Here is a 71,734-nt window from a genome sequence, read left to right as displayed (position 1 = left end):
ATCAGGATGCAGCTTTGAGCTACAGTACCATGCCTGTCTGAATGCCACCATGTTCCATGCTATGGTGATAATGGTCTAACCCTCTGAAACTTTAACAAGCCCCCAATTAAATGCTTTCTTTTAAAAGAGTTCCTTTGATCATGGTGTCTCGTCACAGCAATAGAACAATGACTAAGACACACCCAGCAAAATAAATATTTCACTTCAGTGGTGCTGGTCACTTGTTAGCCACAGCTGACTCTTCAGTCCCAGCTGACCAGACCCACAGAACCTTAATTCAAAATAGTAAATAAGAAATGGTCTCTATGGTCTTTAAGTAACTCTCACACTTTCCTCTAAAACTTCACAAGTCAGGCCTCCAACATTTGCATTTCTCTTCAACATTCTTTTCTTCCAAGCTCCCACAGAACATGTCCACCAAGCTTTTCTCACTCAAACACTCCATGGCTTTTCCCACACAAAGTTCCAAAGTCCTTCCACAGTCCTCCCCAAAACCAACATGTTTAGGTCTGTCTCAGCAATACTACATTCCTGATACCAAATTCTGTGTCAATTGGGGTAACTATTGCTGTGATGACATACCATGACCAAAGCAACTTGGGGAGGAAAGGGTTAAAAGGCTTATACATTCACTTCACTATTCATCATTGGAGGGAGTCAGGACAGGAACTCAAACCGGGTAGGAACCTGGAGGCAGGAGCTGAAGCAGAGGCCATGGAGGGGTGCTGCTTACTGGCTTGTTCCTTCTGGCTTGCTCAGCTCAGCCTTTTCACAGAACCCAGGACCACCAGCTCAGGGGTGGCCCATCCCGGTGTCTGAGCCCTCCCCCTCAATCACTAAATTAAGAAAATGCCCTACAGGCTTGCCTACGGTCTGATCGTGTGGAGGCATTTTCTTAATCTACGTTCCCCTCTTCTCCAGTGACTCTAGCTTGTGTCAAGTTGACATAAAACTAGCCAGCGAACAGTAGGAAAATTTTCTTAAGGGCATCTCCGGGGATCCCATCCATAATAGGCTTGAGGTATGAAAGAGAAAGCTTACTTGGAAATTTTTTCCCTTGAGAAGACTATGCCTGTGGGCAAACTGATTATAATGGGAATCCTAGGAAGCCGTTTCTTTCCCCAGAATTAGCTTCACTGTGCTCAGGCTCCCAGGTATTTAGAAGCCAGTGCAGCAGTGATGCAAATGGATCCGGTCATTGACCTAGAACTGCAAGCCCAAATAAATCTGTCCTCCAGGTGCTTATGTTAGGTGTTCTGTGAGAGGAAGCAGTGTCAGCTACTGCTGACATTTTAACAATTATACAATTCAGAAAGCTTTAATACACATGATTTATAGCTGGACTCACCAGTAACATCGTTTCTTGTGGCCCTTGGCTCGAAGTTCATGGTGTATAAATCAGACACAGTGACTGTGCATCCCTGCTTGCTCAGTTCTTCAACAGCCACTTGCTTCATGGACCCATTGAAGGACTTGGGTTCTTGGTGTGCATAGACAATGAGCACTTTCTTACCTGCCAAAGGGAATATATGTTTCCTTTGAAAAGCAAATCCTTTTTGCCAAAACCCAGTGCAGACTAGGGTAAAACTGATGTGTGGGCACATCACTGTATTGAGTCAAAGAAATCAGCAGCCTTTTAAATGGGTCATACAGTAATGAATATTTTAGTGCTATTATAAGGCACTGTAACCAGACTTACTAATGATACAACTTGAATAGCTTGTACTTTTTAAATGTTTGGGACCAGAAATGATTTGGAATTTGGATTTTTTTTTCAGACTTTGAAATGACTTATAGACTTTATAAGTCCACAGCCCAAATTGAAAATTCAAAATTGTAAATGCTCAAAAGCCCAAACATTTTGATTTTGGAGATTTGGTGTGCTCAGAACTATATTTCTCTATTAAGACAGTCAACCTTTACTCATAATACAATGAACCAAGCCATGTCTCTTTAGAAAACATACAACAAAATTCTTCTAAAAGCCTGTTCCATTTTGGTTAGCCTCTAAGACAATTTTTAGCCTTGCTTTATAACAGAAAACAAAACAAAAACAATAGGAATTCATCTCTTGCTGACATTGGCAGTCAGCAATAATGGAATGTTTCAGACTAGTGTGTTCTGTTTGCCTCTCCCCCAGGTCTATGGACACTTGACACTGAAATAAAATAGGATGAACCAGACTCTGGCCTCTTGTGGGGGACAGGGCCATGAGGAACCTATCTTTTGAAGGTGACATTGAGACAGGAAGATTCTAAGAATAGGTCATGAAGGCATGGTTTCTATTATGAACAAGCATGAGGACCTGAATTTGGATCCCAGCACCCACCAAAAATGCCGAGGATGTCAGCACATGTCTGTAACCCTACAACTTGGTGGGGGATGGAGACAAGAGAGCTCACTGACCAGCCACAGTGTACTCTAGATTCCATTACAGACCCTGTATTTACAACATAAAGTTGAAGGGGCTGGAGAGGTGGGTCAGTGGCTGCTCCTCCAGAGGACCTGTGTTCAGTCTCAGTACCCACATGGCAGCTCACAACCAACCATCAGAAACTGTAGTTGCAGAAGATGCCTCTTCTGGATGTATGTGCCAGACATACATCCATGCAAACACTCACATACATAAGAAAACAATTTAAAAGTTAGGTTCTCTACCTATGAGTGAGGAAGGAAATTCCAATGTCAATCTCTGGCCTTCTCACGTGCTGACATAGGCAAACTCACACACACACACACACACACACACACACACACAGAGAGAGTATGTGTATGGTGTGTATGTAAAACTCTCGTGTGTATGTGTGAATGTGAGTACACCAATGCACACATGTGTATGGAGCCCAGAGGTCTGTGTCAGGTGTCTTCTTCAATGGCTTTTTATCTTATTTCTTTTAGATAGTCTCTCATTGAACCATTTTGGCGAGATTGGCTAGCCAGAGAGCTCCAATGCCTCTGTCTGCTTGCTGGGTTATAGGCAAGCACTCCTGTGCCTGGATTTTGTGTGGGTACCAGGGATCTGAACTCAGATCTCATGTGTGCTTGCCAAGCATGTTACAGACAATCACTAAGACTTGATTTGAACTTTCTAGGACTCTGAATAGAAAACACATCTAAGCTTGAAGCAAACACTTTCAGGGCATTCAACTGAGTGCAAAGGTCGGATTTCTTGTGTTAAGGATTAAGTATAAAGTTTTATTTAATTTTCTAATGTTTCAATGCTATAAAGGAACTGTACTTTGAGGGCTTTCCGAGAGAATGAGTATAAGTGAAATACCTGTATCCGTGTTTTTCACTTAGGGGCAGTGTTAGCAGTCATGGGTACAGCTGTCAAAGGTAGAGAAGTTTCTAATTATCATAACTTGTGATGGAGTACTCCTGGCATCTAATGAGTACCACTCAAGCACTGTATTAAATATGTGACAAGATAGCACCCCAACACTGATCTGACCTCAAACATCAGTAGTATCGAGGGTGAAAAATCCAAAGCCAGGTACAAGAGACATAATACAGCTGCATGGAGTGCTTGTCTGACATGTACAAGTAAATACTGTGAATGTAAAGAAAAATGTATAGAATGTACATTAGAACGTTCACAGTGAGGTAAATCTACATGTTCTAAAATGAAAGAAGGCAATGTTATATATTACTGAGTAAAAACTGAGTTGTAAAATTATGTATGTATCCCCATAAGTAGTCATTACCTGCCATGTTGGAGAAGACGGATTCTCTGATCTTATACAATAGTCAGAAGTTTCAGGTACTGTCACTCTCCTTGGTTATTGTAACAGTCTGGAAGAAGTAAGAGGAAGAGTGGAAGATCGAGCTGAGGTTAGGATACCAAGTGTAGGCCCCACATGGCCGCTTCTCAAACACATCTGAACAACAGTTTTTCAGAGGGTGAGGAAACCTCTCTGGAGACGGGGGCTTCCTGGTGTAAACCACACACGATGTCACACCGGTGTTTCCCTGTGTTTTTTGCAGGACTAGAACTTTCCATGCAGGAGCTAGAGAGGAGCTCCTAGGAAATGAGCCACAGACAAACAACTGAGCGGTGCCTGCTCAGCCAGCCTTTCCGCATCCCAGGATTTCAGTTTTAGCAGTGAGTGAGGCTGATAAGACAAAGGGCATGGGGGAAGTCAAGGGGTGTCACTGTGCATCGCTGGGCCTTTCCCTCAGCTGTAAATAAGGCATGCTTCAGTCTTCCATCTAAAACAGTGGTTCTCAGCCGTCCTGAAGCAGTGACCCTTTGTTGTGGTGACTCCCAACCGTAAAATTATCTTCATCGCTACTTCATAACTGTAGTTTGCTACTGTTATGAACTGTAATGTAAAAATCTGATATGCATGATAATCTGATACATGAATGACTCTGGTGAAAGGGTCCTTTGACCTCAGAGGTTGTGGTCTACAGGTTGAGAAGCACTGCTCTAGAGTCACAGGGTGGCCCAGAAGAGGAAGAAAGATGGCACACACACACTTGGCTATGATGTAATGTGATTCTAGGAGACCTGGGGTGGACTTAGCATGTGCAAGCAAGCCCTAGGGCTTAATCTCCAGCACACCTCCCTTCAGTAAAAGGTTTTTGGATAAAATGTGCTTCCTAATGGGCTTCAAACACGAGGAGGCTGTCTTAGGGTTTTACTGCTGTGAACAGACACCATGACTAAGGCAAGTCTTATAAGGACAACATGTAATTGGGGCTGGCTTACAGGTTCAGAGGTTCAGTCCATTATCATCAAGGTGGGAACGTGGCAGCATCCGGGCAGGTGTGATACAGGCAGAAATGAGAGTTTTACATCTTGTTCCAGTGGAAAAGACTGGCTTTCAGGCAGCTAGGATGAGGGTCTTAAAGCCCACGCCCTCAGTGACACACCTACTCCAATAAGGCCATACCTCCTAATGGTGCCATGCCCTGGGTCATGCCTATACAAACCATCACAGAGGCTCATATATGTCATTACTGTCTTGGCTAGCCATCTCCAGACAGCTTTCTAGAGGCAGGATGTGTTGGTTCGAATGAGAAATGCACCCTCATAATCTCTGGTATTTGAACATTCAGTTCCCATTTGGTGATGCTGTTTGGAGAGGTTATGGGGACATACAGTCTCACCGGAGGAAGCATATCACTAGGAGCAGGATTTGAGATTATATGGCCGTACCCCACTTCCCATTCCCTCTCTCTGCTTCCTGCTTGTGATTAAAGGGGAACTCTGGGGTCCCTGCTCCTGTCATCATGGCTGCTGCTAGCTACCATGCTTCCTCACCTTGGTAGACTCTTATCCCTCTGAAACCATAAGCCAAAATAGACTCTTCTACAAGTCATTTTTGGCCACTGTTTCATCACAGCAACAGAAAAGTAACTAATATACAATATCTCCTGCTATTGGCAGGAAAAAAAAAGCCACAACCAAAACTCAGATAAACATCAACCATGAAAAACCAAACAATCCAATTCATAATTTTCTCCAAAGTTATACAGATGAGCCTAATAAGCACGTGAAAAGGCACATTGATCATTAGAGAAATATAGCTAAAATGAAACTAGGTTCTGATGTTGTTGGGCTACTTGAGACACAAGATTTTGACACAGTTCTATTTGTTTACTCATTAAGTCTAGGAGAAAGCTTAGAAAAGGTCAAACAAAGTTCAAAGTTCTGCCCTTGGTTCGTGATGCATGTTGACAGAGCAGATCAAAAGTTTCCCTAGCAGAGTACTAATCAGAGGACTTTCTCATATCTCAGTCACTAAACATTATGTAGATGCCACAAATCCACATTTCCTCTCTCTGTTCCATTGCAGAAAGGTTGTCTAAACAGAGAGTAAATGGTGATATTGAACTAACCATTCAAAACCTGGAGCAAAGAGATGTCCAGGAGAGTTCTGCAGGTAGTCGGGTAAGGACTCCGTGGGAACTGATCTGGAAGAGGTCAAGAAACAGCAAGAAAGGTTATTTTGCTCGCCTCTGGTTTGAAGTGAGTGGCCAGTGCTGCAGCCAGGGATCTGGGTCGGGGAATGAGGACGGATAAAGATTTTATGCTAAGAGTAACAGAAAACCTTAGGCAGACAGCACCAAGGTTGTTACATCTTTTCAAAGATTCCCAGGGCCACGGCAGGTGAGCAAAAACACATCCTGAGATTCCTGAAGTGGACCCAGGACTTTGACAGCAGTGCCATTAGGTGTACTTTACAGTCTTCTACCTCCTCATGCCTCACCACCCCATCTGTGCTACTCAGCCCAGTTTACACATTTGTATCATTACATTGAGTGGCTGGCTGGGTGCATCAGGGTTGAAATTTCTTCTTACTCAACTCTCCCAGCGTAAGAAATGGGAACATAGAGACAATCTCCTGATACAGATACTCTCCTTAGTTAGAAATTGCAAGTTACCCAGGGTTTTGTTTGTTTATTTGTTTGTTTTGTTTGGGGCGGAGGGGTGGTTGTTAATACAAGCCACATGAAATGAGCCACATGATATTTAGAGATAAGCATAATTTTGTCTTAACCTTCAGTAGTTATTTTGGTATTTTCACTGTATCATTTTCCATGCCTCTTTCTACACACGTGGGCTCTACTGTGGTCATTCTAACAGCTTATATGTTATCCCATAGTGACATCATTGCCTGCCTGATGCACTGTGCTCACTTAGGTTATCTTTACCCAGAGTGCGTTAGCTCGCCCCCATCCCTACCCCTGGAAGCATTTACGATTCACAAAAGTTCAGTCTTCTGTATCTTTCTGACTAAGATTTCCAGAAATTACGGGTTACAGAAACCGATAGTTTTACATTAAGGTTATAGAAGCTGATATTTCTTTTGGGTCAGAGTTCTTGAAGGCAGAGTGACCCGCTGTTGCTTCAGGTTCCAGGGTAAGGGAAGGCACCCTGTACAAACTTTGCTTTCAGCTCATTTTTATTTTTACCCTTTGGTAAAAAATATGCAGTGACCCACAACTGCACAGTATACAGAAGTGGGCTGACAAAATGCAACTATTAACGTTAATCAAGACCTGGACTCAATGTGGACGCGCCCGCTGATACTTAAAGAAAGCCTCGAGGTGCCAGGAACCTTGGAAACACGGGTCCACAGTTTAATACGCAAGCTAAAAACCGGAAGGGACCTCTTTAGTCCTGCATTTCCCCCACCCCCAAAGTTGCCTGCCCCAGGGAAGCAGTGAACAGACTCTCACCTTTGCCTCCTGGAGGGAACACTGCACACAAACGCGACACAGCCACTGTCAAAGGCAGGAATGCCTATAGCGTGCCGGCAGGCACTGCGGCTGCGCACGGGGCCCAGAGCCACTCCCCGCCCGGCCCCGCCCTCACACTGACCTTTGGCCGTTTGTGGGCAACAGCCCGCCCACAACTCCCTTTAGGGCCTGTCGGTGCGGAATCATTGGACTTCAATCTTCCCTCCTCTCCAGTCTCCTTGCAGTTCCCGCCCCAGGGTTTGGGCAAAACTAGTTTCGCTCCTTGCATCTGGCCAGAAACCTGTGCTGGGAGATAGGTAGTGGCGCCTTCCTGCCTTGTACCTTATCCTTCACAGGCACTAATATATCCAGGCAAAACAGCACGAAAAGGACCACAGTGAACTACTGGGAAATCAAAAAAGAAATGACTTGTAAATACATCCAGCTTCAATCTTCAGGGAATTTCCCAGAGTAAGAGCATCCAATCCCGAAAGGTTATGCATTTCATGATTCTGTTTCCTGAAAGAGCAAATTACAGGAACAGGGAATCAGAGTAGTGGTTGCAAAGATTTAAGAATTAAAAAACAATATTTGTGTTGAGGGATGCATTCGTTGCCTGTCCTATCAGCATCACACCACGGTAAGACACTTTTGCCGAAGATGTCATCACTGGAGGAAACAGTGGAACGGACATATAGGCCAAAAGAAAATAGTTAATTAAAACAAAATGTTGCAAGACTTAGGACCTCCCTTAAAAGCTGGAAAGTCTTGGGGCCAGTGCTGTATGTAGTTGGAGAGCTGGGGAAAGGAGCTGGTAGGAACTTTAGGTGAAAAATTGTGTGTGTGTGTGTGTGTGTGTGTGTGTGTGTGTGTGTGTGTGTGTGTGTGTGTTTGCTGTTGGCTTTCTGGCTTTCTATCCACAGGGACATCTTACCAATTTAAGGAATGGTGGTGTGCTGATCTCTCTGCTGCCATTTTCTTATATTAAGAGGTGGAATATGGCATTTTTACTGCACTCCTCAGCAGGGTCAGAGCTGCCGGTGAGTCCTGACCTGGAGATAGTCTACATTTAGTAGTAGAGCTGCAGGCATACGTGCCCCAGCACCTGTGGGATCATGTATGGGTGGAGTACAACTGCGTCTGTGAGCAAAAGACCTCACAGACGCACTCTAGGTAAGCTGCTCTCCACTGGGGACTAGAAGCAGAAGGTTTCCGGTGGTGTTTATAATGGTGTAAGTTGAGTAGAAGTTAGAGTTCACTAGGAACACAATCTTAAGAGCTTTCCACCAATCTGGTATTGTTTCAGTTACAGCAAACAAATAAGACCAACATCGAATGTTGAGTTTCAGCTGTGGGTCATGCTCTCAAAATGAGCTGCACCGATAACGAACATTGCTTCAAGGGATTTCCAGTTAATCATTTATGCCACTTTAATGTTACAGAAATGGGCAAGTGGAATTAGGAATAGCAGGCAAGGAGGCAGGAAAGCCTATCCTCAACTCCTCACCTCATATGTTTTGTTTCAGAATAAAATAGAACTCTGTATGGCTCCTTTAAAGATGACGACACGAATCAGACTGCCTCTGAAATGTTTGCACAGCTCCAAACAAAAACTTTTCCATTCAGTTTGGATCTTGAATGTCCCCAGAAGTCCACGTGCTGATGAGGGCTTGTATCTGGGCCCTGACACTTTTGGAAGGTGGTGGAAGCTGTAGGAGGTGCCTATAGAAAACATTTGGATGAACGGGGATACGCCACTGAAGGGGTGTGGGTACCCTGGCACTCTCTCTTTGGTTTATGCCTCTGTCAGATGAATCAGGCTCCTCCCCACACACTTTCTGCCAAGATAATTAGCCTTTGCACAGGCCAGAAAGCAATAGAGTTAGCTAATCTTGAGCTCAAACCTCTGGACCCATCAGCCAAACGGACCTCTTTCTACCTTTAAGTTGACTTAACTCAGATGCTTGGTTATATACCATTAATAACTCCTCGTTTTTCTTTCCCCTAACCTCTTGGTGTTATGGTTTCATCTCTGTGATAGATATCCTGATTAAAAATCAACTTAGGAGAGAAGGGGCTTATTTCAGTTCACAATCCTGTTACTGTGTATGATAGCAGGGAAGCCAAGGCAATGGGACATTAGGACAGCTAGTCACATTACATCAGAATCAAACACAGAGAGATGCATGTTTACACTTACTGCATATCTAGTTCTCTTTACTCTTATAAACTCTCTGTCCAAAGCCAGGGAACAGTGCTGCCCACATTCAGGCTGGACTTACCCATATTAATTAAGCCCAGTCCAGACAGTTTTCCACAGACATATCCGCAGGCCAGTCTGAGCTACACAGTCCCTCATTGAGAATGTCTCCTCAAGTGATTGTATCAAGTTGGTAATTAAACCCAAGCATCGAAATTGGTGACTTCTAGTCTATTTTCTGTTTCCAATGACTTGTATATTGTCTTTCATATAAGTGTGTTATTTCCACTTGGCTTATTTACCTTGAAAATCTGGTTGCCAAAATTCATCCATGATGTAGTGAATACTAGAACTTCATTCCTTTTTATAGATGAATAATGTGAATACACACACTACATTTTGTTTATTCATATGTTGATAGACAAGATGCTTATTTTGAGTAATTTTGTATTGACTATTGATGTATGCTTACTTGTCTCAGTTCCCGTATTCAGTCTTTTTATGCATATACCTAGGAATGGAATTGTTGGGTCATATGGCTGTTCTATTTAGTTCCTTGAGAAATAGCGCGTGGTAACAACATTCCTATACTTATTTAAGCAGTATTTATTCTCTTAAAGATTTTTTTGTGTGTGCTTACATGAGTTTACATGCACCATGTACATGCAGGTATTTGCAGTGGCCGAAAGAGGGAGTTGGATCCCCTGGTACTGGAGTTAGAGCTTGCTATAAGCCACCTAAAGTGGGTGCTGGGAACCAAAGCCAGGCTCTCTGTAGAAGCAGCAAGTGCTTTTAACCCTGAGCTGTCTCTACAGCTCCCGTTTTGGAATCTTAATAATGTCTGGCCTCTGATAAATTTCTTCTCAGTTGGTGCACCTCCAGCTTTGTCTTCCTGCTTGTTTGGAGGTTTTTTGATCTGTTTAGGGCCCGTTGAACCATTTGGGATTGTTTTCACTTTTCTTGATGTTGTGATGATGAGAAGAACCATAAGAGATTCAGGGCTCACCATTTAAAGAGGGTAATGAAGTAACTAGTCCACATTGTGATCTCAGTTATGAAGCAGAGGGCAGGCAGGAGATAGGGTTAGAGTATACACGCTCAAGGCCGACCCCTACTGACCCACTTCCTTCAGCAAGGTTACCAAATGGTAGACATTTGAGCCTATGGGGAAACTTTCACATTCAAACCATAACAGGGCTTTTAAGATGTTGGAGTTCTGTTATTTGGGCTTCTGCTGTATTACAGGAAAGGCTGAAGTGAGTTCTAGTCTTCTGTGGTTCTTCTGAGCCATGTGGATCTTATTGAACAAACACAGAGGACACGGAGAAATAAAGATGGGTAATAAAATTACCCATGGTAACTTTATAACCACAAAAATGCTAAGTCTATACTATTTTGGTGACCTCGAGGGAGAATTCTTGCTGACCATTCTTTTCTATACTTCTGACACATACTATCTGAATACACTATGAATTAATGTAATTGTTTCTGTGTCATTTTGTGCCTAAACAGCAGAGGGCAATATTAAAACTACCCCTAGACTTAAAGTAACTGTAGTAAACCTCTGGCTGCACGTATAAAAATATGAATGAATTTGAATATCTGAGGATGACTTTTGAACTACATTAATACATAATGTTAACTCTGACTTTTCCCCCTCTTCCTTTGAAAAACATTTAGTTAGAATGCAGGAGATTAACAACTAACTTGAATTTTGGGCCAAAGAAAAATTGGTTATTATTTGAAGATTTCACTTTAGCCAAAACTAAATGTTAAAATGTTAACTAATCAAAATGTCAATTTTCAGCTTCCTTCCTGATGGAATGATTTGTGCCTCATGCCGTTAAATATTAATATGCAAAGTTGCAAATGTCTGGCACATTAAAGTTTTAATCTTGGAAACTAAGACTGCAGTTTTTATAAGGTTACTGTTATTTTTAAATGGAGTATTCTTTTCTTCCTTTGTGTGTGAGTGCAGGTGTGTGTTGGTGTGCAGCCAGATGTCAACATCTAGTGTCTTCCTCAACCATTCGCCACTGTATTTTTTGACATATGTTTGTCAATGAGCAATGAACTTGGAATTCATTGACCTCAGCAAGGCTAGCTGGCCAGCACGTCCCAGAGCCATTCTGCTCTACCTGTCTCCAGTCTTTGGGTTATAGTGACTGCCACCACAATGCTAGATTTTACTTGGTGCTAGAAGTCAAACTTAGGTCCTTCATGCTTACACAGCAAGCCAGTCAGGTCTATGTAGTACTATTATGTCTAAAATACCTAAATAAATAATTAAATTACACCCCAAACTCTGACCTTTTATCAGTACCCCAAAGATGGATTTAAAGGATCAACAGATAATATGATTAGTATTTAAATACTTATTTTCATTATAAATATGTAGAGTGTTGACTCTGCATGCATGTAGGCGTGCCACATGTGTGCCTAGTGCATGCAGAGGCCAGAAGATCTCCTGGAACTGGAGTTGCAGAGGTTGTAATCCATCATGTGGTCACTGAGGATTGAACCTGGGTCCTCAGGCAAAGCTGCCAGTGTCTTACCTGCTAAGCCATGTATCCAGCCCAGGATGGTTCATCCTGATTATCAATTTGCTTCAATCTGAAAATCAGCTGGAAGACACCTCCGAGCAGGTGTGTGAGAACATTTCCAGGAAGAATTAACTGAGGGGAGAAGACTCTCCCCCAGACCACGTGGCACTTCCCACAGCAGCCAGGAGTAGAGGTCCGAGGAGAGACAGTGCTGCCTCCTTGAGTGCGCTTATCCCTTTATTGCTGCTGCCGTCTTCACCTTCCCTGACGTCCAGAGATTCTCCAGGAATCTCCGAGACCTTCAGTGTCATATCGGGACTGTTGAGGTGACTCTCCTCATGGACTGAACAGCTACTTGATCCCCAGTGTTTTCAGTGTGTAAACAACAATCATTGGACTACTTAGGCCCCATTGTGTAAACCAATTAAATAAATCCCATTATAACTATAGGTTCTGTTTCTCTGGAAAACCCTGCCCATTCAACTGGTTCTCTCTGTTCCTCTTTCCAACAGAATAAATCTCTTTTCTCTGCTTTAGGCCATTGCTTATCTCTTTAATTGATCTGTTGGGGATCGATGGTCGAGCCTAACTTGTTAGGGCTGCTAGGCTCAGGCTTTGACCAGGAGAACTCCAGTGACAGGAGCTGAGCACATGACTAACTCAGGTTGTGCCTGTTGTCCCCTCTTCCCCTTCCAGACTTCCTGATCCAAGAAACCTGCAGATAGCTAGCGTTTTGTTTTTTCCAAGAGGGTGAATGCCCCCCTTCAGTTTGTTTGTTAAGTTTTCTTTTAAAGTCAGATTAAAGTATGTCTCAGGAGTCAGTGTGGAAAAACTAAGACTTACCCTATGCAACTATGAGCCCCTCCCACTTATTCAGATACCCTCTGTCCTCAGATTCTCTTGGGAACTTCATTTAGAGAACTCAGGGAAAAGTTAAAAACTGTGTCCCTCTCCTGCAGAAGATATCCACCTTCACTAGGTGGCACTGTTTGGTACATGGCCTCTTGCTTATGTCTGAATTGTTGCAAACAATCCAAAATAAGGTGATTTAGCTATGATTCTTCTACCTTCTTTCAAAGGACTCACTTTGGCTTTTGACCTGACCTGGCAGAATATATCACCCCAGCTGTCTGCTGCTTGCACATCTGGCCTTCAGTGTGAGCCTGGACTGATAAGGCTGACTTTCCCAATTGAAGCCTGGCCAACCCTACTGTCTTACCTGACATGGAGCCCTGCTGGCCTTATGACACGTGCATAAAGAAATGATCAGGGACGGTTCAACCCAAACCATATCGTTGTCTGTCTACTGGATGGAATGCAAAAAGCCAGTATAAAACTCATTAATTTTAATTTGAGTCACAGGAGATGACACTGCTTCAGAAAACCCTGTTCTCTTTCAATCTAGGTTAGTTCAAACTACATCCATGCACATATTTCTGGATCCTGAGAGTCTAAGGGTGCCAAGCCATTCATGGCTATAGGTTTGCAAGCCATGCCTTTCACTTACTTGGAAAGAGCTTCAGACACTGGACCAAGGATCTTACAATCCTTTGACTATTTTACTGAATGTGTACTTCAAGGTCTTTTGTCACCAGGAGGTGACCTCAAGCACCTGAAAGACCAAACTGGGAGAGGACACCGATATTTCCATCTCAGAAAATCCTAGAGCTCCATCTAGTGGGGATTCTTACTAAGGCAGGGCTGTCCAACCTTTTGGCTTCTCCCCCCACTGGAGGAAAATTGTCTTTGAGCCACACATTAAATACACAAATACAAAAGCTGACGAGAAAGGGGAGGGGTGTGTATTATTTTTCTACACATCTGTGCCATGGCAGAGAAGGAAAAAAGTCCTCACATAACAACCTATTTTTTTTTCTGCTGGGATTATGAACATACATATGTTCACTCTTTTTTTTTTTTAAGTGAAAATCTCATGATTATATATATATTTTTCTTTATTGAGTATTTCTTATTTACATTTCGATTGTTATTCCCTTTCCCGGTTTCCGGGCCAACATCCCCCTAACCCCTTCCCCTCCTCTTCTATTCGGGTGTTCCCCTCCCCATCCTCCCCCCATTACTGCCCTCCCCCCAACAATCATGTTCATTGGGGGTTCAGTCTTAGCAGGAGCAAGGGCTTCCCCTTCCACTACAACAACCTATTTTTAATTGGATATTTTTTAAATTTACATTTCAAATGTTATTCCCTTTCCTGGTTTCCCATCCATAAACCCCCTATGCCATCCCTCTCCCCCTTCTTCAATGAGGGTGCTCCCCCACCCAGCCACTCACCCCTTCCCACATCCCTGTCCTGACATTCCCCTACACTGGAGGGTCCTCCCATTGGTGCCCAACATGGTCATCCTCTGCTACTACATATGCAGCTGGAACTATGGGTCTGTACAAGTGTACTCTTTGGATGGTGGTTTAGCCCCTGAGAGCTCTAGTTGGTTGGTATTGTTGTTCTTATGGGATTGCAAGGCCCTTCAGCTTCTTCAGTACTTTCTCTAACTGCCTTCACTGGGGACCCTGTTTTCAGTTCAGTGGTTGACTGAGAGCATCCACCTTTGTATTTGTCATGCTCTGGCAGAGCCTCTGAGGAGACAGCAATATCAGGCTCCAGTCAGCATTGCACTTCTTGGCATTAACAATATTGTCTGGGTTTGGTGACTGTATGTATATGGGCTGGATACCAAGGTGGGGCAGTCTCTGGATGGCCTTTCCTTCAGTTTCTGCTCCAAACTTTGTCTCCATATCACCTCGTATGATTATCTTTGTTTCCCCCTTTAAAAAGGATTGAAGCATGCACACTTGGATCATCCTTCTTGAGCTTCATGGGGTCTGTGGATTTTATCTTGGATAATCCAAGTGTTTGGGCTAATATCCACTTATCAATGAGTGCATACCATCTGTGATTTTTGGGATTGGGTTACCTCACTCAGGATAATATTTTTTAGTTTCATCCATTTGCCTAAGAATTTCATGAAGTCACTATTTTTAATAGCCGAGTAGGACTCCGTTGTGTAGATGTACCACATTTTCTGTATCCATTCCTTTGTTGAAGGGCATCTAGGATCTTCCCAGCTTCTGGCTGTTATAAATAAGGCTGCTATGAACATAGTGGAGCATGTGTCCTTGTTATATATTGGAACGTCTTTTGGGTATATGTCCTGGAGTGGTATAGCTGGGTCCTCAGGTAGTGCTATGTCCAATTTTCTGAGGAACCTCCAGACTGATTTCTTTAGGTGCTTCTCAGCCATTCGATATTCCTCAGTTGAGGATTCTTTATTTAGCTCTGTACCCCATTTTTAAAAAAAATGGTTATTTGGCTCTCTGGAGTCTAACTTCGTGAGTTGTTTGTACATATTGGATATTAGCCCTCTATCAGATGTAGAATTGCTAAAGATCTTTTCCAAATCTGCTGGCTGCTGTTTTGTTCTAATGACAGTGTCCTTTGCCTTACAGAAGCTTTGCAATTTTATGAGGTCCCATTTGTCAATTCTTGATCTTAGAGCATAAGTCATTGTTATTCTATTCAGAAAAATTTCCCCAGTGCCCATTTGTTCAAGGCTCTCCCCTACTTTTTCTTCTATTAGTCTGAGTGTATCTGGTTTGATGTGGAGGTCTTTGATCCACTTGGACTTGAGCTTTGTACAGGACAATAAGAATGGCTTGATTTGCATTCTCCTACATGCTGACCTCCAGAACCAGCAACATTTGTTAAAAATGCTACTTTTTCCCACTGGATGGTTTTAGCTCCTTTGTCAAAGATCAAGTGACCATAGGTGTGTGGGTTCATTTCTGGGTCTTCAATTCTATTCCACTGATCTACCTGTCTGTCTCTGTACCAATCCCATACAGTTTTTATCACTATTGCTCTGTAATACAGTTTGAGGTCAGGGATGATGTTTCCCTCAGAAGTCCTTTTATTGATGAGGATAGTTTTTGCTATCCTTTTTTTTTTGTTATTCCAAATGAATTTGCAAATTGCTCTTTCTAACTCTGTAAAGAATTGAGTTTGGATTTTCATGGGGACCGCATTGAATCTGAAGATTACTTTTGGCAAGATGGCCAGTTTTACAATATTAATCCTGCCAATCCATGAGCAGGGGAAATCTTCCATCTTCTGAGATCTTCAATTTCTTTCTTCAGAGACATGAAGTTCTTGTCATACAGATCTTTCACTTACTTGGTTAGAGTAATATATACCTCACACCGAGGTATTTTATATATTATTTGGGACTATTGTGAAGGTTGTCATTTCCTAATTTCTTTCTCAGCCTGTTTATCCTTTGAGTAGAGGAAGGCTACTGATTTGTTTGAGTTAATTTTATACCCAGCCACTTTGCTGAAGGTGTTTATCGGGTTTAGTAGTTCTCTGGTGGAACTTTTGGGGTCACTTAAATATACTATCATATCATCTGCAAATAGTGATATTTTGACTTCTTCCTTTCCAATTTGTATTTCTTTGACCTTCTTTCATTGTCTGATTGCTCTGGCTAGGACTTCGAGTACTTTGTGTATGGAGAGGGTGGGCAGCCTTGTCTAGTGCCCGATTTTAGTGGGATTGCTTCAAGTTTCCCTCCATTTAGTTTGATGATGGCTACTGGTTTGCTGTATATGGCTTTTACTATGTTTAGGTATGGGCATTGAGTTTCTGATCTTTCCAAGACTTTAACATGAAGGGGTGTCGAATTTTGTCAAATGCTTTCTTAGCATCTAATGAGATTATCATGTATTTTTTCTTTGAGTTTGTTTATATACATTGAGGGATTTCCATATATTGAACCATCCCTGCATCCCTGGGATGAAGCCTACTGGATCATGATGGATGATAGTTTTGATGTGTTCTTGGATTCAGTTTGCAAAAATTTATTGAGTATTTTTGCGTCGATATTCATAAGGGAAATTGGTCTGAAGTTCTCTTTCTTTTTGGGTCTTTGTGTGGTTTAGGTATAAGCGTAATTGTGGTTTTATAGATGGTATTGGATAGTGTTTCTTCTGTTTTTCTATTTTGTGGAATAATTTGGACAGTATTGGTATCAAGTATTATTTGAAGGTCTGATAGAATTCTGCACTAAAACCCATCTGGTCCTGTTTTTTGTCTTTTGTTTTTGTTTTTGTTTTTTTTTTTCCTTTTAATGACCGCTTCTGTTTCTTTAGGGGTTATGGGAGTGTTAAGATCCTGATATAACTTTGGTATCTGGTATCTGTATAGAAAATTAACCATTAAATCCAGATATTCCAGTTTTGTTGAATATAACCTTTTGTAGTAGGATCTGATGATTTTCTGAATTTCCTTAGATTCTGTTGTTATGTCTCTCTTTTCATTTCTGATTTTGTTAATTTGGATACACTCTCTGTGCCCTCTGGTTAGTCTGGCTAAGGGGTTTATCTATCTTATTGATTTTCTCAAAGAACCAGCTCCTGGTTTTGTTGATTCTTTGTATAACTCTTTTTGTTTTTACTTGGTTGATTTCAGCCCTGAGTTTATTTTCTGCAGTCTACTCCTCTTGGACGTATTGGCTTCTCTTTGTTCTAGAGCTCTTAGGTGTGCTGTCAAGCTGCTGACATATGCTCTCTCCTGTTTCTTTTTGGAGGCACTCAGAGCTATGAGTTTCCCTCTTAGCACTGCTTTCATTGTGTCCCGTAAGTTTGGGTATGTTGTGCCTTCATTTTCATTAAATTCTAAAAAGTCTTGAATGTCTTTCTATATTTCTTCCTTGTCCAAGATATTGAGTAGAGCGTTGTTCAGCTTCCTTGTGTATGTGGACTTTCTGTTGATTTTGTTGTTATTGAAGAGCAGCCTTAGTCCATGGTGATCTGATGCATGGTATTATTTCAATCTTCTTTTATCTGTTGAGGCCTGTTTTGTGACCGATTATATGGTCAGTTTTGGAGAAGGTACCATGAGGTGTTGAAAAGGTATATTCTTTTGTTTTAGGATGAAATGTTCTATAAATAACTGTTAAATTAATTTGGTTCATAAATTCTGTTAGTTTCTCCGTGTCTCTGTTTAGTTTCTGTTTCCATGATCTGTCCATTGGTGAGAGTGGGGTGTTAAGTGTCCCACTATTATTGATGTGCAATATGTGCTTTGAGCTTTAGTAAGGTTTCTTTTATGAATGTGAGTGCCCTTGCATTTGGAGCATAGATATTCAGGATTGAGAATTCATCTTGGTGTATTTTTTTCTTTGATGAATATGAAGTGTCCTTCCTTATCTTTTCTGATAACTTTTGGTTGAAAGTTGATTTCATTTGATATTAGAATGGCTACTCCAGCTTGTTTCTTGGAACCATTTGCTTGGAAAATTGTTTTCCAGCCTTTTACTCTGAGGTAGTGTCTGTGTTTGTCGCTGAGGTGTGTTTCCTGTATAGAGCAAAATGCTGGGTCTTTTTTATGTATCAGACTGTTAATCCCTGTCTTTTTATTGGGGAATTGAGTTCACTGATGTTGAGAGATATTAGGGACCAATGATTTTTTGTTTCCTGTTATTTTTGTTGTTGAGGTGGAATTATGTTTGTGTGACTATCTTCTTTTGGGTTTGTTGCAAGAAGATTACTTTCTTGCTTTTTCTAGGGTGTAGTTTCCCTCCTTGTGTTGGAGTTTTCCATCTATTATCCTTTGTAGGGCTAGATTTGTGGAAAGATATTGTGTAAATTTGGTTTTGTCATGGAATATCTTGATTTCTCCATCTATGTTAATTGAGAGTTTTTCTGGATATAGTAGCCTGGGCTGGCATTTGTGTTCTCTTAGGGTCTGTATGACATCTGCCCAGAATCTTCTGTTTTTCCTAGTTTCTGTTGAGAAGTCTGGTGAAATTCTAATAGGTCTGCCTTTATATATTGCTTGACTTTTTCCCTTACTGCTTTTAATATTCTTTGTTGTGCGTTTGGTGTTTTGACTATTATGTGACTCGAGGAATTTCTTTTCCGGTCCAATCTATTTGGATTTCTGTAGGCTTCTCTTTCTTTCTTTAGGTTAGGTAAGTTTTCTTCTATAATTTTGTTGAAAATATTTACTGGGCCTTTAAGTTGGGAATCTTTAATCTCTTCTATACCTATTATCATTAGGTTTGATCTTTTCATTGTGTCCTGAATTTCCTGTATGTTTTGGGGTAGAAGCTTTTTGCTTTTTGCATTCTCTTTGGCGGTTGTTTCAATGTTTTCTATAGTATCTTCTGCCACTGAGACTCACTCTTCTATCTCTTGTATTCTGTTGGTAATGCTTGCTTCTATGACTCCTGATCTCTTTCCTAGGTTTTCTATCTCCAGGGTTGTCTCCCTTTGTGATTTCTTTATTGTTTCTATTTTTGTTTTTAGATTCTGGATGGTTTTGTTCAATTCCTTCACCCGTTTGGTTGTGTTCTATAATTCTTTAAGGGATTTTTGTGTTTCCTGTTTAAGGGCTTCTACCTGTTTACCTGCGTTACCCTGTATTTCTTTAAGGTAGTTATTTATGTCCTTCTTAAAGTCCTATATCATCATCATGAGCTGTGATTTTATATCAAAATCTTGCTTTTTCTGCCATGTTGCAGTATCCAGGGCTTGATGTGGTGGGGGAACTGGGTTCTGATGATTCCACGTGGCCTTGGTTTCTGTCACTTATGTTCTTGACCTTGCCTCTTGCCATTTGCTTATCTTTGGTGTTAGCTGATCTTGCTGTCTCTGACAGTGGCTTGACCCTCCTGTAAGCCTGTGTGTCAGCATTCCTGGAGACCAGCTTTCTCCTAGCAGTATCTGGGTACACAAAGCTGTGGCATAGAGTCAGTTCCTGGCACTGGTGTAAACCGGAAGAATCCTGTCACAGACTGCTCCTCGGTTCTTGTGTCCTGAGGGCTCCAGGCCAGTTCCTTTAGGGTCAGAAATGTGAACAGAAGTGGTTGGTGGTCTCACCTGTGCTCTCAGTATTGTTCTTACTTCTGATAATCTAGCTCTTTCTCCACAGGATCTCAGTACAGAGAGCTGTGGCACAGGGTCAGCTCAGCCTCATAACGGTCTTAACTGTGCCATGCCCTGTTCATAAGAGTCTTGTTTGTTTTTTGAGACAGGGTTTCTTTGTGTATCCCTGGCTGTCCTGGAACTAGCTCTGTAGATTAACCTGGCCTCAAACTCACAGAGATCCACCTGTGTAAAGTACTGGGATTAAAGGCAGTGTCACCACTGCCCAGCTTCAGAGGAGTCTTTTGAAATCATCAAATAGATCTGAACATGGTGGAACATGCCTTAAATCCTAGCAAATGCAGCAAAGGCAGGCTGTTATCTGAGTCCCAGGCTAGCCTGGTCTACAGCATGTGTTCCAAGACAGCCAAGACTACAGAACGAAACCCTGTCTCAAAAGTAAAATCACTACACAGGTCCAAGATGTACAATCTGCCTCCTATCCATCCCCAACTAAAGTGAACACATACAAGAAATAAAAGTTCATTTTTCAAAACTATTTTTAATTAAGTAAAACAAAGATGGCCACAATCTGGTATCTCTCTTGGGATCTAATGTGTCAATAGCTGCTTCCATGGAAGAATAATCGTGATTCTGAGCATGCTGGCAGGTGCTTGCCAAGTGTCTGGGTTCTAATTTTACTACATGTGCCTCATTCTCAAACATACTTGCCCAGCTGGGCCACGGTGGCACTCGCCTTTAATCCCTGCAAAGCAAGGCCTATCCCTCAGAGGAAGGTTCAAGGATAACCTGGTTCCATACTTGCTCACAAATGAAAGAGCTGCCAACCAGTGATGACGTGAACAGACTGTGACCGGGAATGGCGGGATAATTGTGTCTGAAGAGGCAGGATCCAGACAAGCTGAGTAAAGAGACCTAACCAAGTTTATCCTTAGGTTAAATGTCAGACTGCATCTCTGTGCATTCTGCTTGAAAACTGGCATATGACATATTTCTGTGGGCTTAAAATGGAGTTGCAAATATATTAAAATATTAATTATTTTTCCTGGAAATCTTGAAATTGGTTTTCAAATTCTGGTTCCAGATTGAAAAACTGGGCTACATATTTCCACTTTTCACAGGGCATGTTTAGCCAACATATTGAAATGCATACAGTTGTTCACCTAAATTTGAGTTTGGAGTGGCATAATCTCAGCTTTATTTGGAGTGATGCTACAATTTGAAACTTAAGTACCTTGAAACTGATGCACCTTAAAGGTGTATGATAAACTCATCTAAATGAATATTTGATTAAAATACTATTAAAAACTCTAAATCTGTGTCAATATTTTAGATTTATTTTGTCATATGTGTATGAATATTTTGCCTACATGTGAGTATACATCATGTGTATGCTTGTGCCCAAGGAAGTCAGAAGAGTGTGACAGATTCCTTGGAGCTGGAATTACAGACAACTGTGAACTTCCATGTGGGCACTGGGAATGAAGTCCAGACAGGCCCTTTGTAAGAACAGCAAGTGCTCTTAACTGCTGAATCATCTCTCCAGCGCTGCTTCTCAATTTTAATGATGGTCTTGGCATCTGTCCTTGGCCAATGGATACTTCTTTTGCTGGACTTATATCCCAATATGGAGAGGCAGAAGAGAGTCCAGGTATACACTTGGATCTGGCCATGGGGCACCTTCAGCTGGGAAAAGGAAAAAAAACGGAATCTGATTTCTCAAGGCCGGCCTCAGTCTCCCATGGAAATCTGCCCATCATTTTCAGTTGTTCTAGGTAAGAACACTTGGCCACTTTTGACAAGAGAGACAGGAATCTTGAGAAGCATTCTGTGTTTACCTCTTTCTTCTGGCTGGCTCACCAGGTCTTATAGACATGGATCTGAAGTCCCGAGCCACAGGCCAAAGTATGCAGATTCTTGTGAACTCCAGCAAAGAATTAGACAGGGAAATGTCTAGAAACAGAGATAGAGACAGTTTCCAGGGAATGGGAGTGCACTAGTGTGTTGAGCCCCCAAGCACCCAGCCATGGACCTGTGACCCCATGACCTTTATAGTCATTTACACAGCTTCACCTCTCTCCTGTTTGTATATTGTACTTTTCCCGAGTATGAAATCCAGGTAGCAGTCCTTCCAGTCTTTCTCTGTCAACTGGCTTCTTTCCTATGTTGATCTTGATGTGGCTTTCTCCTGCAACTCTTCCCTGCCCCATTCCAACCCTGCTTACTGTTTTTCCTTACCTTTGCCATAGCTGGTGCCACTGTTTTAGTTGTTTGGACAATCACTCTCTTAATCCTGCTTACAGTCTATCACCTTCTCAAATATATCTATGAAGCACTCAAGCAACAGTTTCCCTGACTGGCTTTGACTACCTTTAACTCCTAATTGGACTTTGGAGATTATCCAACTTCTTCACTCAAAGGAACCCAATAAGCAATATCTCTCCATAGACATATCCAGTTATCACTCCCTCACTGGACTCTACTAACTGAATCTAAACATATGTTTTTGTTTCCTTACATCTCCTTGCTCACTAGTTGAGGGTGCAGTCTTCTAGCTATTTCGTTCTTACATATGGCAACTCAGGAACCTACTTGCCTCACCAGAATGCAGTGATTTATCTGGGCCAATCAAATAGAAATATCACTATGCAGTTAAAAATCCAAAAGCCAAATATTGTTTAAGACAGACAGCCCATGATCAGGCTCTATGGGAGGGCACATGGGACCAGGTCTCCTGGTTAGTGTCTCACTTAGATCTACCTGCTATTATAATTGTCTCCTTTTTGGCTCCTGTTTCCTTAATCTTTTAGTTTTATTGCTATCTTCTGATTACAAGTCAGTAAGAGCCAGATGGCACGGGTTCAGGAATATCATCTGTTAACCATCAGCTTCAGTGCTTGGGGCACATCCCTGAAACTATTTCACAATGCTTTCTATGATAATCACCCTTACCCCTCAACAAAATACAACTCAAACCTTTCATAGCGTAAGGTCCTACATGCCTATGACAGACCAACAGTGCCAGTCACTTCTCAGCTCTGTTTGTTTGTTGTTTTTTATTTTTTTTAAAAAAAGATTTATTTATTTATTTATCATGTATACAGTGACTTGCATATTATGTATATGTGCCTGCAGGCCAGAAGAGGGCACCAGATCTCATAGATGGTTATGAGCCACCAAGTGGTTGCTGGGAATTAAACTCAAGACCTCTGGAAGAGCAGCCAGTGCTCTTAACCTCTGAGCCATCTCTCCACCCCACCTTCTCAGATTTGAAGCAGTTTCAGTGGAAAGAAGACCTTGATCTAGTGTTAGTGACTAGACCTTGCTCATCTTGGGATGGAGGGGGAGGGGACTGTAGAAACAAAAAGGCCCAGAATGAAAGCACACCCCCACCCTCACACACATAACCACTTCAACACAGAACCTAACTGCCTTAAGCCTGATCCAGTAACTGGCGATGCCTTATGCATCATGGGATCCCCAGTGGCCCTTGGGGCCTCCTAAGTGGCCAGGCTCAGGAAGGACAGTAACATGGACACTTCTTGTCTACACAGATATGACATCACACAAATGGCCTATGTACAAAGGTCAAGTAACTTACCCACTGATAAAAAAGGACCCCCTTCCATCTCAGAAGGGAGATTGTCTCTGAGAATTTTCTGTGTTTCTGTTTCTCCTGTAATACACATTCTTTATTAAACCTCATATCAGTTCTCATTTGGTAAATAATTCTATCCCTATCAGCTAATTATGTACAGCCTGACATCTAGCAGGCATCGAAAGAAAAACCTCTAGATTTGGGTTCTGTTTTCCAAGTTGAATAGTAAAACTTTACCTTATTTGGCTAACTTTGAGAACAGTATATTAAAATAATTAAACAGTAAGACCTTTGAGAATGCATGGGGTTTCTTTTTTTTTTAAAGGACTTGCACTTAATTATTTGTAATTTTGTTATTTATGTATTTACTTTTGAGAGAGTGTCTCATGTAGCCCTGGTTGGGCTGGAACTCAAGGATGACCTTGAATTTCAGATTCTACCACATCTACCTGAGTGCTGGGAATACAGGTGTACATACTTTCCCAGGTTTTCTATGATCAAAGTCAGGGTTCAATGAAAGAGAAGCAAACACTCTTCCAGCTGACATACACCCCTAGCCCAGCTTGTGTTATAGTATGTCAAAACTATAAATATCCTAAGGACTCAAATAACTAATGGAACACTAGAATGACAACAGAAAACAAGGCTTCAGGACTCTGCCAGTACAGACTAGATAAACTGTCCAAAGAGAGTGACTGCGTGTGCTTTTGCTGTATCAGCAGATCACATGGGACATGCTTAATTTCCTCACCTACTGGGCCAAGAACATAGTCTAAGCCACACCCTGTGGCTAACAGACTGGTCATCTTAGGTTAAGTTGTCACTTGACCTTTTCTACCACTCCACCCCAACCCCACCCGCCCCTGCCCAGCCTGGGCTCCACAGGGTTCAACCAGGGATCTTTCTCTCAGCAGTTCAGGCCCCAAACCCTCAGCCAGATCCTGAGCAAAATCCTGCTGGGTCAGAGCCCATGAAGTCCCAGGCCAACCTCAGCCCTTGTCCTGTCCCTATTCCCTCATCCAGCTTCCACTCCGCCACCCCGTGCAACCCCTGCTCTCTTCTCAGAATCCCTGTCCTCTGGGGTCTCTCTAGCACCCCAGACTCTAGCACAGGCCCCTGTGGCTCAGTCCATTCCAGTGGCCATGCGTATGTAAGAGCTTTTGCCTAGGATGCAGTGAGTGGGTTGTGGGGTTCAAACTCTGGCTGCCTCAAGTGGGGAGTCCTGTCTGGCTGGGTTCAGGGATAGCTGGGAGGAATGGACATTCTAGGAGTGGGCAGAGCTAAGGAACCTGAAGTTTTCCTATGTTTCTGGCAGCCTTGGACAGTTCAGGATTAGGCTAGGGTGCCTTTAGGTCATGGAAAGGAAAAGCTTCTCCATATCACCTGCGAGCCATATTTCTTCAGTAGTCTGGAGTCATGGCTGTCCTTGTCCTAGCTCTTTCAGAGCATGTGGATTCCTCTTGATGATTAATCATGATTTGTCTCTGACTCATACCAATCATTTCCTCTGGGTGTCTAGAGACATGGCACTGCAACCCTGGCCACCAACCTGCCCTGCTCTCTCAGAGGTCACAGGCTCACTCCGTGCCAACAGATCCCTCCAACACTTGCTCATTCCTGTTCTAGGCCAGACCACAGCAGCCCCACCCTGCTTTCTGCCCTATTCCCAACCCTGGTGCTTCAGACCTTAACACAGAGTCTCCATTTGACCCCACTTCCCTCTTATTCATCCCTCCAGTAAAATTCACATATACCTCTGCTTCCTCACTGTTCTTCAAGAACTGCCCCCTCCCTGCTCCAATCCTCTATTTGAAGGTCACTGCTCTCAACATTGGCCTTGGCCACCCACTTCTGCTCAACAGGGATTCTTCATGGCCCCAAACCACCCTGGTCTTTTTTTTTTTTTTGCACTAGTCCCTTCTCTTTGTTCTATTCCTTAGCCTTTCAGGTCCCTCTGGCCTCTCCTAGTCAGCTGCTGGCTCTCTCCTCTCTACTAATCTTTGTACTGGCATTCCTGGGAATTCTTCTCCTGCCTGGGAAACCTCACCATGGCCTATGACTTCAAGCTGTATCTACTTCACATCACATTGACATTTGGTTCCTAGACCTCTCTTGAAGTTCCCATGGAACTTCAATCTTTCCATGTCAAAATTGAAATTGATTCTGGACCTGATGTCACGGGCTTGTTAGCCCAGTTATGTGGGAGAATAAAGGAGTTTAAGTCTATCCTGGGCTACAGACAACATTTAAGGTCTACCTGGGTACTTACTGAGATACAGTCTCAAAATAAAAAATAAAAACAGGGCTAGGGATGTAGCTCAGTGGTAGAGTGCTCTCCTAACATTCAGGAGAGCTGGTTCAGTCCCCAGCACTAAAATAGATTAGATAGATTGATGGATGATGACTGCTGAGATGGCTTAGCTGGCTAAAGTTGCTCAGTGGTAGAGTGGTAGATTGGTAGAGTACTTGCCTAACATTCAGGAGACCCTCGTTCAGTCCCCTATACTGAAACAAACAAACAAACAAACAAACAAACACGCTAAGATGACTTAGCTGGCTAAAGCATTTGCTCTGCAATCTTTACAACCCATAAACTTACCTAAAGCTGGAAAAGAGAGAACCAGCTTCACAAATTTATCCTCTTAACTCTATGAATGCATGATGGTATGAGCCCATCCCCGTTAATAAATACAGTGTTTAAGGATTTAGTCACTTTTCTGTTTTCCCACTCTGCTTGTCACAGCCATTTACCTGCTGGACCAAGTCAGGCATCTGGGAGTCATGCTGGAGTCCTCCTTCTGTATTCACCTAGTCTCCAAGCCTAAGGCTGTCTTAGCTACTTTTATTCTAAGAAAGGCATCACATCATTGCTCACCCACTTCTCATTCCAACCATCCTTTAGCTCTACTGTAAAGCAAGCTAGCCTAGCCCAATTCTGCTATTGAGTGCTCTGGTTTGTCTTTATTTCTCTTCTTTTTTTCTTCTTTCTTCTTCCTCCTCTCATGACCTTGTCATGGCCATCATTGTCATCCTCTTCCTCCTCCTCCTTTTATTTTCTTTTTACTGAGCTAGGGTCACTCATCCTTGTGAAGTGGAAACTTCTGATTGTGTCATGTGATACAGACTCAGGTGATGTTTTGCTAAGGCAAGGCCTGTGAGAGGACACGTGATGTTTAGAGATGAATAGACTTAACAGACAGTGACAGGGTACTTGCATAGCTAGCTGTGTAATGATTTGTTTGTCTTGTGTCTTTGCCGACCTCACTGTTTGAGTGTTCACAGCAGAGAACTCCTGGCATTCTAGCTGGACCTGGTTGCTCCCACTGACTTGTGCCCATTCAGCAGTGGCCTGGTAGTTTCTGTTGGATTGTGCTACCACTGACACTTTTGAACCGTACTGTTGGTATCCTGACACTACTGAACTGGACTGCTGGTATCCTGACAACAGATTGGAATTGCCCCCAAAGAACTAATTCTAAATATGTCCAAATCCCCTGTCTTATTTGCTATGTTTTCTCCGGTAGCTTTGGACAATTGGCTAGAAGGGGGTGTTGAAGCATTTGACAACACTTATTAAAGTAGGTTTTGAAAAATCTAAGCCTACATCCTTGGCTCTCTTGAACTGTGCAGACCAGGCTAGCCTTGAACTCATAGAGATCTGCCTATCTCTGCTCCCTGAGAGCTGGGATTAAAGTCTTGTACTCAGAGATCAGCTCATCTTCATTTTTCAGTTCTCAGTTCTAGTGTTAAGGACTCTGACACCAGTTTTGTTCATATACCCAAAGGCAAACATTGTTTTAGCTTTTACTTGTTCCTAGCCCTTATATTCAGCACAGGTACTGCACATACCATAACGTATTTCACCTGCTTACACATCCATACTGAGACCAGAGACTGTATCTTCTCCATTTCTGTCTCCAAGTAGCTCATGGTCTGTTCAGTAGAATAATTCTGTGGAACAAATGGAACAATTATATCATATCTGGCAAGCCATTGGCATAAGTATTTTCCAATACTAGTCATCTATATAATAAAGTTATTAAAACCGACGGTCACACATTAAATTATTCAAAGAAGAAGACTGTAATTGTTCTAAAGGACTTTGCCTATGAAGTTACATAGTTGGCTCCCAGGCTGGAAAGTACCTCTGTCTTGGTGAAGGTCTCACATTGTTTTTAGACTTGTAGATGGCCTTGGCAAACGGGGGCAATGTGTATTTGGAGGGAACGTCTGAGGAACGCTGAAGTGATAACGAGACAATAGAGTCCTGTTCTACACAATCCCTTTTTTCCTTGAGCTCAGCAAACAGATACCTTCCTGTAAGAGTCTGGGGTGCTGGACTTTTAGTGTCTCCAGAAAAACTTGCACCGAAGCCAATTCCTCATGTGAAGTATTAGGAGGTGGGTTTTTTTTTTTTTTTTGATTAGGTCATAGGTCACCAGATCTTTGGTATACATGGGGTAATGCATCAATGTACTAAAGGATGAATTGGGCAATGGGATATCGTCTTCCCTCTTATTTATGCTTTTTTTTTTAAAGACACAGTTTCTCTCTGTAGCCCTTGTCTATTCTGCTACTATGTAGACCAGGCTGGCCTTGAACTCTCAGAGACTCACCTGCCTTTGCCTCCTGAGTGCTGGAATTAAAGGTATAGACCGACATGGCTCAGCTGGCACTGGGCTATCTTAAATGAGTCTATTATAAAGCCTAGCTGTTCCTGGATTTTGAATGCTTCTCTTTCACGGTGTCAAGTCCTGTACCTCCTTAGGACTCTGCAGAGTCCCCCCCAACAAGAATTACTTCAGTAATATAGTCTCTTATTCTTGGACCTCCTAGCTTCTAGAATGACAAACAAGATAAGCCTGTGTTCTTTATAAAAATATATTGTCTGTAGTACTAGTCACGGTAACCACTGTTAAGACAACTAGGCACTTAGAAGGAGTGCTGGGGTCCAGCTCAAGCATTCAGGTATTGAGGTAGGACACAGCATTCAAAGATCAAAGGCTGATGACCTTTTGGTAACTCTCTCTGCCTGTTCTGGGGGCCAGGAGCTGCTGGTTTCTGGCGATTTTACTCTTTGTTTAACTCTTTGCTATACTGTGGCCAAAACTGCTGACTTCTGGTAATTTTTCTCTTTACTCTTTGCTATTTTGTGGCCAAAAGCACTGGCTTCTGGTAATTTAATGACTGCTGATAACAGCAGGGGAAAAGAATCTCAATCTCTCTCTCTCTCTCTCTCTCTCTCTCTCTCTCTCTCTCTTTGTTAAAGAATCATTTTTCTTTTTTTCTTTTCCTTTTCTTTATTGGTTATTTTATTTATTTACATTTCAAATGTTTCCCTCTTCCTGATTTCCCCTCTGCAAATCCCCCATCCCTCCTCCCCTTTGCCTGTGTGAGGTTGCTCACCCCATTCCCACCTTACCACTCTAGCATCCCCTTATGCTGAGGTATTAAGCCTCCACAGGTCAAAGGGCCTCCCCTCCCATTGATGCCATACATACTCTGCTATGTATGTAGCTGGAGCCATGGGTACCTCCATGTGTACTCTTTTGTTGTTAGTTTAATCTCTGGACGCTCTGGTGGTCAGGTTAGTTGATACTGTTGTTTTCCTATGGGTTACAATCCTTCAGCTCAAGAATCTTTTTTTTTCTTCTTTTTTTTTTTCTTTTTGAGGAGTTGGGGACTGAACTCAGGGCCTTGCGTTTGCTAGGCAAGCGCTCTACCACTGAGCTAAATCCCCAACCCCTCAGCTCAAGAATCTTAATTACTTTGGTTCTTTTCTCATTTACTCAGGCCTTTTGCTGGCCAGGCATTCCTTAAGTCTGTGAGCCAGAGAGAAAAGAAAAGAAGGAAAGAAAGGCACATACACAGAAATGTACACACACAATAGATGAAGCTGAAGGAGGCTGCCACTGCACTGTCACTTTATTGTGGTTCTTAGTTTTTATACTTTCTCAAGATAATTGATCGCATGGTTTTCTAAACACTCTTACATTCCATTCCATATGTTTATAGTAAATTTAAGGCATCATGTTATAGATGGATAAAACTTAAGGAGTTACAGAAGAATCGTTTACATGTCTTTCCATTAAGACTAGTACCTGACTAAACATTCATTATCTGTTATTAGCTCCATAAGTTCATTGTAAGTTTAAAGCAGTAATTTTATGTCATAATGTAGCATGGATTTGTCAAGAAACAAATCTTCTGCCTTGTGTCTTATTATTTGTCTTGTATAAAGAAATTAGTGAATCATTTATTTTCTGTCCTTGCACCTATAGTAAATTGTCTGTTCCCATTTTGTGACTTTTAGTTATTAGACAGTGGTTTCAATTCTAGCCTACTAGGAATGTTTTCCTTATTAATAAATTTGTTCTAAGACTGTTTTTTTTCCTAGTGCAGTTAGCCTGTTCTGACACATGGAGGTTTGCAGAGCTCTAATTGCAGCTTTTATTCTATAGGGGGCTTGAACTTACTTGTATTAATTTAGGAGTTCTATAAAATCATAATCAGAAATTATAAAATCATCCATTCATCTCCACAGTGTTACTACATGAAAATGCATCTTAATATTGATTCTGTAGGATTCTGGGGAGGCTGATGCTCAGGAATCATTAGGCTATGTAATAGTTGCAGGAAATACAGTAGCAAGAAGCAATCCTTGGATGAAGTCTCTGAGGACCCTGCATCTCACACAGAGAAGACCCGTGGCAGCCATGCAAAGCAGTGAGCCAGCTCCAGAAAACTCATTTGCTTGTCATAGCCTTTCCTAGATGGCTTCCGATGAAGGGGAGCTTTCTATCTTCATTTAAAAAGAATGAAAACATTTTAGCTACTTTACCAAGGAGGACTAATAAATGACAGATATATCTCATACCACTTTTACTTTCATTTTAGAATACCCAAGCTAGAATTTTGAAATTTATCCTATTATGTGAAATCCAAATGTGTCTCTGTGATGCTTTGCTTTAATCATCAAGTTGACACAAGCTAGAGTCACCTGGGAAAAGTGTCTCCGTGATGGATTGTCCAGTGGGTTGACCTGTGGACACATCTGTGGGGATGGTCTCAATTAAGTTAGTTGATGTAAGAATACATAGCCCACTTTAGATGACACAATTTTCTAGGCAAGAATTCCTGAACTGTGCAGTAGAGAAGTTGTGCAGAGCAAGTGAACATATATATTCATTCATTTCTCTCTGTTCTCTACTGTGGATGTGATATAACCAGCTATTAGAAGTTCCTGCCTTGATTCCCCACCATGATAGACTGTATTCTGGAATTGTAAGTTGAAATAATCTCCCTTCCTCTCTAAGTTGCTTTTTGTTGGGGTATTTTATCACAGAAGCAAAACTAGAATAATTTTTAAGAAGGGAGATAACTTTGATCATGGAGGTCTCTAAGACTATGTTGGCTATGATGGAAACCCAAATTTAGTCCCTGTCCTCCATATCACCCTGGTGTTAAGGTGGCAGGGGCTGCAGAGACTTGGTGTTGTAGGTACCACTCACAGGCTGGCTGAAATTAGCCTCATAATCCTCAAGTCCTTTCACAACAGGTTTATTTTTTGTTTTACTCTCCTGCTCTCCTCCCCCTTCTCTTTGTGTGTGTGTGTGTGTGTGTGTGTGTGTGTGTGTGTGTGTGTGTGTGTTAAGAGCTCTCTTGTAATGGATTCCTACTCAAGAGCCCTGTGGTCAAGCACACTAAGTGTTGCTGACTTGGTACTTGAGCAGTTTACCTGGCATCCTCATGAATCTCCCTTCAGCAATGACCCAAGACCTCATGGCCAGGTAACTGTACACTCTGTCCAGCATAGGAAAATCCCCACTTCATTTGCATCTTGAAACAGAGTACACAGTGATACTTGAGTAGATTAGATGAGCTTTTTTGGTATCTAAAAAGAAAACCAGAGAAACATGTCAGGGAACCAGGCCATCCAGGAAGCTGATAACTGGGAAGAATTTAGTAATCAGAAGTTTATTTTAAAACTGGCTGAGCATAGACAGTCTTCAGTCTGAAATCTGCTTTGCTGAGGTGATTTGGGAATTTGTGGTATAAGATGGTAGGGTTGCACTGTGGAAATAAGTCTGCTGGTTCCTCAGGAAACTGGACATAGTACTACCTGAGGACCCAGCTATACCATTCCTGGGCATAAAGCCAAAAGATGCTCCAACATACAACAAGGACACATGCTGCACTATGTTCATAGAAGCCTTATTTATAATAGCCAGAAGCTGGAAAGAACCCAGATGCCCTTCAGCAGAGGAATGGATACAGAAAATGTGGTACATTTACACAATGGAGTACCACTCAGCTATTAAAAACAATGACTTTATGAAATTCATAGGCAAATGGATGGAACTAGAAAATATCCTGAGTGAGGTAACCCAACACAAAAGAACAAACATGGTATGCATTCACTGATAAGTGGATATTAGCCCCAAAGCTAGGAATACCCAAGATACAATTTACAGACCACATGAATTTCAAGAAGAAAGAAGACCAAAGTGTGGATGCTTCAGTCCTTCTCAGAATGGGGAACAAAATGCTCACAGGAAGAAATATGGAGACAAAGTGTGGACAGAGACTGAGAGAAAGGTCATCCAGAGAGTGCCCCACCTGAAGATCCATACCATATACAGTCACCAAACCCAGGCACTATTGTGGATGCCAGGAAGTGCATGCTGACAAGAGCCTGATATAGCTGTCTCCTGAGAGGCTGTGCCAGAGCCTGACAAATATAGAGGCTGATGCTTGCAGCCAACCATTGGACTGAGAATGGGGTCTCCAATGGAGGAGTTTGATAAAGGGCTGAAGGAGCTGAAGGTTTTGCAACCCCACATGAAGAACAACAATACCAACCAACCAGACCCACCAGAGCTTCCAGGGAAGATACCACCAGTGACCAATGGCTCCAGCTGCATATGTAGCAGAGGCTGGACTTGCCTGGCATTAATGGGAGGAGAGGCTCTTGGTCCTGTGAAGGCTTGATGCCCCAATGTAGAGGAATGTCAGGGCAGGAAAGAGGGAGGGGTGGGTGGGTGGGTTGGGGAAGTCCCCTCATAGAAGCAGGGGAAGGGGATAAAGGATAGGGGTCTGCCAGAGAGGAAACTGGGAAAGGGGATAACATTTGAAATGTAAATAAAGAAAATATCCAATAAAAGAAAAAAAAAGTAAAAAGGAAAATACAAAGAAAAAAAAAACGAAGGTAGGGTTGCCTAATTCAAAGAGAAGAGTGACTATAGAGGGGAGGTGTTCTTACCCTGGTATTCAATATTCATTATTCTTTATGGGGAGATGTTCAGAAAATGGTAGTGTCGGGGTGGTCTAGGACACAGTTTTCAGGCTTTTGAAGCCAAAAGTCGCCTACCAGAAGTCTGAAATGAAATGTCAGTGTTTACAGTAAAAATGAAATAGTTGGGACTGGAGATATGGCTCAGCATTTTGGAGCACTTACTGCTCTTCCAGAGGGGCTGAGTTCTGTCCCCAGTGTCCACTTCAGGTGGTTTACTACTGCCTGGCCATCTATACCTCCTTTTGACCTCCACAGGCACTTGCGCACATTCACTCACAAAGCAACACATACACTGCACATAAATAAAAAGCCACAATCCCTGGCCCACACTCCCAAGGCCCTCCTGGGACCTTCACTGGTGCCAGCCTCCCAGCTCGCCGAATTTGAAGGACCTCACCTTGAATGTGAGTTAAGCCTGCAAGCTTCTGAAGCATCCATAACAGAACAGATTCCCCAGTAGACCCCTCAGCAGCCTTTTCTGCCCAATCAGCTGTTGCCTGCTTGGTGAGATGGCTGCTTAACTTTTATGTTAGCAGAGCATTACTAGGAATGTTTGTGTGAGTAAACCAAGAATATTCGAGAGGTAAATCCTGTGTGGGGCATCCTAATTGCCAAGCACCTTACAGTCCTCAGGTGTGCTCTCCTCTCTGGGGATGGTAATTCACACCTGTAAACCCAGCATTTTGAAGGCTGGCTGGAGTATTGTTATGAGACTGAGATCGGGTTGAGCTACAAAGTGACTTCCAGGCAGAGTGAGTGGGAACCTATTTAGAACTACAAACGAAACCCTCAAACAAACAAGAAAACATGCAAAGCCAGTTGGAGACTAATAAACAAAAACCGTGTGCATATATGATCTCCAAATTAGTGAGTTTGGCTAAAAAAAAAAAAGTGGGTAAGAAATAGCAAGGTAAGCAGCAGGATGTATGTAGGTTTGATTTAGATTTTTTTTGAATTTTTATGAGCAGGTGTTCTTTTAGTAGTTTCTAGAGTATCAAGATTCTCTTAATTTAAGCTTTAAATTCAACAGTATAATCTCAACAGTAAAAAAAATAGTTGGAACTCAGGTCATGAAATCCCCTTTGAGGTTTCTGACAGCGGCACCTGCAAGCCTCATGGCCCCGCCTTTTCTGGACACCGGTCCTCTAGGTGCCAGGTTACTACACGGGAAAGTGCAATTACCCTCTGAGCCATTGAGCTGATAGATAAAAAATAATAAAAATTAAACCAGCACACGTTTTTCAGTTACTCCCGAGAAAACCATTTTTCAGCTTTGGTTTTCTTGTTGATCAATTTCCATATTTCCTAGTACTTGTTGGCTGTTTACAATTCCTCAATTCAAAAGGCCAATGATACACTAAACTCATCTCTTGTGACCTTAAACACAATCCTTCCAGCTCCTTCCAGCTCTGGCTGGCTGTCTCACTACAGTTCTTCAAGTTGCTTCTTGAGTGCATTCTTCGTCTTTTCATTTCTTCCTATTGCTGAAGCCACTACATAGTTTGATCACACACCTTGAAGAAATCAAGCTGGTACTGGTTTGGTAGCTTCCTCCACGCTGGGTAGCTTTCGTAGTATCAGAAGTTCTAGGGAGGCTGTGGAGCAATCCCACTTGGTTTTCTCCATACTGTCCTTTGAGCATTGTATCTTGGCTGTTTAAATAATGTTTTGATTTTGACTAACTTCATTGTGGTGTCTCTGTCTGTCTCTGTGGGTGTGTGTGTGTGTGTGTGTGTGTGTGTGTGTGTGTGTGTGTGTGTGTTGTAAATGATTGAAACTTGGTGTTTCATGTGTGGTACACAAGCACTTACCACTGAGCTGCACCCCCTTCTTGCCTTCTGCTCTTCTCTATCTTGTCACAGCGGCTTTGCCTTCATTCATCTATCCATCCCCGCCCTGCACTAATATGCAGAGGCTTCCAGTACAGATGCCATTTGTTATGGGTGGAGACTCAGGCTCTGATAGCCCCTGTGGAAAAGAAAGAAACCCAGGAGACTGCTGAGTCACTGATGCCTCACGCCCGTCTTTTTGTTCCTTTTCCCATACCATCCAGGGTCCACAGGGCTGAGACTTTCTACGAAAGATAAGCACAGTTAGTTCTTCATTAAATGAGGAAGAGAAGAGGGGAAAGAGAAGAAAATACAGAAGACCCGTTAGGGGTGGCAAACAGTAACCTTTGCATTCTTCATCAGGCTCTGACTGGTTTGCCAGGCTTTGGGAACACCCATATAGAAGGGGAGGGGGAGGGATTAGGGGGCTGATGGACAGGAAACCGGGAATAACATTTGAAATGTAAATAAGAAATACCCAATTTAATGAAAATGGAAGGAAAAAAAAGAAAAGCCTGCTCTAGGAAGAAGAAGAAGAAGAAGAAGAAGAAGAAGAAGAGGAAAGGAAGAGGAAGAAGAAGGAAGAAGGAAGAAGAAGAAGAAGAAGAAGAAGAAGAAGAAGAAGAAGAAGAAGAAGAAGAAAAGAAGAAGAAGAAGAAGAAGGGGAATTATTACCAGCAGGGGGGGGAGCTTTTTTTTTTTTTTTTTTTTTTTTTTTTTTGGGGCCTTGCTAGGCAAAGTGGGAGCTTAACATACAGAAGCTCTTGGTCCAATCTTTGGGGATAGAATGGGAGACTTCCAGCACCTACCCCTTCCTATCTCTCAGGAAGAGAGGGAAGAAAGGATCTAAAAGCATTTGTAGTGGTGCTCAATGTGGGCACAGTAGACAGCTGAACCCCAGGCCTTGGTCACATTGTAGTAGCACTACTTACCACGGGAGTCCTTCACCAACTGTGTAATTCTATCACTCCCTATTAAAAACGGGCTCCATTTGACTGTCACTGTGTCTTTTATTACAAGCCCAGTAGAATACACCATAAAATGTGACAGCCTCATGTTAAGGAATCTTTCTGGGAGGGTCCTGAGCCTCTGTGTTATTATTAATAAGAATATAGGACCTGGAAACATTTCCTTACCGTAATTTACTAAGTCAGAACAAGTGCTATTGTTGTAGTGGACGCACTTCCTCTGCCATGACACGACCACTGGGAATCATGAAGCCAAGTTGTTGTGGTGACCTACAGAACACCCTGGCCCACAGCCTTGACAATGATATAAGCAGACAACCAGAACCATAATAACAGTAACGAGGCTGAGAGCCTCACCTGAGCCCTCTGCTGGCTTCAGATGTATGTAATTTTGCCCCCCTCCCCTGTCACATATAACATACTCGAAAACCTGAAACCATAAGAATCAGTCCACATGCACGCAAAAGAACATGGTGCTGCCAGGGAATGAGAATAAGGAAGATTTCTGTTTCATACTGGCAGAAGCTTTACCACTGTCCCCAACACCCCCACCCCCCCAAGCAAAGTACAGAATGATTCAGCACATAACGTTTGTCTTTTTAAGAAAGGGGAAATTAGAGTTACATATAGAATTTTAGTATATCCAAACTCATCCTATATACACAGTGTAGTTTGCAAAGGGCATCCTAGAAGGATAAACTGGAATAAAAAAACGAGTGGAGGGGCTATAGAGAGATCTCAGGGACTAAGACTGCTCTTGTAGAGGATCAGAGTCCAGGTCTCAGCTCACAAATTCCGTAACTCCAGCTCCAGGGCACCCTGTGCTATCTGTCTCCTTCTCTTCCAAGGGACTGAGTTCGTGTATATAAACCCATATTCAGAAACAGCATGTACTCTTAAAACTAAAAACTTAAAAACAAGCAAAAAGGAAAAAGAAAAAAACCTGGAGCAGAACAAATGAGGGATGGGCGATCAGGGATAGGAAGATACTTTGTTTCACTATTTCAAAGGTTAAATTTTACAACTGTGGTAACACCCCTGGTTTTCTATTGCTATATTCTATGTAGAAGGGTCAGGTGCTGGCCAACATTCTTTAAATCCTGGAGGAAACATGCAGCCTAAATGTCAACAGTAAGGAATCCTAGGCTTTAGGATAAAGGTGAAGGAGACTGCAAAGAACTTGATGTTTCCACAATTGTCCTGTCCTTAAAGATTTAAAATCTGACCAGTATTCTCCCCACCAAGTTGTCTTGCTTCCTGGAAGGAATGCAAGAAGGCAGATAGGGTTTTTAATCTCATTTATATAAAATATCAGCACCTCAAAGTCTAACTTTTCCAGTCTGGAGTAGTAGTCTTGGGACACAGGCACTGACTGTCTTTATTTTTCTGTACCTGCTGAATAAGACCTCTACCTCCAGCCCCAGTAGTTAAAAGTCTTTTCTTCCCTCACTTTAAACTTATGTTCTGCTCTGTCACATGTATGTCCATCCACTAAGTACTGGCACACTTCTGGTGTTGCTAAATGGAGGTAGTCAAATCATCCGGTAAAGTACCAGAAAGATCAAGTGCCTAATCTGCCACAAGGTGGCCAAGAGCCAGAGAATAGGCTAGATTGTAGGGCCACAGTCACTCACCTGGCCCTTTCTTACTCCGGGGCGGCAGCGCCCTGGCCTTTAGACTCCGCCCGACTTCCCGCCCCATAGGTATTTAAGGCCTCGGGCGCGGCTGGGTCCCTCCCATCTCTTCTCTGCCTGCCACCGGTCGGGAAATCCAGAGTCTAGGGTACGTTCTGCTGTAGGCTAACTGCGGCCGGGACTGGGGACACGGGCAGGTATGGCTTGTGGCGAGAGCTCTGTGGTCCCGGCTCGGGTTCCCTCTGCTGCACAGGGCCTCAGCGGACCATGACGCAGCCGACTGAGTCGCCTTGTGGTCCCGGCCATCTGGTGGCATCTCCGCCCACCCAGATCTGCCAGCGTCCTTGGAGGAGGCAGCTGGCGAGGGATGGGGGCAGCGTGGAGCCGGCCCGGCTGCTGCGCGGGGTCCGGGGGCTACAGGTATGTCCCCCGATCCCGAGTGATCCAGGAGACCCTGGAGACGCAGGCTGGTGACGCACTACGACGGGCGTTGGAATCTGGGAGGTGGGGGACGGAGAGAGGCGGAGGGCTGAGTGCTCAGGCCTCCTTGCTTTCTTGTCCAGTGTGCCTGAATAGCCCAGGGGCGCGGCCCAGACTGTGCTGGAAGGTTCTGACCAATCCTGAGCACCCGGGAGGCCTGTAAACATAGCTACTTGTGAGAAACAAGTCCAGATCTCTGGAAATTTTTTTTCCCTACTAAACTCACAGATTTGATGTTTGTCAGGCTAGGAAAAGATTATGGGCCAAGTTTTGACAGGGTTTCTGTGCCAGATGAAATTGGCACGTGAACTTGTTTTTTCCTCCCCTCTTCCTCGTTTTTGATGGACCCAGAGCTTGTTCTGCTGAGCAACTTCTTTCCTATTGAGCCACATGCCTGGTCTTCTCCCTTTCTTCCCCCTAGGTCTTTTCTCCATTTTAGGATCAGAAATATGGACAATAACATGTGCTGTCAGGAACGCTGAGTGTGAGGGAAAGCTGGGTGAGGTTTGGCACTGTTTTTTTTTTTGGCTGCTTGGGAGGAAATTGCTTGTGATAGGACTCCTCCAGAAGCTGCTCGTTTCCTTCCTCCAGTGGGTTAGGGCCTGGGTGTGGGATCTGATATATCAAGTAACCTTGGGTAAATGTATGCGATCAGGGACTGTAGTGCTGGGGCACCTGGGATGTTTGCTGTTATCAGTATACACAGGGTGTGTCCTAGCTTTCATGGCTGCCATGAGCAATCACATCTGCTATGACTTGGGTCATCACACAGAGAGGGTGTGTTTGGGGGCACTCTTGGCTCCATATACCAAGTTTATTTGGGCTCTCTATACCTGCTTGTCTCCCCATAGCATCCCATACATGGAACTCACTGTTAGTCACCATGAAGCAGAAATCAAAATCAGATAGAAAACACTGTAGGAGACCTGAGGTGTATTGCGGTACACCTGCAATCCCAGCACCCGGGAGGGTGAGACAGGGAGATGAGAGTTTGAGGACAGCCTAGGCTGTGTAGGAATATATAGACGCTCCCTCTTCTTGTTTTCTAAACACTATGGTAACACGGGTCGTTTCTCTAGCCTTTTCATTATTCTGGGTATTTACTCATCTCTAAACCATTTAAAGTACACAGGAGCATTTACGTTGGTTAGGTCAAATATTAAGTTATTTTACAGAAGTAAATTGAGCAGTTGGGGATTTTTGGCATCTTAAGATATCTGAAGATATCAACTGATATTATCCTTCGGATAACCAGGAATGACTGGGTACTTAAAGTTCTATTAGTCTGTGTCCAGCCCAAAGCACCTTTAAATTAGTTTAGTGAGTTACAACGAACACAGCCAATAGCAGTAGATCGAATTAGATAATCAACAGTTGTGCTTCCTGCCATCCCCTTATCTGGCAAAAGGAACCTTCAAGCATGTGCTGTAGGGTCACATAGAAGAACACCATCCTCTGTTTCCAAGCGTGCCGGACATGGGATTAAGTCACACCATCAATCTTGGCAGACCTTTCAGCTGTATGCTGGGCCATAAAGCATAGACAGCTAGCTGAGCACAAGCATTCGCCTCCCCTGACTCTGGAGCTGTGAGGCGCTATGAGCCAAGTAAACCCTACCTGAAGTTGCTTTTGTCAAGGCATTTGATCACAGCAGCAGACATTAAGGCAGTCCTGGATGAATGAGGTCGGTCCAGTAGTTTTAGCATCTGACAAACAGATAATGCAGAAAGAGAGAGCACAGAGACAGTTTATGAGAAATGAGCAGTATCTTCACAACTGTTTCCGTAGTGAAAAGGAAATGTTCTTGAAATTGCTAGTTTAAAAGGGTCCTCCAAGAATCCAGTAAAATGCGGGAGTAGGGATCAGAGAGGTTCACAAAATTGGGTGTTTCTGAGTATCAGAAATAAGAATAAGAATTCATAAGCTTTCATTGTTAGGGCTGTGGTGGGGGCAGTAGATACATCTGGAGTCAGTATGTCATCAGACCTTCCAACAGCAAAACTAGTACTGGGAAGGAACGAAGCTGTGCAAAGTCACATGTAACCTTTTGTAGACCCTGCCAGACTTGGTGGCATGGAACAATAATACATTTTCAGATGTTAGAAACCAGAATATACATTCTTTCTTAGAATGTGGTTGGACAGTGCGCTGTATAATAAAGGAACAAGTAACAAAAGAATATGTTGGGTCCAGAACAGATGATACAGGTAAAGAGGTATGACCTGAAGCACTCACAGAGCAAGGCTCCAGGAGTCCTGTCACTGATACGGCCAGTAAACACTGTATTGTACCCATACAATGAAAGAGAAGAGTAGTCTGACTGAATGCAGAGATGAACGTCTCCAAGTGCCAGGGGGTCTCAGAAGAGTCAAGTGCACGAGAACTTGCAATGATGATCTAATTTAAAGCATGGCCCATGAGGGCCTTAAAGGAAGCATCTATCCCATCTTGTCAACTCACACATAGCAACTCGATTTTCTGTCATCGTTTTGTGTGTGTGTGTGTGTGTGTGTGTGTGTGTGTGTGTGTGTATGCATGCATGCACACATGCTTATGTCGTGCAAGTGTAGATATACATGAGTGTTGACCTGCATGTGGAAATCAGAGACCAACTTCAGATGTGGTTCCATGCTCTTCACTCTGTGGAGATAGGCTCTCATGGTTCGCCACCTCATTTGCTAGGCTTCTGGCCTGTGAGCTTCTAGAGTCTCCACCCCCCACCTCACAGGATTGGGATTGTGGATTTGTGCCATCTCGTCTGGCCTTACCTGGGTGCTCAGGCTTCAAACTCAAGTCCTTACAGTTGCACGACAGATGCTCTATCCACTGAACCATTCATTCCCCCAGCCCAGGACCAATATTCAATCTATTCTCCAAGCAACACAGTTAGAACTTTACAAATCCCCTCCTGAAAGAAACCAGGAGGGGAACCATATTGTGCCCTTGGTCTGGAAGAGTTCAGCATAGTACCCACTTGTTCCTGTAAAGTCAGAATGTTTGAGACCAACAGCTCAGGGCACAGTAACCAGTATAAGAATCATATGGATTCTTGATAGCCATATGAGGACAGTTCTGTGCACCAAGAAGAAAAAAAAGGCAGTTAATTAGAAATTTTTATAAAAAGGCTTGAGTCCATTCAAGTGAGGGAAATCCGATGACTTAAAAGTCACAAAAGAGTGTTTATAGTCCTCCTAGGAATGTCAAAGTGTGCTGCGTAGTTTGTTATCACTACAGCTGGGTGCCCTTCCCTTTCCTGTAGCCGGTTACTTCCCCTTCCCTTGTTCTGTCAGTTCCCAACCAGCACAGGGAAGTCTTAGAACTGTTGTACTGTCTGACGGGGAAAGGAATTTGACAACTGCTAATGGATGATGAGAGCACCAACAGGCCCTCCTCCTACAGTTGCTTGCTTCCAGCCTGCGTGGCTGCATTTGTAGCCCTCACGGTTGATGTGTCCTCAGGGGCCTCTTGTCCTCTTAGCCAGTTCCTTCGGGTTCCCCATGTATTGATTTCTGCACATTAGAAAGACAAGGCTGAGTCAGCCCAGTAGGGCTGTATCATTTCCTGCACGTGACCTTTACTTACCAGGCTGTTTTGTTTCCCTTTTGTTCACCGAGACAAAACATCGAGGTGTAAGTGAGAGTGAAGACGTCCTACACATCAGCCTGTATTTATGTGATTTTAATCCCTCCTTCCAGGTTCACCATCATGGATCATCTACAGGAAGCAAATGGCATCTTTGCCTTAAAGCTTTTGAAAACACTGAGTGAAGACAGCTCAAACAATATATTTTTGTCACCCATTAGCATCTCCGCAGCCCTCACCATGGTCTTCATGGGGGCAAAAGGAATGACTGCAAGCCAGATGGTTCAGGTAAATGCACTGTTTCATGGCAGATAAGCACCATAGACGGTTAACTGAGCTGGCCCCTCTATATTCTCTTATATTTTTGGTTGCGAGCCTCGCCTTTTAATGGCTGAGCCATCTCTCCAGCCCAACATTTTCAATTTCAAAAAAAAAAAAAAAAAAAAAAAAAAAAAAAAAAAAAAAAAAACCAATCCATCTTGAGGAACAACTGGGAATGAAGTGACAGTGGCTGGAGAGTTGAAGGGAACGGTGTGTTATACTTGTTAAGATCCTTTCACTGCCTTGCTGGCATTCACAGCATGTATGTGAGGGTTATCTTGAGTAAAAACACCTAAAGGGTATTGTCAGGATCTCTGTGGTCCCTCTGTCTTCTCTCTGGCCTAATGAATCTCAGCTTTTTGCAGGCAAGGAACACTAGACCAACCTTGTCCCAGGACCTTGAAGTTCCTTACCAAATGGAATCACCTTTGGCTAAGAGATCAGTCACAGATCCATTAGGGCTCTTCTCAGATATAATAATGATTTAGCTACAGAGGTGCATGAACTGCAGAGGCAAACTGTCCTGGCATAAGACAAGGAAACAACCTGGGCAGGGACTTTGCATTCTGGGCTAATTCTAGGCAGTATCTTTCCATTTTTACAAGATGTAATTGTGTTTTTTTGTTCCTCAAATTGCCTCCTGCCTGAAGACAGTTAATGGCCTACAGGCTTGCCTTCAATTTGCATTGTCTCTCTTTTAGCTCCAAGCTATTACAACTACTAATAGACAGCTCATCTGTTTCCTATGGGAGTAGCTGAAGTCATTCATGTAGCTTTTCAGTAGGCTTGGAAAGTCTAAGAAGGTATATCTAAGGTCTGACACCTAGATGTTCACTGTTGTCAGGGTTCCTGCTTCTTTTTCTTTTTTCTTTTTTTTATTGGAAATTTTTTATTTACATTTCAAATGTTATTCCCTTTTCTGGTTTCCTGGCCATAAGCCCCCTATCCCACCCCCTCCCCTTCTTCTATGAGGGTGTTCCCCCTCCCCAACAGCCCCCTTTCCACCCTCCCTGACATTCCTCTGCACTGGAGGGGGGTGTGTGTTCCAGCCTTGGCAGGACCAAGGGTTTCTTTTCCCATTGGTGCCCAACAAGGCCATCCGCTACATATGCAGCTGGAGCCATGGGTCTGTCCATGTGTAGTCTTTGGGTGGTGGTTTAGTCCCTGGGAGCTCTGGTTGGTTGGTTGTTATTGTTCTTAGGGGGTTGCAAGCCCCTTTAGCTCCTTCAATCCTTTCTCTAAGTCCTCCAATGGGGACCCCATTCTTAGTTCAATGGTTTGTTGCTAGCATTTGCCTCTGTATTTGACCTGCTCTGGCTGAGCCTCTCAGGAGACAGCTATATCAGGTTCCTGTCAGCATGCATTTCTTGGCTTCATCAATATTGTGTGGTTTTTGTGGCTGTGTGTGTGTGTGTGTGTGTGTGTGTGTGTGTGTGTGTGTGTGTGTAGGCTGTATCCCCAGGTAGGGCAGGCTCTGAGTGGCCATTCATTCAGTCTCTGCTCCAAACTTTGTCTCCATATCTCCTCCTATGAATATTTTTGTTCCTCCTTTTAAGAAGGACTGAAGCATCCACACTTCGGTCGTCCTTCTTCTTGAGCTTCATGTGGTCTGTGGATTGTATCTTGGGTAATTCCAGCTTTTGGGCTAATATCCAGGAGAGGTATACTTGGGTCCTCAGGTAGTGGAATGTCCAATTTTCTAAGGAACCTCTAGACTGATTTCCGAGTGGTTATACCAGTTTGCAATCTCACCAACAATGGAGGAGTGCTCCTCTTCCTTTCTCCACATCCTCACCAGCATCTGTTGTTACCTGAGTTTTTGATCTTCTGCTTCTTTTTCAAGCAGCTTTATGTGGTAGCAATTACTCAAGTATTTTGCATGTGGCCTCCTGCAGGATGGCTTGGGTTTCCTTCCGGGAACACAAAGGTAGTATCTGCCAGGCCTTTTAAAGCCCAGGCCTGGAACAGGGTCACTCTCCTAAATTCTGCTGGTCAGACGGTTGCTGGAGCCAGCCCAGATCCAAGAGCAGGGAAGAGGCAGCCTGGCCTGAGGTCAGAGGTCAGCTGCACTGGAGCCATAGCAGGTCTGGTTGAGCCGTGCTTGGAGCCAGAGCATCATTAGTGACTATGAAGAGCTGGATTTGTGAAAGGCCATTTCTGCTCATCCCAGGGCTGAGAGGGCACAGAGAGGACCCTAGAAAGGGAAGCTTCGAGGTATTTCCACCTTTAACTTTGAGTGGCATCAGGGATCTGTAAAATCCTTAAGATGAGGTTAGCGTTGACTCTTTTCTTACAGTTGGCCTTGATGGAGATGCGTTTTAAATCTGTTTTGATTTCAGACACTGTCTTTGGATAAATGCAGCAGCAATGGAGGTGGAGACGTCCACCAGGGCTTCCAGTCCCTTCTCACCGAAGTCAACAAGACTGGCACACAGTACCTGCTCAAAACAGCCAACAGGCTCTTCGGGGAAAAGACTTGTGATATCTTAGCCGTAAGTGTCATGCAGTGTTCGGAGACGAGAGCCTGAGGATTCACCTTATTCCCTTGCCTACTAACGCAGCTCTGTGTTTACATGCTTTGAAACCGTATGTGAGTGTATCCCAGTTGTACAGAAGGTCTGAATAGGCGCTATCCTCTAATTCTGCTCCTTCCACAAATAGGAGCTTCCACAAGTGAGTGTGATGTTTGTGTTCCTGCACCTACAGAAATTTAGTCGGTGAGAATCTTCCATGCGTAATGCTATTGAGTGTATTATTTTTTAATGAGTTTTTTCTATTTCTTGACTAGCACAAGACTCTGTCTCATTATTACTGTTGCTATTGTTGCTGTGAGAGGTGAGCACACGGTCTCACACATTTAAGCTCCAGTTCTCCCACTGATCCACACCCTAAGCACAATCCAGTTACCATGAGATATCATGAAAATCCTGAGTAGAAATGTGTGGTGACATTTCTTGTATGTGGGTAGCATGTAGCTTGTCCCCAGTGGGGCCTGTTACTACCCGAGAGTTATGAATGTGGTCTTATGCACTGTTGGATGCAGTTGTAAAAACAATGTAGAGCCTTAATATTGTAATATGTATTGCTCCATTGTGAGCCAATTGCCAGAGACGGCAGCAGAGTTTTCTTTCTGTCCTTGTCATGAGCTATGCATGATTTTAATCTTTTACACTTTGATTTTGAACGTCCCTAAATCCAAAAACAACAACAAACAAACAAACAAACAAACAAACAAAACCTGAAACCTGAAGACTCCCTGAATCTAAATTACATCTGACCCTGAGCATTTTGGGTAAAGGACGTTCGGCTCATCTGTGAATTGTTCATTCATATACTCTATGGAGATTTTTGTGTTGGGCTAGCTGCCTTATTATAACTTTATAAGAGATTTCACTTTTGCAATGTTTGAGATCAGTCTTATTTTTTTATTGTAATTTTCTAACCTATTTCAGATCTCCACTGGTTGGTTAGTTAGTTAGTTGCACTTTATTTTACTTTCTTTGCATCTCTATCTGCTTTCTATGCTATTACCATTTTAAGGCTTTTTTACATGAAGAAAACAAAGCTTTCGGCAAACAAATGATTAGCATACTCATTTTCTTTCTTTTTTTTTTGGTGAATTTTTAAAGAAAAGTGTTGATAATTTAAATTGTTACTGTTTTGTGCATATCAACTAGATTAGTACTATTTTGAGTTACTTCTTACTAATTTACCATGAAAGATCCCAACTTCTAAGCCTATTGGGGTGGTGCAGGCCTTTGATCCCAGAGGCACACAGATTTCTGAGTTTGAGATTAGCCTGGTCTACCAAGTGAATGCAGGACAGCCAGGGCTACACAGAGAAACCCTGTCTTGAACACCCTCCCCTGCCAAAAAATTCAAATCCTAATTGCCATATGCAATTAGATTCCTCCATAAGATTGATTAGTTGTTGCTTAAAAAATAGTAGCTTAATCTGACCGTGCATGGTGTATTTCAAAATTGCAAAATCATTCACTGGTATAACAAGGGTATGTTACTAGCCTGTTTTCTTTTCTTTCTTTCTTTTCTTTTTTTCTTTTTGAGACATATTTCCTGTAGCCTAGAGTACCCTCAAATATAGCTATGGGTTGCTCTAAACACCTAACCCTCTTGCCTCTGCCTCTGCCTCTGGTGCTGGGGTTACAGCATCTTTTTTTTTCTTTTCTTTTTTTTTTTTTTTTTCGAACCCAGGGCCTTGCGCTTTCTAGGCAAGCGCTCTACCACTGAGCTAAATCCCCAACCCCACGGGTTACAGCATCTTAGCCTTGCTCCGGCTGCACCTTCTGCATCAGTGTCCTCATGAGGACTCCCCTGGCAACCTGCTCATGGAGAATGCTCCTAGTTATGTTTTCTCATGGTTCATTCTCTTTCTCTACCTATCTCACTGGGATTGCTAGTCCTGCCTTCTCTCTGGTTCAGCTTTTGGCTGACCAGCTTTTTATTAACGAATTAGAGGTGACGGAACACAGTTTTTACACATCACTGAGACAGGAGATGCTCCAATTATCATTGCAATGCAGACGTCTTTACTAAAACCAGCTCTCTGGGCACAGAAATCAGTGTCTGAATACACAGTACACAAAATTATTCCCCAACATACACTGTTAACATAATGAGAATTTTAGCCCATTTGGGTTGTATTGAGTTTTCTGTTGTAACACGGCAGAATGTGGGTGGTCCTCAATGTCATTGTCATTTCACAGACTATTTCAGCAAATGGCTTGACTGTTAGTGTCTTATGGTGCTGGTGATCAGTTCCCTGTAAGGGATCGTGCGTGACAGGCAGGCCTTCTTCTCTACTGCACTGCACCTCTCAACCCCGGCTGTGGTTTTGTGAATTGCTCACCCTTGTAACAGAGCTGCCTGACATACTGGCCATGGATACATGGCTATTCAAATTCCATACGATGAAGTAAATAAATTAAAATGATACACTCATTTTCATAGCTTCCTTGGCCACTTCCCTGGTGTTTGACTGGATAGGAGACACTGTTTTGAATGGTGCAAATTTGTATGTCTTTTGGCATAAAAAACTGTGGTAGAAGGTCCAGCCTGTGCACAGTGCAGAGGAGCCATGGCTCTTGTGGGGTTAACCATCACTCTGCCAGTACGGTGGCCTCTTAGAGTGGCAGCAGTATGAACCTGCATCTGAGGCTGCTCCCAGTTACCTCCGTGCCCCTCAGCTACTGCCTTGGAGATCCAGCGTTCATTGTGCTTTTTAGTGGTTCTCGTCCCAACCAGCATCTTACCTCATTCATAAACTAAGGGTAAAGAAAGCCAGAAACGGGAAGGCTGGATTTTATACTTTTCCTGTATATTTGTTTGCCAATCACATCTGTACACCATTAAATTTTGATTATCTGTTTTTGGGCATTGGGAAGGAGGCTCTTGGTACTAATCACATTCATAGCTGTGTAATTATGTTGCTCTGTCTCAGTCTTTTAAAGATGCCTGCCGCAAGTTCTACGAAGCAGAAATGGAAGAGCTGGACTTCAAGGGTGACACAGAGCAGTCGCGACAGCGCATCAACACCTGGGTAGCCAAAAAGACAGAAGGTGAGCACAGACTGACTCCATTTTGTTTGTGTTTAGTGCTGAGATTTGGCTGCAGGGCCCTGAGCATGCTGAGCAGGATCTCTGCCACTGAGCCGCACCCCATCCCTCTTAAGCAGTTAAGCTACTTTTAAAAAATGATATATTTGTTTGTTTGTTTGTCTGCTGTGATTTGTGTCTGTCTGTGCACGTCTGCAGTCAGGACAACACACAAAAGAGTGGATTTTCTCTTTCCACCTCTGGGTCTTAGGGATTCTTTTAGTTCTTCAGGTTTGGTAGGAAGTGTCTTTACTTGCCAGACCATTCCTCCATCTCTAGTCTTTTTTGTCTTTGTCTTTGTTTTTTGAGACAGAGTCCACGGTGTAGCCTTTGCTGTCCTGGAACTCACTCTGTAGACCAGGCTGCCCTGGAACTCAGGGATCGTCTGTCTCTGCCTCCCGAGTGCTGGCATTAAAGGTGGGTGCTACCATGCCCGGCCCATAGGTCAGAGCTCTTAAACTCTACCCGTCACAACTCCTTTTTGCCTGAGAGACTTTTGACTGACCTTGTACAATATACAAGACAGGTGTACATTTAGATAGTCTAATAGAAATGTGTTTTAAAACAACTCGTTCGTATTCCTGTATTTATTATGATTAAAGATGGAGCCAAATTGTCATACTAATGAGGGAGAAGAGTTTATCTAAACACAATACAGCCCACAGAGATAATAAATTTAAAGCCTTTAAGAAATCTTCATATGCGTTTATGCCGTTTATGCGCACCAGGTGCTTTCGGGTGCTTGAGAGGCCAGAGAGTGACAGATTCCTGGAACTGAAGTTATAGGCAGTTGTGAGCCACCTAATGTGGGTGCTATATGAAATTGTAGGCATTAGTCATCTCTTCGTATTCCCAAAGATGTAATAACTTGGTGCTTACTTGCGGAGAGTACGAGAATATTTTTCACAATGAAGCCTTTCTGTCTGTAAGATCAGAAAAATTTGTATATAGTCACAAATGCTGCATTTCTAACACCATGGTTTCGAATTATGAGCTGATATGTTTAACTCAGTGTTTGTTGGCATTGTATTTCACAGCACACTACAATGACATGCACAGTACAAAATGTTCATGTATGTCAGCCCCAAGGTCACGGTGAAGTGATGTGAAGCAAATGGCGCCACCGTCATAAGCACCTCGGGTTAATGCATTGAATTTGAGTGAAGCTCTGGCTATTGCATGTACAGAATGCTTTTAACTGTTGGCAGTTTTTTCAGTAACTGCACAGGCAGTCAGATCAAAATCTGCAGTTTACAGAACTTTTTTCTAAACAGATATATAAACTTTACAAAGCTGTCTCTAAAATACCGTCAGTGTCTGACACTTTGCTTAGCTTTTTCCTGTTCCTTTTTATTTCAACTTTTTAAAGACAGCGGCTCACTGTGTATCACTGGCTGACCTTGTTAAATAGACTGTATTGGCTTCAAACTCACAGAGATGACCCTGGCCCTGGCTCTGGCCCTGTCTCTGTCTCTGTCTCTGTCTCGGGCTCCGGCTCTGGGATTAAGTGGTGTGTCACTACACCTAGCTTTCCCAGCTTTTAACAGCGTGTCTCTGATGTTTCCCAATTTGATACACCTATTCGAGAACCTGCTGTTTCTCCCATCCTTGGTCCATTCCTCCTTCCCTTCTTCCCTCCTAATCTCTCTCCCTCCCTTTTTTATTTTTCTCTTTCTTTTTAAAGGTTGTTACATAGAGTGCAAAATGCTTTTTTCCTGCAGCTTTCCCCACTCTGGGTGATGTGCTCCCATTCTGTAGCTCTGTAGCATGGTTGCAGATGCTGGACTGAGCCCCCATTTACCTGTGCCTTTAGACTGCTTTATACTTGTAAGGTCCATTCTGTAACTGCTGTTCTACTTCCAATTGATTTTTAAGTTGAAACATAAATATGTTCTGTGTGATTTTCAATGTGTGTTCTCTAATGTTCAGATCAAGATAAATATATCTATTCAAATATTTTTAAGTGTAATTCATAACCTGTGTGTGTGTATAATATATATATATATATATATATATATGTGTGTGTGTGTGTGTGTGTGTGTGTGTGTGTGTGTATTTTAATGTATGTGAGTACACTGTCTGTCTTCAGACACACCAAAAGAGGGTATCAGATCCAATTATAGATGGTTGTGAACCACCATGTAGTTACTGGGAATTGAACTTAGGACCTCTAGAGGAGCAGTCAGTGCTCTTAACTGCTGAGCCATCTCTCTAGCCTCCAGGATATTTTAAAACAGCCTAAAGATCCTTTCTTAAAGTTGTAGTTAACAATTGTCTCTTTCCAGCTCAAGCGTTCTATTTAAATCCCAACTGCACTTTTAGCATCAATTCATATATTTTCTTATCGCCTTCTTGGTAATTTTCTCTAGAGTTTTCAAAGAGAGTGTGGCTTTGGTGCTGGAGAGATACTTCAGCACTTAAGAACACAGAGTGCTCTTGTAGAGGTGCTCGGTTGGATCCCAACACCTAGGCCAAGTTCCTATAATTACAGTTGCAGGGGATCTGTCTAACACCTGGGGCCTCTGTGGATGTCAGCACACATGTGGACATACTGTCTTACAAACACACATGCATAAACATAATTAAAAATAAATCTTAAAAAACAAAAAGGTGTCTTCTTCTTGTTGTCAGGGTTGTTGCTTTAAGGCTAAATATCGCTATATTGAGAGAAGTGGAGTCTTTTATGCAAGCTTCTGACCAGAGCAGCAGGGAGCTCCATTTGCCTACCAGCCCTTGGCACATATCAGCCACCTCTGTTAGTTAATTGGCTCTTTGTTACCGTCCTGTGGCTGTGAAGAGACACCATGACTAAGGCACCTGTTATAAAAGAAAGCATCAACTTTGGAGCTGGCTTACAGTTTTAGAAGGGTTATTTCATGGTCATCATGACAGGAAGCAGACAGGCATGGTCTTGGAGCAGGAGCTGAGAGCTTTACATCCTAATCCACAAGCAGCAGGAAGAGAGAAGGGGTGGGGGCTGCCATGGGTTTTTGAAATCTTAAAGACCACCTCCAACAGCACTTCTCCTTCAAGGCTATACCTACTAATTCTTTCCAAACAGTTCAACTGAGGACTGAGCATGTACATAGATGAGCCTATGGGGGCCCATTCTCATCCATACTACCACAAATTGTCAATTAGTTTTCCTTTTTAAATTCCTTCTTTCAGATAAAATCAAAGAGCTGCTGGCTCCAGGTGTAGTGGATCCTGACACAGTGCTAGTCCTTGTGAATGCCATCTACTTCAAAGGAAACTGGGACAAGCAGTTTAACAAAGAGCACACCAGGGAGAAGCCTTTCAAAGTCAGCAAGGTAAACATAGTGCGATAACAAAGGAGATTCCTGGACGAGGTCCTCTGTTCACATTGGCTTCTAAAACAGAAGGAGGTTCCTCTGGGCAGCTCAGCAGGACCCTCTCTCAGCCTTGGGGCCTTCTCCTCCCTTCTCCTTTCACATGTTGGCAATGATGGGCACAGGCTACGTGGTATGAGGTCTGGCCCTGCTTCTGTCACGGGCTATGCTGTCACTGGCAGCAGCTGAGATTAGACCTCACGGCAGAGCTCTGCAGTGTACTTGAAATGGTCTTTCATAGAAGTCTGAAAATAACAAAATCTGAACTCCCGATGTGTGTGTGGCTCCTTGTGGTCCAGAATGCAGCCCATTCCTTGTGCAGTCTGTTCTTTTCAGTGTGTCTTCCCAGAAGTGCTGTCTCATGTCTTCCCCCTCCTTCGTGAGGACCACGCTTTGTGCTGGTTACCACAAAACCATACAGAGGGAAAATAATCTTTTTAACCCTGTTGGAAAAACAGCCGAGGCCAGAGAGCTGTGTAATGAGTGCCTGGCTTATGGTTGGTGCTCACTGAACTGGTGAGTGAAGTCCGTTCTGGGTTTGAGGGATATGCACAGATTTTTGCTTACAGCAAGCAAAGGGGTGCGTATTTGGATTAGATTCCATGTTCAAGCTCTTCCAGGTTAGAGCATTGTGCTTGAAGATGGCCCAGGGTTTTGTTTTATTTTGTTTTTAAATCATTATCTAGTTCATTCTCTTGTCTGTCTGTCTGTCTGCCTGCCTGTCTGTCTTGCTTGGCGCATATATCCCCAGACTGACAAAACAAATTAATTGCATCCCATTCTGGATCATTAACCAACACTTGGATTTCCTAGGCTAACTTTAACTGAATCTTCAGCTTCTTAGAAAACTCATTTTATCTCAAGCTTTATTCTAAACACACTCTTCAGTTTTTCCACCGTAAAGTATTTCTGTCTTTGAAGTGACTTGTTGTACCTTAGAGCTTCCTTCAATTGCAAGCAAAAGAAACCTTAGATGACTGTAATTGAATTCATACAAGTTTACCACCCACCAGGAATATAGGTCAGCATTTCACCCTGCTGCTAATGTGTGGAAATGCCACAGGGCAGACGAAACATAAGGAGCTAGACTGTATTTACCCTGCACCAAAATGCCAATACACTCCTCAGTGGGTGGGAAAATACAGCCTTAGATGTGGGAGTTTGAACCTGGGATTCCCCAGTTCCCAGGTATTCTGTCGAATTCAGTGGAATTCAGTGGAAACTGCATGGAGTTCAGAATGAAGGGCTGCGGACCATGGGCCTATGAGGAGCCCAAGGCTGGGGGTTCCCATACTCCTGGGCATCCAGATACTGGGTGGAGGGGAGTTGGGACAGAGTGGGCCCAAAGGCTGAGGACAAGCCTCAGGGGCAGGGGGTGGGGGTAGAGGGTAGGGGTGGAGGGGTTTAGCTATTGTTCTTAGCTTACAGTGGTTTTCTGGGAACACAGAGGGGCCTTCTGCTGGTGACTTAGGCTGAAGCTCTGTAGATAAAGGGTTTCTCCATGTTTGCCACAGTGGTTCTTGATGAAAGAGATAGTCCATGTTTATCTATACCATTTGTTTATCATGGGAAATTGGTGCATACTACCTTCTCAGGGTGGATCAGAGATTAAATATGTTTTGTAAGAAGGAATGTCTGGGAAGGGAAGCTTATTGGCTAAACCCTCAGGGCCTCTAGATACTTCATTAGCATGGAGAACTCTGTTCTGATCTACGTGACCATAGGTCATGTTCCTATGTAGGGAGTGTGACACATGTTCCAGGCCAGGAATCTGGCAGGAAGCAGGAAGCTGCTTACCGCCTCAGGTGGGTGCCTGGGTCCTGGAGACTCTGAACCTGCTCAGCCTCACCAAGTTTCCTGGCAGGGTTCATTTTCTCACACAGGAAGGCAGGAAATGGATGAAGCCCGGGGCTGCCTGCATGGGGTGATGCTCTTGGGAACCGGTTCTTGTTTCCTTCTCTGCTACTTTTAGCATGAGATCTTTTCCCTCATGCTTACATCCCTGCAACGCTTTGACCCTGATGCAGTCCAGGGGAAGGACATAGGACTGAAAGCAAGAAGCCTTTGTTTTTTTTAGGTCTTTCTCATGTATTACATAAGTGGAACTACTTACTATAGCTCCTGTTAGGTGCAGAGGCAAGAGGCATTGTCTTTCTGCTTTGTCCCTACACCAGAGCACAGACTTCTCTGTGACGTGGCCATGCCTCCAAAGACACAAAATTTTCTGTATTTAAATTATAAGCAGGATTCCTGCCCATTAGTTTGCCACTATAGTCTTTAGATGTCACTTGAGAGCCTACTGTGCACTGGGCACTAGTTGGGTGAGTGTGCCAGCTCTCATGAAGCTCTGTTTTTCTAGAGGAAATTTGAGATAAACCTAGGCTAAAAACAGTGGTTGCTGGGAGGGAGGCTCCAGGACACCCAGAGGCAGTGGCAGTATGCTGCACTTGAGTGGAGAGGCAGTGAGAGCTTCTGAGGAAACCTTCAGTGTAAGACTGCATGAGAGCAGACACCAGGACATAGGCAGATTCTGAGGACCAGTGTTTTGGGCAGAAAGGGACACAAATCTAGTTAACCACACACTACAAACAGCCTTATAACCAAAGAAGAGAGAGTGAACTAGAATAGGATGCAGGGTGGGCTCTGCTTTGTTATTCTAGGATGTTTTAAGGACTTTAATTAACTTTTGTAATAGAATGGTCCTACAAATGGTATCCAGTCACAGCAGGGTGGTCTGACTTACCTTGTGCTATGACCTATGGCTGCTGTGCTGAGATGAGTGACAAGGAGGTTCTTACAGTATCCCAGGGCTGTTCTGATGGCAGTGGAGGTGAAAAAGCTCAGGTTTTTGGTACAGGCAATACAGTTTTGTAATGAGTCAAGCAAGGGTATGAGAGAAAGACTAGAGTTGAGGATGTGAAATGGTTTTGGCTACTGGAAGGAGGACATCACTGTCAATCAGGATGAGTAAAGACTTGTAGGTAGAGTAGCTATAGAAAAGAATATCAAAGTGCAGGGGTTAAATAGGCTGTAAAATGATTATTCCATTGTTAAAGGAGAAGTTTAGGCTAGAAGAGTGAATTTGGGAATTATGTTCAAAGTCATGAGAATAAATGAGACCGCAATAGAACAGAATTATTGGCCCAGGGCATCACAATTGTTTAACAAATGGGTCAGTCAGCTTCCTGTCATTAAAATGTGGAGATACCCAATTTAATAAGAGAAAGGGTTTATTTATTTGACTCAGGATTAGGGGTTTAAGTCTATGATGAGATGGACCCATTGGTTTGGGCCCTGTTTTGAGGATACTTGAATGGAATGCTGAAAGCAGGCATTGGAGCAAAATGAGTCATTCCTAGACCAGGAATTTGAAAGACAGAAAAAAGCCCAGGATTCCTCAGTTCTGTTCAAGGGCATATCTCAATGATATAAATTCCTCCCTCTGAGGGGTACCTATTAGATTCCACCACTATGCCAGGCATGGTGGCAAACACCTTTAATTCCAACACTCAGGAGGTGGAGAAAGGTAGCTCTGGTTCAAGGCCAGTCTGGTCTCTGTAGCAAGTTCTAGATCAACTAGGGTTACACAGTGAGATTCTGTCTCAAACAAACAAGATTCTCTTCCCAGACTTGCACATTAAGACCAAGCCTTGAAAAATGGGCCTTAGGGGTCATGTAAGGTCTAAACATGTGTTTGAGAAGCTGAAGATGTATTCTAGAAGTCAATTCAAGAAAATTCTCTCAAGGCTGGAGAGATGGCTCAGCAGTTAAAAACACATGTTGTTCTTGAAGAGGACCGAAGTAAAAATCTAGTACCCACTGGTGTGTCATAACCATCCATAGCTCCAGTTCCAGTTGATTTCATACTCTCTTCTGAAATCTGCAGGCACTAAATGCCCATAGTCATGTGGTACACACACACACACACACACACACACACACACACACACACACACACACGACATGCAGGGCAAGCACTCATACATATCAAATACAGTTTAAAAAAGCAAGTGGTCCTAGTTTCAATGCCTTGCTCCTTTGGTTGAATTTGGCCAATGTGTCACTTGTGTCTCCTTTTAACTTAATACTTATCCTTCCTTTACAGACTGAGGAGAAACCTGTGCAAATGATGTTTATGAAGTCTACTTTTAAGATGACCTATATTGGAGAGATATTCACCAAGATTCTGTTGCTTCCCTATGCTGGCAATGAGCTGAACATGATCATCATGCTTCCAGATGAACACATTGAACTGAAAACGGTAAGGATCACGGGGCTTTGATGAAGCTGTGATGGAGAAAGAGTGGTGTTTGGTTTTGTGCTGGGGCATTTCTCCTAGGCTCTCATGATCATGTTTTTAATCTTTCATTCTTGTGTGGCTGTGGTGGAACTCAGGACCTAGAGCATGCTTAGCAAGTACTCACCACTGAGCTGCTCCCTGTCCCCTCCCAGCTACCATAATAAGTTACAGCCACACTTCCCTGGGCAGTGTATAGCCTCCCCCTTGTTTCAATTACCTGCTGTGACAGCCCTGCCCTAATGTCTTCACCTCTCTTCTAGGTGGAAAAGGAATTAACTTATGAGAAATTTATAGAGTGGACGAGGCCGGACATGTTGGATGAAGAGGAGGTGGAAGTATTTCTCCCAAGGTTTAAACTGGAGGAGAATTATGACATGAAGGTTGTCCTCGGCAAATTGGGCATGACTGATGCCTTTATGGAGGGCAGGGCCGACTTTTCTGGAATATCTTCCAAGCAAGGCTTGTTTCTGTCTAAGGTCATCCATAAGGCCTTTGTAGAGGTGAATGAGGAGGGTACAGAGGCTGTAGCTGCTACAGGTAGCACCATAACGATGAGGTGCCTGAGGTTTACTCCCCGCTTCTTAGCTGACCATCCCTTCCTTTTCTTCATTCAGCATGTTAAGACCAAGGGGATTCTGTTCTGTGGCCGCTTCTCCTCTCCCTGAGGAAAGTGTGTGCCTGTCAGTCTTTTACCCGCTTTGCCTATAACCCAAGTGACCTTATGTGTAAGTGCAATGACAGTTATGAAATAAAGGGCTTTATGGCACCCCACCTCCAGAACCGCGTGTCTGTCTCTCTCACAGGAGGGCTTTTTCTAGGATCTGGATTTGCACTCCTGTGGGTTGGTGGTGTTTCTGGCTACAGAGCTCATCCCTGCTGTAGGACCCCGTGACTACCAACACAGGCATCCATGTGTGCTTCTGTCTTTTTCCTTGGTAGCATCAGGATCTCATCCCACTTTAAGTGAAGAAAAAGCCTTTGTGTTGAAGCTTCAAGGGGTGGTCAGTAGGGAAAGCTCTCTTTCCCTATATTTCTGTTTCCCCTGTCAGATGGTATGACACATAAGCCTCTTTAGATACTTAGTGACCGTTTTCTCTCAGGCGTTGGGAACATGAGGGCATTCACTGACAGAAGTCATCTAGTGAAGGCTATGACAAGCGAGTGGGTTTGCTGGAGGTGGCCTGCTTCAGTGGGTGTGCTCTGGAGAGGCACAGTTCCAGAGACTTTGGTTCAGAATTGCTTCCCACTGCTCATATGCCTCTTCTGCCACTATTACATAGCCCAATGATTCCTGGGCATCAGCCCACTCTATTGGACAAATTTCCTGTTGATCAACATGAAGATGAACTTTCATGAATTAATGCTCTCTATATGAATTAATGACTATAGAATTCAAATAATTTTAGGAAGAAAGTTTAAGGAGATGGTTTTAGTTGTTTTTCCAGAAAGATGTAATAAAGTTAGACTCAAGAATAGAATGTGCACTCTCCTCATAGAATAGTAAGTAAAAGCTGCATTATAAGGAATACAATAAGCTTTCATAAATTGCTAAGAAGAGAAATAGGCTTGGAACAAATTTGCGATCAAGGAGAAATATTCATTCTAGACAGGTCCAAGGATGAAAGCACAGATATGCACTATGATAAAGCAAGGCCATGTGAAACTGTTGCTATGAACTTATAATAAGCTTATGTTTTGAACTTACTCTCGACATCATCCTTCTCTTACTTCCCTTTTGTATAAAATTTTATCAATGAGATAGTTTTATAAAAAAACTTTTTTCTAAAGATACGAAAAGGCTGAGAAAAAAATAGTGTGGCTCTGATCCATTCACCAAATTTATATATGTATATATGTCTCCCTGTCTATATGTATGTACATACATACATTTGTAGGTATATGTGTATGTATACAAGTATGTATATATACTTATGAAGTTGATGAAACAGGTGATCAGGCCTGGCTAGAGTATGACCCTCTCTATCCTTTTCTTTCTCACCAGCCACTTGTGAGTTAAAAGAGTTCAGTTTCTTGCTAGGCATTCTTGCCAGCCCTAAATAATTAAGTTTTGCTCCATCAGTGGTGCTGATTCTGTAAATTGCCCACTGCTGTCAGCTGGGGGAGTGGGGTGTTGACTGCTATTAGCATTGACCTGGATTGCTGTTGCCACACCCCCTAACCGCCTGTGATCTCAAAGCTGGCCTTTGACAATTCACACAAACACCAGATGACTTTCTATTTAGGGACAAGTATTACAAATAAAAAGGTGACAAGTTTCTGTAGCCATGTTGCTCACTTGCTGGAAATACAATAGAAACATTTAGAAGGAAGGGAAGAAATTGAAGGGGTCAGGGTATGTGTGTGAAAGAGAATGCAGGAAAAACATTCCATGACCTATGAGTAATTTTGGAGCAGCTAGGATCCTTTCTGACTTCACCGATGCTGCTGTCATGACAATATAGTTGGGTAACATTAAGACACATGGAATTTAGGGGTTGATGTGAAGAAAGGGTGAGGAAGGCTTTTAATGCTTACCATTTGCCAGTGTGTCCTGTTGCTATAGCAAAAATGCCTGTGACAGGAAAAGTGGTGAGCATGGGGTGCAGATGAATGATTCCAGCACTTGGGAAGTAGAGGTGGGAGGATCAGGTATCAAAGCCATCTGGAGTTAACTGGAGTTTGGACCTAGTACACATTGACAGAATATTTCATGCAAATACTAAACAATACACATCTCTATGGACATCCCATAGAAATGTCTTCATAATTATGACATTAGCAAGTTTCAACAAATTTAGGAAAACTGAAATAACATCTGCACTCTGTCTGACCACAACTGAATAAACCTGGCTACCAAGAGGAACTACAGAAAGCACACACACCCACGGGGACTGAACAAGACACCTGAGTGGCTTGGGTCAAGGAAGAAATGAATGAGGAAATCAGTAATTCCTGGAATTGAATGAAAATGAAAACACAGCCTACCCAAATCATGGGACACACAACAGTCCTAAGTGGAACTAGTTCATGACAGTGTTAAGTACCTACATCAAAGTTTTGAGAGATGTCAAGTTAACAACAATGCATCTGATCCTTGGAAAAACAAGAACAAACAACAACTCAAAGAGCATGGGAAGAGATCATTTAATTCATGGCTAAAAGTAATGACATAGAAACAAACAAGACAAAGAATCAAGGAAACAATAGGTTCTTAGAAAGAATTAACAAGACTGATACACTATTAGCTAATTAATAGAGGGAGAGAAAGATCTACATTTATACAATTAAAAATATAAGGGAAATATCACTGTGGATAGGAAACTCAAAATCATGAGGGCATACTTAAAAAATGTGTACCTACCAGTTTGAAAATCTAAGAGAAATAAATGGATTTCTAGATTTATATTACCTACCAGAGTTAACTCAAGATGAAATAATAATGTAAATATATATGCAAACAATGAGATGGTAACACTAACTAAAATCTCCAAGCTAAAAGCAAGCCCAGGTAGATTCTGTGAAGAAATCTGCCACCAATTCTCCTCAAACTATTTTCCAAAATAGAAAATGAAGGAACATTTTCAAATTCTCCTTATAAGACCAATGTTATCCTGAGATCAAAACCAGATCAAAAGAGGAAAGAAAATATAGAAAGACAGAAATTGATTATAGTCCAACTTCCCTGATGAATGCAGACGTAATAAGTCACAATAAAATCCTTGCTAAGCAAATTCAAGAGCACATCACAAAGATCATCCATCATGATCATTTGGCTTCATCCCAGAGATTCAGGGAGGTTCAAAATACCTAAAACAATAAGCATAATCTCTCACGTAAATGCACTGCGTGACAGAAACCACATAATCATCTCATTAGATGTAAAAAAGGCCTTCAACAAGACTCAACATCTTCCCTTCATGATACAAGTTATGAAGAATCTAGGGATATGGGGGACATATCTCAACGTAATAAAAGCAATCTACAACATGACCAAAGGCAACATTATCCTAAATGGGAAAACCAAAGTATTCCTACTAGCAAAAGGGATGAGACAAGGATAGCCACTCTGTCCATTCCTGCTCAATATTGTGCTTTAAGGGGTTGGGGATTTAGCTCAGTGGTAGAGCACTTGCCTAGCAAGCACAAGGCCTTGGGTTCGGTCCCCAGCTCCGGGAAAAAAAAAGAAAAGAAAAGAATATTGTGCTTTAAGTCTTGTCTAGGACATAATACAAGTGGATGAGATAAAGGGGATACAAACAGGAAAGGAAGAAGTTTACGTCCCCTTATTTGAAGATCTGATTGTATGTATAAAAGATCTTAAAGACACCATAAGAAAACTACAGATGAACACTTTCATCAAAGTAGCAGAATGCAAAATTAACACATGAAAGTTGCCTTTTATATACAAACATGCCAAGAAGAGAATTAAGGAAACAATAACTTTAAAGTTTCTTACCTTCCCCTGCCCTCTTCTCTCCCAAGACCAATGTTCAACGAAAGATTCCTTAATTTAAGTAAAGTGGCAACCTACAGAGTAGAAAAAAAATCTGGTTACCAGTTGCACATGTGACAGAGTGTTAGGGTCTAGAATATATGAAGAATGGAAAAAAATACACCTAAATATGAAGAAAACAAATAATTAAAAATTGGGAAATTGAGAGATGAAACTACACAACTCTCAAAGGAAAGAATAAATGCAGAAGACTGATAAACTTTTTTTTTTAATTTTTACATGCTTTGCTATCAGGAAAGTGCAAATTAAAGCTGCTTTGTGATTTCATCTTACAAGTCAGAGTGACTAACAACAAAAACCAAAACTAAACCCTCAAACAAATGACTACAAGTGCCGATGAGATGTGGGAAAGGGGAACACATACTCACTGTTGGCGGGTGTGCAAAGTGGTACAGGGAGTATGAAAATCAGTGTGGAGGTTCCTCAGAAAGCCAGGAGTGGATCTAGTATATGATCTGATCATCTAACTGTGACATTCTGGGCCATATTCAGCAATATTCTCTAAATGGGAAAAGTCAAAATGTTATAGGTTCAAAACCAGTTATATTTGGCAGCTTGGTTCCTTTTAACATCCCATCTATTTATTACCTTTCTCTGTGTATAACTCTCTTGTGGTCTAAAATGAAACTATTTCATTAGATAATCTTCAATGAAGCAACCCTATTAAAACTCACCTTTCCTTTCCCTCTCCTACAACGTCCTCTAAAAGCAAATCATCAAATCGTACTGGTATTTCTCTATTGAGGCCTCTTCTGTCATCGACTCTTCTATTTACCCTTCATCTCCTTTGCATAATCACTTCCAACAAAAATGATTTTAAACTCTCATGGACGTCATAACCTATGCTTATGGGTATTCCTTTAATGACTGCATTGATGCCGGCATCTAGCCTCGACACAGGACCGGAGTTCTCAACTGGAAGAAGGGATATCTGGAAGGCGCATAATAAATATACACAGACTACTCTTTGGGTACAAACTGATAGGCAATTTCAAGACTTTCCTCTCTCTGTCTCTCTGTCTCTCTGTCTTTCTGTGTCTCTGTATCGCTGTCTCTCTGTCTCTGTCTGTCTCTCTCTCTGTCTCTGTCTCTCTGTCTCTGTCTGTCTCTGTCTCTCAGCTTGAGGCTGCACACTCTCTGCATTCTCTTGCGCACTCTGCTTTTCTCCATTGCACTTTTTTCCCTCGAACTCCCACTCTCACACATACCTCTGTATATTACCCTTTCATTCTCACGCACACTCTTCATACATACTTCAAATTCTCTCTTCACTCACTCTTCACATGCTCTTCTTGTGCTCTCTCACCTTACTCTTGCCCCAATCTTTTATTGATACTCCAAAAGCAGGTAGAAAAAGACATTGTATAAATCATTGCCAAATCAAATTCAAAAGAATAATCACATCCCACAAAGAACTAAGAATTACAATTGTTCCCCAGAGTTTCAAGCTTCCCTTCCCTATTCCCAGACCTGTGGCCAAAACAATAATAATTGCAAACTTATTATTTAAACTTTAACTTTTGACTTATTATACTTCAGAGCTCAGAGCTCGGAGGTCAGCTAACTTGTATTTTCCCTGCGAAGCTCTAATGATAAATGACATGGGTAAAGCTGCCAGGCAGTGGCCAGAAAGAATCAAGTTAACCCTTAACTCAGTAGTTCCGCTAGCTTTCTGTTCCTTTACATTGTATGCAATGACTCTTGTAAGAGTCCCAGTATTTTGCCTTAGTTTACTAATATATAATTTTATATATTCTATACTTCCTTATCCAGGAACCACTCTCAAATGTTATGGAAAACTTACTTCCTAATTTCAATAACGTTTTCCTTTTTTGAGGTCCCAATGTTGGCTCTAATTCATTTTCTAATAAATTCTTCAAAGTTTCTTTGCAAGTCAAACATTAATCTGGAACTACCATTTTGCAGTTATTACATTGTTTCCAAGATGAGAACACACAGCAAGCACCTGGGCCATCAGGGCTGTGCTGTGCGGTGCCCCTACGCCTCAATTTCTAATTGTTTAAGAATCATTATATCAAGGAGCATCTAGTTTCACAGAATTCACCAGAGCAGAAGAAGAAAGAAGTAGGAAAGTCAGATATAGTAGAATAATTATGCACACCAAGGCCAACTGAAAGGCAATCACACACAAATGAAATCTATACAGCCATTGTCCAGGCTAAAGTTAGGAGAAATGGGAACAACATTTTTTTTTTAAATGAAGAGCTGCTGGGAGCTACTGAAATGTCTCCATCAAGGCCTACTGCAGGCAGCCTCTTATTTCAGATGGTGGGTCCCCTGGAAGGATGTGTCTTCTGCTTCTCAGGGTTCCAGATGTCACCTTTTTTCTTTTAAAAAGGAGCTGCTTCGGGCTTCTGAGATGTCTCTATCCCGGCCTACTGCTGGCAGTCCCTGTCATCATATGCTGTCCCCAGAACATTGACATATCTACAGGTAGGCACCTTTTTAGTCTGCATTCCAATCCAGTTCTCCAAGAATACTGACTGTCACACTGCTTGGACTTGTATGGGCAACAGCCCCTTGATGCATTGTATAAACACAAGCTTCTGCACCAGAGACCAGCAGATACTGGACGTTACTCATTGTAGATCACAAGACCCAAACCTAATCTGTGACTGTCCAGTTCTTGCTCAGAAGAAGCTAGGACTCAGCCCACACCCATTGTCCACTGAGACTCCTTCATCTTCTTTCCCTATGAAATCACTCCTCTATTTGTTTTCAACATAAGCAAAAAGTCTAGGAACGTACCATTAGATTCCAGACCAGACTGCTACTCAGATCACAAAACAATGCCTGTGAACTCTACCTATCAAAGTTCCATGTATATGACATGCCACTAAAGAAATGAGTTTACAGCAGAGAGGCATATACATATTCTGCTCCCCACAACCTTGCTTTCTCTTTCTGGAGAATCAGAGGGCCTCCAGCAGGCTCTTGCTCTGAAAGCCCCTCCCTCAGAGAGCAAGAGGGCCTGCGTCTGCTGACAAGTTTGGTGTTAAGAGCAGCAAACCACCGAATGGAGAAAAGGATCCCTTTGGGCGGAATTAGAGGAAGTATTGAAAGAGGTGAAGGAACTTGCAACCGCATAAAAACAATGCCAACCAACCAGAGCTTCCAGGGACTAAACCACTACCCAAAGACTATACATGGACTGACCCAAGGCTCCAACTGCACATGTGGCAGAGAATAGCCTTGTTTGGGCACCAGTGGAAGGGAAAGCCCTTGGTCCTGCCAAGGTTGGACCCCCCCACCCAGTGCAGGGGAATATGGGAGGGCAATAAGGGAGATGTATAGGGGGAATACCCATATGGGGGAGGGGGAGGAAAGGGATCGGGGGCTTATGGACAGGAAACCAGGAAGGGGAATAACGTTTGAAATGTAAGTAAAAAAATATATCTAATAAAAACAATATCCAATGAAAAAAAGAAATGGAAAAAAAAAAGAGCAGTGACAGCTCTTTGGGGGACTCAGGAAATCCAATGCTTCCTTTTACCTTTACCTCTGCAGTACCAGGCAGCATGTGGGGCACAGGCATATTTATTTACATGTAGAACCCAGGCAAACATACATGTGGTGCATGGGAATATGTATATATATATATATATATATATATATATATATGTTGCACAGGCATACATATACATGTAGAGCACAGGCATACATGCATGTATGCATAGGCATATATACAGGCAAAACATCCATACACATACACATAAAGTTAAATTTAAAAAAGACGAGACTGTGACTCTGGTATGTGATCCTAATTCCTATTTTCTGAGGCTCTTTCTTTCATAGACCACATCTCCGTGCTTCTTGAGGTTTTTCAGGACCAAGTTGATTCTTTTGCCCCATAGAACTTAAAAACTATGATGCCCTTAACATACTAAAAGCAATAGCATCTGGGATAACATACTTTGCTCCTGTAAATCAATCAGTAACAATACAAACTGTTGTTTTGATATGCATTGTAATGATAAGTACTCGCCCCCAAGGCCAGGTTGCTCCCAAAACCAGGAGAATCCGAATACAGTGTGACCTTGCTCCTTGGTTTATAACTATAGGTTAAATAAAGATGCTGACAGCCAATAGCTGGGCAGAGAGAAATAGGTGGGATTTGAGGTTCCTGAGCTTGGGGTCTGAGAGGAACATGAGGAGAGAGAGGAAGGTAAAGAGAGGAGAAGACACCATGTGGTAAGAATCTTAAAAACATGGTCGTGCTTCAGGTTTCCATCTGCACTTGTAGCTCACCATGAATCACTGCTCTCTGCACCTAAGTCTCTCTGGGAGAGAGCTGGTCTCCCAGGAGTGCTGACATACTTGAGAGCACAGGTAAGACCACCACTACTTCTCAAATACCTTGCGCAAGAGGGACCTGCCTGGAGCCCTCAGGACACAGGAACTGAGGAGAAGCCTGGGTCAGGACCCTTGTAGTTTCCATCTGTGCCCTGGAGCTGACCCTGTGCCATAGCTCTCCATACTCAAATTCTGCCTGGAGAGATCTGGTCTCCCAGGAGTGCTGACACACAGGCTTACAGGCAGGACAAGCCACAGTCAAGACACAGCAAGACCAGCTAACACCAGATGACTGGGCTAACTCGATGACTGGGCACTCATAAAGCTTCTGCTATCCCAGGCCCAGTCAGGAAAGTGTCCAGTGGCCACTTACACCAAAAGTCACATTTCTGGTTGGCTTTATCTCTTGCTGCTACTTTTCCCCCAAATCATCTTTATTCTTTCTAGATCCTCCCTGAGCAACTCTCGGTGTCCCACCCTGTGCTCAGTCATTGCCTACTGGCAACTTTATTGGTAGATCAAAACCAAATTAAGGGCACGGTCCTTCAGCATCAGTAAACACAGTTTCCCAGTTAAATAAAACCATCAGAACCACTCCTATACCCACGTTTATTCAGAGAGTGACTGTGCATAGACAGGGGCCCAAGTTTGAAATGTGTCTGTCCAAGGATTGCAGTTTGGGATAACTTGGGGATCAAGAGGTATGCTGGCCTTAGTCAAAGGAAAATTAACTGTAGAGGAAGTGACAGTGGTCTGCCTCTGTCACTCAGTCTTCTTGGCTCTTCATGGAATGATGTTCAGGAAATAGTGAGGTTAGCAGGGTTTAGGGCAGAGTTTTCAGCCCAATACTCATCCATCCAACATGTAAGTTGTCTCAAACTTGGGAGTCTATGTTTTCAACAGGTCATGAATCAGACCTGTACCAAAACTCAGACCAGTGACTCAAAAGAAAAGCATATCTAAAGTGAGGCCTGGCTGAGGTTTTAGGAATTTTGTCTGTTACCATCAGCATCTGTGCCTGCCTCCCACTGCTGAAACTGTCTGTGATAACCGTCCATTCCCTTCCCATGCTCCAAAATGCAATGCAAACCTTTCATGCCTTAAGGTCTTACACCCGTATGACGGACCAGCACTGGCAGTCCGGCCCCAGCACTCCTTCTCAGCTTTGATGTAGTCTCAGTAGAAAGACATTGATCTGTGTCAATGAGTTGTCCTTGCTGATTTGTCAGGGGAAAACTGTAGAGACAAGTGACTCAAGAATGGAAGTATCTTCCCATCGCTACCCCCTCCCTGCTTCAACAGCAATATCCATTTACCTGATCCTGTACGTCATGTTACCTTGTGCATTATGAGATCCCCTAATGAATGCTGTGAATGAATCACTTATAATAATGAGATGGACATTTCCTGTTTATCCAGATATGACATCACACAAATGGTTCATGACCTAACATCAAACAGCTTTCCCTCTGATATAAATGGCACCCTTCCATCTCAAGAGGGAGAGTCTTTTTGAGAATTTTCTTTCTGTGTTTGTTTTGCCTATACTACACATTCTTTATTAAACCTCTTATTAGTTCTAATCTGGTAAATAAGTTTATACCTTTCCTGACATCTATGTTACTTTCATGAAATTGAAGGCCACTTTTGTTTCCTTTTTTTCTTTTTCCCCATCCCCCTACTCTGTACTTGAGTTGCACCTGAAGCCTTAGGCATGCCAGGAAAACTGTTGGACCACTGAGCTGTACCCACAATGCTTTTTGCTTTCTAGTCTTAGTCTGAGATTTGGTCTCGCTAATATGTCCCAGATGACCAATAGCTCCTTCTGTGTTAGGCAGGCCTTAATTTTGGATATTCTTGTCTTCTGAGTCACTGCGATTACAGACCTGATTCTTCAACCTACTGTTGCTGAAAACATTGACACCAAGCTTCAGACTATGCAGGTGTTGGATGAGTGACAATTTTCCTCAGAGGGCTGACAACTCTTCAGTAAATCATGCTAACATTACTATTTTCTGAACATCATTCCATGAAGAGCCAGGAAGACTCAGTGACAGAGGCAGACCACTGTCACTTCCTCTACAGTTAATTTTCCTTTGCCAGTATACCTCTTGATCCCCAAGATACCCCAAACCAAAATCCTTCAAGAGACACATTTCAAACTTATGGACAGTGTCTGTGCTCAGCCACTTTTGCAATAAACTGGCACTGCAAAAGTCATCTGCGACTTGCTTCCTGAATGGCCTGGTTCTCTCACATACTTGTCTGTGTCTTTTTCCATAGCAAAGAAAGCTCATGTTCTTCTCTACCCTGGCATTGCTATGTGATCCCTTTGAAAATGCAAATGAGGAGGCAACAGAGCAGGTATCCACCTAGTTGGACAGGGTACAGCTGACCAGTAGACTGGTCCTGAGATCCCAGATCACTGCTGAAAAAGGCTATGCACTCTACATATGGAGTCCCAGGACAGGGCTCCCTGGAGACACCTAGAGTGTGGAGCTTGAGGACTATGAGACTAATGTCAGGCAGCCTCTGATTAGAACTTAGGAACAGCATTCTACCGCCCCTGGCTCTGGAGGTGGTTCTGAGAGATGGGGGTTATAATTAGAGCTTGCACTGAAGCCAATGGTCTTGGAGACCAAAAGGAACCTCCCTGTCATCTTCATGGTCATCTTGAAAAATTCCGTCAAAAAAGAGCAGTGACAGCTCTTTGGGGGACTCAGGAAATACAATGCCTCCTTTTACCTCTGCAGTACCAGGCAGCATGTGGGGCACAGGCATATTTATTTACATGTAGAACCCAGGCAAACATACATGTGGTGCATGGGAATATGTGTATATATATATATATATATATATATATATATATATATTGCACAGCATACATATACATGGCACAGGCATACATGCATGTATGCATAGGCATATACAGGCAAAACATCCATACATACACATAAAGTTAAATTTAAAAAAGATGAGACTGTGACTCTGGTATGTGATCCTAATTCCTATCTTCTGAGGCTCTTTCTTTCATAGACCACATTTCTTTATTCCTACATAGTTCAAGAACTCTTGCCTAGAGAATAGTGCTGTCCTCAGTGAGCTGTGCCTGCCCACGTTAATTAATTAAGACATCCCCCAACAGACATACACACATGTCAACTTAATGTAGACAATTTCTCATTGAGATTCTTTTCAGAAGTAAATGTTGATTGTATTAAGTTGGAAATTAAAGCTAACGATCCCATTAGGTTTTATGCATTGCTGGGGATCATATCTGGGGCCTACTTTGTGGAAACAAATCCAGACCAGTTTGTCTTATTTATAAATGTCTAGAAAAATGTCTTAAGGTCTAGTAAAGGGCTCAAGTACAATGAACTGACAGCAGAAAGCTAGCCTGTTTGTACAGACTAGTCAAAAGTCAGTTACTGTGGCTTGTGCCTGCTAGTGATACCTTGGCAGAACCCAGGGGCTCTTGGAAATGATCTGAGTGTCATCAGGAGCACCAGCAGATAAGGTTATGTCTCCCATCCGATGGGCCACAGACTCAGTGAATGTCAGCAACCAAGTAGCCTGACTTGGGGTTTGATAGCAAGAACCTCTCCCTAAGCACAAGCCATGGGGTTTTGAGCCTCTTGAGGCTGACCTTTGTACCACATGCCTAGCTTAGGTTCTGCTCTAGTGCTGAGGAAGTGATGACGGGTATGAAGATGTCAACTTTTTTTTTTTTAAGCCCAGCCTTCTCCTCGACCTTGTTACATTACCTAAGGGCATGAGCAATTTTACTAATGACCATTTTCTCACAGTTTCAGCCCCTTAGCCTGCATTCTAGTCCCTGCCCCTGTCCTTACAGCCCTGTACTGTTTGGTCTCACTTCTCTGAGCCTCTAACCTCCAACTTTACCTAGCCTTGTGGTGCCCTAGGCTCAAGCCCAGGCACATTGAGCCAAAGCTCCATTCCTTCCCGCGGAAAGAGGCCAGTGACCCAGAAATCCTGTGTCCCAAGTTTTCTGGTTTTGGCCAACTGGTGTGCAAGAGGCCAAGGCTTAGCTATGAGCCCTGGTGATAAGGAGTCCTTGGGTGTGAATGAACTTTCAGCTGAGGCCCTCCCTGCCGTGCTGGATGCTGTGCCTGCTCCTTGGAAGGAATAGTCACTCTGGGAGTGGGAAGCAGCTGAGGGCCTGAACTGTTCCCAAAGTTCTGCACTTCTGGGTAGATGCCAACAAAACCCTAGAAGCCTAGGGTTCCCTAGTGGGGGGCCACTGTTGAGTACACTTTGCCTCCACTGGTTTGACCATGCTATCCTCCAACTGATTCAACCCTTCCCTGATTACTAGTGAAGTCATCTTGGTGGCTCAACTCACTCTATCCTTACCAGTATCATTTTGTAGGTGTCTCAGGGAGAGGCATTGTCTTTGCTGACCCCACTTAGGTTGAATATTCTCAAATGCACTGCCTATCCTCCCAGCACTGGCTACTGAGGATGCCTGAATTCATAAGCTCGTTGGTTTGTAGGCCAGTCCTCATCAGCCTCACTCTGTTCCCAACCCTGGTGCTTCGGGTCTGTTCACAGAGCTTCTTAGCATCGGACCCCTACTTCCCTGCCATTTATCCCTCCAGTAAAATCCAAATCACACCTCTGCTGCCTTACTCTTCTCCAAGAAGACCAAACTACCTTCCCCTGTACCCCTCTACTCCAAGGCTATTTCGTTCAACTCTAGCCACCCACTTCTCTTCAACAAGGAGTTTTCATGGTTCCAAGCCACTCAGATCCTTATTTAGAACTAGTCTATTCTCTTTGTCCTTAATAACCCATCCCTCAGTCTCTTCAGGCCCCTCTGGCCTCTCCTAGTCAGCTGCTGGCTCTCTCCTCTCTATTCATCTTTGTGTACTGGCACTCCTGGGAATCCTTCCCCTCTCTGAGAAACCTCACCAAGGCCTATGACTTCAAGCTCTATGTACTTGACATCACATTGACACTTGGTTCCTAGACCTCTCTTCAACTTCCCATGGAACTTCTATCTTTCCATGTCAAAATTGAAATTGATGCTGGACTTGGTGTCACAGGCTTGTTAGCCCAGCTATGTGGGAGAATAAAGGAGTTTGAGTCTATCCTGGGCTACAGACAACATTTAAGACCTGCCTGGGTACTTACTGAGATACAGTCTCAAAATAAAAAGTAAAACCAGGACTAGGGATGTAGCTCAGTGGTAGAGTGCTTGCCTAACACTCAGGAGAGCTGGTTCCGTCCCCAGCATCACAGAGGGAAAAAGATAAATAGATTTTACTTAGATATACTGTGATATGGCTAAATGGGTAAATGTTTGTCAGTCAAGCCTACTGGCCTGAGTTTGTTCCTTAAAACCCATGTAAAGCTGGAACTAAATTAACTTACACAAAATTAGTTTCCAATCTCCACAGATAGGCTGTCATATGCCTTAACCCCCCCACACCCCCACACCAATAAAGTAAATAAACAAGCCATGTTTCCTTAAATTCTATCTTCTGGTTTCCCATCTTGCTTGTTGTCACAGCCACTAGACTGCTGGGCCAAATCATCCATCTAGATTATGTCTGCTTCCTTCATTACTGCAAGGGTATCTCTTTAGTGTTTTTATTAATTTTATTTATTTATGTAGATAGCGTGTCTCATTCTGTATCTTTGAGTGGCCTGGAATTCTATTTAGACCAGGTTGTCCTTGAACTTGCAGAGATCTTCCTTTTCTTCCCTAGTGCTGGGACTAAGGGGCTTCACCTAGTACTGCCTGTCCTCTTTCATAAGCACCTCTTTGGTTCCTGTTAGTGCTTTTAATCTGAAACCTTGGCAGCATTGGTTACTCTGCCTGATTTCCAGTCCTGCCGTGCTTCCACATGCTTGTCATGCAAGCTTTCCTATTTAATTCTGTTATCGCTACATGCTCAAAAGTCTGTAAACCCATTGGCATGATGTCATGAATATAAAACAGATTGAAGCTATATCGCCTCCTATTTAATGATATATGTTATGGGCTATAGGTTTCCTGAGTGTGGTGTATGCACACTTCCATGTTTCCCAGCCTGCACAGTTGGAATATTCCCTCCTGTGTGTCATTTCCTCAGCACATCCTTAGTCTCCAGTTCTCAGTTCTAGTGTTAAGGACTCTGACACCCTTTTTGGTCCTTATTCCCAAGGGCAAACCTATTATTCCCACATATACTTGTTCTTGCCCCTGTATTCAGCATTGGTGTTGCAGAAGCCACAACATATTTCATCTTCTAGCCCATTTGTACTGAGGCCAGAAGCTGTATCTTCTCAAGTTTTGTTCCAAGTGGCTCTTGGATGGTTCCAGAAGTAGATTAAATCTGTAGAGCAAATGAAACAATTATACCATGTCTGGCGAGACATTGACACCTTTTTTCCAGTACTAGTCAGCTATATAATAAAGTTCTTAAAGTGGATGCTCACACAGAAACCTTCTGAAGAACAAGATTGTAATTGTTCTAAAGGACTTTGCCTACCTAAGAAGTTAGCTCACAGGCTGAGAAGAACCTCTGTCCTCATGAAGTTCTTAGTTGTTTTGAGATATCGATGGCTTTGGAAAGAGGAGGAAAAGCAGTGTGTGTCTGGAGGGGAAGTCTGAGGAATGCTGTAGTGATAACTAGACAATAGAGTCCTGTTGGACCCAATTGCTTTCTCCATGAGCTCAGCAAACAGATGTCTTCCTCATAAGAGGACAGGGTGCTGTGCTTTGAGTGTTCCCAGCACAATTCATGGTGAAGCCAATCCCTCATGTGAGGTATTAGGAAGTGAGGGGGGTCTTTGTGGGATGATTAGGCCATGAGAGCTTTGCTATAACTCAGTTAATGCATTTAAGGACTAAAAGATTGATTGGAATAGGCTATCTTCAATGGGTCTATTATGGAGCCCAATTGCCCTTGTTACTTGTATGTATACCTCAGCATGACTCTACAGATGGTACAGAAATTTCTACCAGCAAAAAGATTCTCATAAAGATGCAGTCCCTCAAACTTTGGCCTCTTAGTCTCTAAAAACACAACTTAAACAAGCCCCTACTCTTTATAAAATATGTGGTCTGAAGTATTCAGCGATAGCCAAAGAAAACGAACTAAGACAGACAGACCTTGAGAAAAGAGGTTTTGTACCTTCATTTAAATACTCAGACACTTTTATTAAGGATGAAGAGTGCCATATTCATCTCATATCACCCCCCCCACTTTCCTTCTAGAATACCCAGGGTGACATTTTAGATTTATCCCCTTTTGTGTGGAATCCAAATAGGTGTTTGAGGGAATTTTTCAAGATGGAATACATCAGAATAACACCAGTTATCTCAAGCAACCCTAATCGATTTCCATTTTTAAATCCTAGATGGTTTTGTCCATTTTGTTCACCTGCTTGGTTGTGTTTTCATGTAATTCTTTAAGGGATTCTTTAAGGAACTTTTGTGTTTCCTCTTTAAGGGCCTCTATTTGTTTATTTGTGTTGTCATTATTTCTTTAAGGGAGTTATTTATGTCCTTCTTAAAGTCTTCCATCATCATAAAATGTGATTTTAAATTCCAGTCTTGCTTTTCTGGTGTGTTTGGTTATCCAGCATTTGTTTTGGTGGAAGAACTGGGCTCTGATGATGCCAAGTAGTCTTGGTTTCTGTTGCTTAGGTTTCTGTGCTTGCCTCTTGCCATCAGGTTGTCTCTGGTGTTGGCTTGTCTTGCTGACTCTGAAAGTGGCTTGGCCCTCCTGTGGGCCTGTGTGACAGCACTCCTGTTTTCTTTCATCTGGATCTGGGAACAGAGAGCCTTGCTCTCAGCTGTGTAGGCAGTCCTGGTGACTGGCTTTCAGCTCTTGGCGCAGGAAGAAACCGAAAGGGTCTTGCCCCTGACTGCTCCTAGGTCCCTGTGTCCAGGGGGCACAGACAGCACTAGACAATTTCCTCTTGTGCCAGGAATTTGGGCAGAATACTTTGTCAACTCCCGGTTCTCATGAGTGTCTGCTCTTCTGAGGGTCCAGCTCTCTCCCCCATGGGATTTGAGGCAGGGAGCGGTGACAGGTTCAGTTTAGTTCTTCCTGCAGCCAGGAACCAGCTGACATGTGTCCTTTTATATCAGG

The 71,734-nt window shown here is 42.9% G+C and overlaps 2 protein-coding genes and 1 long non-coding RNA gene across 4 annotated transcripts in view; 1 reads left to right on the top strand and 2 right to left on the bottom strand.

The window, feature by feature from the left end:
* The window catches only part of Nqo2 (N-ribosyldihydronicotinamide:quinone reductase 2), an 84,936-nt gene extending 77,505 nt beyond the window's left edge, over window positions 1-7,431 (bottom strand). The window contains exons 1-3 of the mRNA XM_032885050.1: window positions 7,331-7,431; window positions 3,705-3,792; window positions 1,349-1,513 (exon numbers count right to left, since the gene is read on the bottom strand). Of these exons, the coding sequence (XP_032740941.1) occupies window positions 1,349-1,513; window positions 3,705-3,711 (172 nt within the window). The 5' untranslated portion in view covers window positions 3,712-3,792; window positions 7,331-7,431. The remainder of the gene's footprint in view (window positions 1-1,348; window positions 1,514-3,704; window positions 3,793-7,330) is intronic.
* A 14,121-nt stretch (window positions 7,432-21,552) lies between these two features.
* LOC116883842 lies at window positions 21,553-31,523 on the bottom strand. The gene is made up of 3 exons (XR_004385798.1): window positions 31,170-31,523; window positions 27,281-27,382; window positions 21,553-21,786 (listed from the first exon to the last, which is right to left on the bottom strand). It is a non-coding gene; the product is annotated as an uncharacterized LOC116883842 (long non-coding RNA).
* A 5,683-nt stretch (window positions 31,524-37,206) lies between these two features.
* On the top strand, window positions 37,207-55,573 carry LOC116883598 (serpin B6-like). 2 transcript variants are annotated; one of them, XM_032884780.1, is made up of 7 exons: window positions 37,207-37,305; window positions 41,333-41,507; window positions 43,880-44,032; window positions 46,999-47,116; window positions 50,321-50,463; window positions 54,608-54,763; window positions 55,063-55,573. In XM_032884780.1, the coding sequence occupies exons 2-7, from the start codon at window positions 41,343-41,345 to the stop codon at window positions 55,465-55,467; spliced, it is 1,140 nt and encodes a 379-aa protein (XP_032740671.1). In that variant the 5' UTR covers window positions 37,207-37,305; window positions 41,333-41,342; the 3' UTR covers window positions 55,468-55,573. The 2 variants fall into 2 exon arrangements, with proteins under 2 accessions (XP_032740671.1, XP_032740670.1); XM_032884779.1 differs by having other exon boundaries at window positions 37,250-37,354.
* The last annotated feature ends 16,161 nt before the right edge of the window (window positions 55,574-71,734 follow it).

This window comes from Rattus rattus, chromosome 14, assembly GCF_011064425.1.
Source record: "Rattus rattus isolate New Zealand chromosome 14, Rrattus_CSIRO_v1, whole genome shotgun sequence".
NCBI classification, from domain to species: domain Eukaryota; kingdom Metazoa; phylum Chordata; class Mammalia; order Rodentia; family Muridae; genus Rattus; species Rattus rattus.
The sequence above is the reverse complement of the archived record's forward strand: the minus strand, read 5'-3'. Positions and strand labels throughout refer to the sequence as shown.

Coding starts and splice junctions, on each gene's coding strand:
- LOC116883598 (XM_032884780.1), top strand. CDS start 41,343: ATGGATCATCTACAGGAAGCAAATGGCATCTTTGCCTTAAAGCTTTTG. Junction 44,033..46,998: donor AGACTTGTGATATCTTAGCC/GTAAGTGTCATG, acceptor GCTCTGTCTCAG/TCTTTTAAAGATGCCTGCCG. Junction 47,117..50,320: donor GGTAGCCAAAAAGACAGAAG/GTGAGCACAGAC, acceptor TCCTTCTTTCAG/ATAAAATCAAAGAGCTGCTG.